We start from the raw sequence: 72,089 nt of genomic DNA on the forward strand, positions 1-72,089 counted from the left end.
GGTTCACCCCTTGTATTTCCTGTACTGAAAGGAGAAGTGAATTGTGGAAAACCTTACACCAGGTCTGCATTTGGAGGTTTGAGGCCATCTTTCAAGTGAATGTAATTTAAAAAAGAAAGAAAAAAAAGAGTAAAGAAAGAGAAAAGTAATGATTAGACATATCATTCATTGAAGTTCCTTTAGTGCCAAGTGTATCAAATCCATCCATCATGTGCTCATCACTGGAAGAAATCTGAATGAGTTGTCCAAGTGGTGAGGGAAGGGAGGATATTAATCATCAGGACTTCAGTAAATATCCCAACACAAAGGAATAGTGGCCCCAGTGCAGAGCAGAAGTGATCCTGGCAGAAGATATCAGCAGTGTTTAGCTTACATAGTGTGATTTTCAGATGGGGTCGATGTTTTTGGGGGGCTGGGGCATGGGTTTGACCACAGAAACCAACAGTGCAGATGCTTTAGTGCCTGATAAAATGGGAAAAGGCCTAATTTGGGGTTTGTCCTCTGTCCTGTAAGACCAGGGTGTGCTTCCATAGGTTGCTTCCCTGTGAGGAGGAAGATATCGAGTTAGGGGGTCAAGATATCAAGCTGGGGAGATGGGGGAGGTAATACTGCAGAGAAGAGAGAATTGAGACCTTTGCGTTAGAAGAGCACTGGCTGATGTGATTTAGTGATACGGTGATAATAGGTGACCGTATGGTGGAGAAGGTGCCCACCAATGGTTGGACAAGGTGATCTTAGTGGTCTTCCCAACCTTAATGATTCTATGAAGAGGAGACTCAGGGAGAACCAGGGAGACCTTAAAGGAAATGCGATTTCAACCTGACGTTGACCACCTACAGGTGTTTCAAACTTCTGAGGACCAAATGTTTTCGAAGCAAAGACAGATGCCTGCATGGATTTGATGTCTCCAGCCGGGTGTCCTATCTCCTGGGACCACAGGCTTCATCTGTGCTGGGTGCAGAGAGCTTTATTTAGGTGCTTAACAAGACGATGTTTGGGCAGATAGCATTACCTCCTGGCTCCTGGTATGCGAAGTTCATTCCTTGTGTGGCACATTTATCACCATCTCTTTTCTGTTGGAGGAGGAGGAAGGAAACAGTAGGAGGGAAAAGAAAGTGGAAGGCAGGAGAAAGGGATCCAGACAAGGGAGGAGGTTGTGTGGGGCACGTCTTCCCATCCTGAGTGATTTATTTTTCTTCTGGGAAGCACTGAAACTTCCAAGTCAAAATTAATGGGACAAAAACACTTTCCAGGTGCTCAGAAGTGCTTAAGCACAATAAATCAAAGGGGTAGACTGAAGGAGGAAGCTCATGGCAGAAGAGCAGGCTCCTGAGCTGTCTCCTTTGACATGCTGGATGCTCGACCAAGGCAGGCGTTGTCCCAGCTCCAGCAGTGCAGTGAGAGCACTTTTGGGGCTGCACAAATGACTTTCCTGGGTTGCTCCATCTTGACAGTGGAAGACTCTGATGTAGAAAGCTCACTGAGTGAAGCTCGGTGAGTAAGACACAACACATCTGGAGAAGGCCAGAGGGGTCATGGGAAGGATGGAGGGGAAAAATCAGCAAAGGAAGAGTGACAGACCCACCTGCTCTCTCCCCATTTTCACTTTGAGTCCGCAGCTCCCTGCTGAGCAAATTGCATTTACTCAGCTCTTCTTGAAGAGGGCAGAGCCCACCTTAGTGGAGGTGACCCCTGACGGGAGATCTGACTTTGGAATTGTCCTCCTGATGGTGAGGTGGATGAGGAGCTGCTTTCAGCTGAGGCTTTTTACCCTTGTGCGCCTTGTTCTGCCTCACTGATGGACCCATATCAAAAATGCCTGTGGCTTTGTCCCATGTGAAATGGACCTTCAGAGGTCCTAGAGCCTAACTCCCATGTGATGAACACCATTTTCTCAGTGCCTATCATCCCAACAACAGCGACTTTCTTCTGATATTTTCATCCATGATTTTATTTCCTTTTATCCAGGAACTGGGATTTCCATTTGAATTTGTGATATCAGTATGGAAGACGGGCCTCCTGGAAAATGGAAGCATCTAGGCTGTGCTTTGTGTGGAGACCTTTCCCCATCCTTTTCATACATCCCCACCGTTTATTTTTCCTTCTATTGTGGTTACACTTAGCAACCTTTGGGGCAGCTCTGGCCTGCATTGTGCTAGGTGCTGTGCAAATATATAGGAGAAACCCAGCTTTGAGTCTTTTCTGTCTCCCAGGCTGTGTGCATGGATTATCAATTAGTTGACTTGCTGACAGCTCCAGCGCACAATGAGTCAGTTCTCTACTTAAGATGAGCCATCAGTCAATTAAACTAATAGTGAAAATCTCTGGGCATAAGAAAGGAAACATTTATGAGCTAATGTTAAGCGTGAGAGGGCTAAGGGAAATAAAAACCCTCTACAATTATAACAGGGGAAAATGAGAACTTAGGCTCATTAATAAACAAAGAGCAGGATGTAATTAATAAACCTGCCAGAATATGGAATTCCTTTCCAAATACGTCATTAGCAAGAAAAATAAAGAGGAAAAATTAAGCTGATAAGGATGGGCTTGGAAACTTTGAACGTATACAAATCACAGGATCTGGCTGACATTTATCCTGCTTGTTGAAGGGGTATAATGAAGGAGTTAAGAAATCACTGCAGAATGGTGGAAATGCAGCTACAGGATGTGAAAGCAAAAAGTTGTGGCCTGTTTTTATATATATATATATGACAGATGTTGTCCTCTGTGCCAGTTGTGGTGCAAACGCAGCACAGGAAGGTGATCCTGGCCAGAGCCACACCGCTGTTTCTGGTCTGTGACATGATGTTAGGGGGAAATTTATAATGTGCAAGAAAAAAAAAGAAAAAAAATAACCTCTCATAACCTTGAAAAAACCCAACATGGGGCATCTATATTGGGCAGATTTATGGTAGGGAATGACGATACATAGAAAGGAAGCACATCAAATGTCTTGCAGTTCAGAACTACTTCTAAATAATCAGTAGGTCAGTTGCTGCATAACTTTTCCCCATCTTGGGCCTCGTGTTCCCACCCGCTCATGGTGTCTCCTTTGCTGCAGGGGCCCCGAAATCTCCTGTTTTTATCTTGAGGTTCAACCTGGAGGGATCCTACTGGCCCAAGATGTCAAAGCACTCGAGTAGTGCCGTCGCTTGAACTTGAGTTGCTCATGTGCTGTGATGAATTCGGCCTCTGGCCAAGAAAGAGGAACGGTTTTGAGAAACGTGGAAAGGGCAGCAGATGCAAAACCTGGCATCGGAGGACGCCTGATGCTGACTGAGGGATGACAGGCTTTGAAACCAAAAGGAGGAGACTTAGGGCAGATGCTGCACAGATGGGAGAATCCAATAAGAGCTGCCTGGGGAGGAAAGGATGTGATCAAAGCAATACTCAGGCTGGATGGATATCAGTGGGAAGAAGTGGTGTTCATCAAGAGCAGAGAAAAGGAGCTTGCAGTACAAGGGTTGGGTTGTATGGATGGGTGGGAGAAGGGAGGCTGCAGGAGGGGTACGTGTGAGGCAACCTGCCAGTATTAGGCAGACCTAGGGGTTGATCTGACTCTTTCCTAGCTAGCTTACTTAAATCAAGCAGTTTTTTGGGTTTTATTTCCCCTTTGAAAGGCATCCCCTTGTTGGGTCACGAGTTACCAATCTGTAGCTTGAAGATCTGCAGTAAGATTGCACAATCCTTGAAGTTCACCTTTGGATTGCAAGTCTATGCATTTGCTGGGGGTCATTGCTCTGCTTTAGTCCTTCATGGCTTTTTTATTTTCTTTTTACTAGGAGTGCAGTCAGCCCCACAACTGTCTTGTCCAGCTTTTTCCCTGTACACAACACAAATGACAACGATTTGGCAACAGATCTGGGATATTTTTTTTATCTGTTTTCTTCTCCTTTCTGGACTTCAATATGTATTTTTTTTTTTTTTTTTTTTTGCTGCAAAATGCAGAAAGTAAATAAAGAGACAACTTAGATGGGCAATAGACAGACCTAACAGAAGATGGAGAAGAGAAACAGTAACAAATAAAACTAAATAAAGAGTCAAACTCTTAATAAATTTTGTCTGACCACCAGACAACTATAGCAAAACAGCCAAATTAGCTGCCATACCCTGATGCTGATAGTCTGGATGAAATACTAAAACAAATCTGGACCAAAGAGAACCTCTCAGCAATGGTACAGCAGTTTGCTTTCTAGCCGAGGTAAAAATAACATGTAATCATTTAATACAATTTCTTCAAATAAACTTTATTTGGAGATAATGACTTCCAGATGGGTGAAGGTTTATAAACATCTCTGCCACAAGATAAATTCCCACTGGGTAACGGATGGGATAAGAGAGTGATTCAGTCACTGGGTCTGACTGGGAGGTTAGATGTGAGCTCTAGCCCAAAGCTAAGCAGCAGGAAGGACTTCTGTCCATCCAGTTGTTCCTTCTTGCAGTCCAAAACAAGGTTGCTGTACCCACACTGCCTGTTGGGATTCATGGAACCGCAGAATGGTTTGAGTTGGGAGACACCCTTAAAGGCCATCTGGTTCCTCTCCCTGCAGTGCACAGGGCCACCCACAGCTCCATCGGGTGCTCAGAGCCCCGTCCAGCCTGACCTTGAATGGGGAATCCACCACTTCTCTGGGCAACCTGTGCCTATGCCTTGCCATCTTTGTTGTAAAAAAAAACACCTTCTCCTTACATCCAGCCTGAATTTCCCTTCTTTTAGTTGGAAACCGTTTCCCCTTGTCCTGTCACAACACACTCAGATGGTCACTGCCTTGTGCTACGACCTCCTGAGCTGTGCCTGGGAGGTGTCCATGAAACGGCCCACTGGTCCAGTCCAAAACGGTGCCAAAAGCAGCGTCCTAAAAACGAAACCCTTTGGAGAGGAGAGCTCTCATGCTTTGGAACAATTCCAGCACAGAGACATTCTATGGGTGACTTTACAGAAGAACCCACAACCCATGCTGTATCAACCAATGCCCTCCTTGTAGCTATGTTGGAAGCACATCCAAGCCTTCAGGGCTAGATTATCGTGCCCAGCTTTGCAAATACGTACGCTCACATAAAACATCATCACGGGTGTTCGCAATACTCCAAGCAAGAACCTGTTCAAGATGTCCGTGCAGTTTCTCAACGAATAGCCCAGCACCTTTTTGGATGAAATACTAGCCTGGATCTCCTCGGAGCCAACAGTGCTAGTCAGGCTGTCGGTGTCACACATGTATTTAATTGCTTTGCTGGGTCGAGGCCCTGCAGAATCAGTGTGAGGAATGCGAAGGAAACAATGGCACTTCGCGCTTAATGTGGGGGATTTTGAGTGTTATTAATTATTTTTCGTTTTGCTGGTTAGCATGAAGAGACAGAGGGCTGAAACACATCCAGGCAGAAATCAGCCACAGTTATTAGTGCCTCAAGTCTTTGTCTTATAGGCTTCAAGCTGGTTAAAACAACAGGAAAAAAAAAAAAGCGAGACATTTTTCAGATGAAGGCCCCCAAGGTATGTGGGATTTTAGATAAATGACCTGGTTTGGGTCCAGCAATAATTATTCCCTTCTAAATCCCTGGATTTTTTTTTTTTTTTCCCTCCTGTTTACAGGAGATTGTTGGTTTGTTTCTTTTTGTCTCAGCTTTTATCATACCTCCTGCCACGACCGTGCCTCCACAGACCTGCTGAGGACTTAACAAACCCACAGCTGAGATCTAAATGTTTCAAGAGACAGTAGGATGTTGTCAAGGATCTGGTGGGAAGTTGGCATGTTTCTAGCTCATCTCTATTGTTTTCTCACCTGATGGGCTGACAGGGGATTCCTGACAACCAGGGGATCTCCCAGGATTCCATATTTTGGGCGAATTTACTACTGTGCAGTGGGGATCGGTCTCTTCTCCCAGGTAACAGCAATAGGATGAGAAGTTATCCTCAAGTTATGCCAGGGGAGGTTCAGGTTGAGTATTAGGGAATATTTCTTCTCAAAAAGAGTGGCATTAGGGTAGGCTGCCCAGGGATGTGGTTTTAGAACCGTGGAGACGTGCCACTGATGGACACAGTCAATGGAAGGGGTAGGAGTGGGTTGGCTGGGGTTGGACTGTTGATCTTAGAGGTGACCTTTCAAAGTATGTAGGAGATCATCAAAATGGGAGATGGGCTTTGCGAGGGTATTTTAGCTTTGTGAATTGATGTAAAATGTAAACTGGGCATGGAGGATTTTTGGTTGATTACGTATCTGTGTGTGGAGATGGCAATACCTAACCTCTCCGATTTGTCCTGATCCTGAGCCATGGCTCAGACAGAATCACAGAATCACAGAATAGCTTGGGTTGGAAGGGACCTCAAGGATCATGAAGCTCCAACCCCTGAGCCACATGCAGGGCCACCAACCTCCACATTTCATAGCAGCCCAGGCTGCCCAGGGCCCCATCCAACCTGGCCTTGAACACCTCCAGGATGGTTGGAGCATCCACAGCCTCTCTGGGCAGCTGTTCCAGCACCTCACCAATCTCTCTGTAAAGAACTTCCCCCTGATGTCCAACCTAAATCTTCCCTCCTTGGGCTTAAAACCATTTCCCCTTGTCCTATTATCCACTCTTTCAAAGAGACACGACATGAATCTTGCAGGAAAGGAAATTACAAGAAGGTTGTTTAGAGTCAGTGACATTTGTCTGCTCCATGGCTAAAGGTGTCAGTCCAAAGGCAGCTGCAGGCTTCTGAAAGTCTAAAGTGATAAAACTTTTCCAAGATTGAATTCCCTCTCTGCCCTGTTGCAGCTCCAAAGGCTGCAGGTTTGCAGCGCCAAAAATCACAGAATCAGTAATGTTGGAAAAGACCACTAAGATCATCTGGTCCAACCATCAACTCATCACCACCTTGCCCACCTAACAAATATCAGCCATTTTCTCCTCCTCCTTAACTGAAGAGATAAGAGGTTGGGCCATTTCATCTGGGGTGAGGTGGGAGGCCCGTTCCAGCAGAATGTCACCAATATTCAGTCTGACCCTGTACTGAAATTCAATACCATACACAGATTTTCTCAGAAATGTTAATTCTTGACCGTAAGAACAGCCGTGGATGAGGCTCATTACTGGTGAGACACCAATGTGTTTCTCATCAGTTCATATTCCTGTCACATTTAACAACCGTCTAAAGCTAAACCTTGTGTGTTTTTGTCCCAAATCTTTTGTGAGTGAACCAGCCTCGTCATTGCCAAGCTTGGATGCCAAGATTTGGGCAGGTGAGAGAAGCCACAAGCCCATTGCACTGCCCTTAAAAAATACATCCCAGCAGCCCTCTGGAAGTCTTGCTCAACCAGCTCGTCCCAGCTAGAATCACCCCAAGCATTCTCCTTCACCCTCTGTTAACACAGCAGATGCTTTTGGATGCCTTCCCAGTCAATTCTCAGAAGGCTGGAAATTTCTGTTTCCCATATTGTCCCTCCCTCCCGAAAAAATAAACATACATCATCTGTGTTGGAGCAGAGCAGTGGAAGTGTGTATGTCCTGTTATAGATTCCTGTTTACGTTATTACTGGAAGCAGATCAGGTGGTTTAACCTTCTTACAGGTTTTTTTACAGTTTTCACCCAAGCCTCGTGGTTTTGAAACATAGAACCAACACTGGGACTCCTGTTGAGAAGGAGAGGCATCTTAGAGGGACTTCAAACCTCCCCTACTCTGTTGGGATCTTGCAATCCAAAGGTTATTTAGCTTCTGCTCCAACATGATAGGACAAGCAGAAATGGTTTCAAATTGTGAGAGGGAAGATTTAGACTGGACGTAAGAAGTTTTTTGTGATAAGGGCAGTAAGGCACTGGCACAGATTGCTCAGAGAGGTTGTGGATGCCCCCTTGCTGCAGACACTCAAGGTCAGAACAGATGGGGCTCTGAGCACCTGATGGAGCTGTAGGAGTTGGACCAGATGAACTGTAGATGTCCCTTCCAACTCAAACAATCATGATTCTCTGATCTCTCATGACCAGGGCTCTACTCATGCTCTTCTCTCCAGCTAAGCTCTCTTAGGTATACAATCCCATCCCACTCTGGGAAAGCAAGAGTGAGCATTGAGGTTGATTGCACTGCACTGCTCCGAATGCATTGGATGAATTCTCTCCCACGTGTCTTACGTTGCTCACTGTCCATGTGATGACAGCAAAGACAAGTTGCTTAGTGAGTATACAGCCAGCAGAAGCATTGAATGAACCAAAGAATCACAGAATCATTAAGGTTGGAAAAGACCATCAAGATCATCCAATCCAACCATCAACCCACCCCCACCATGCTCACTAACCACATCTCTCAGTGCCAAATCTCTGTGGTTCCTGAGCACGTCCAGGGACAGTGATTCCACCACATCCCTGTGCCAGTGCACTGCCACTCCCTGTGAGAAGAAATTCCAAGAACACTCCTGATGAGTCTGGGCCAATGCTTCAGCAATGCTGAAGTATTTAGAGGCATGAGTGTTTAGATGAAGGTTCCAGTTGAAGGGGAGAGTCCTGCAGAGTTTTCTACTTGCTTGTTTGCTTTCTCACCAGTGATGCTGGTGAAACCACTGAGCTTCAGTGATGATCTTGGAAAAGGACTCAACTCTTTGGTTTGTGCAAAAACCTTTCAACCAAGGAATTGATGCATCTCCAGCTTGCCAAGTCAAGCTTCTTGCAGAGCAAAGCCAGTTGTGATGTTGCAGGGATGGAGAAAAGTGTTGGTTAAATTCTCTGCCTGTTACTCCAGAGAGCTGGGGACAGGAGAATTATGCTCTTTGCCTCCTTTGTTTTCACTGGAGAGGGTGGGATTCAATTTCAGCCTTGACACTCACTGTGCTACGAAAGGGTCAGGAAGTCACCAGCTTCACCACACTTACGTAGGGACCAGGAGAGAGAAAAATTACATCTTCTGAGACACAGATCAGCAGTGTGAAATCCACTGCGGGTGACAGAGCTGGAAGGAGGTTGTATGTGGCAGAGGTGGCATGGCTGGGTCACGCTTCCAGCCTGGCTGTTATGACTGTCAGCTAATCTTTGGGAAGCTCCAGCTCATGTTACCTGTGCTAGGGGGAGAGAATGACCTGTAACTGGAGGCTGACAGGGGCCCATAAACTGGTTCTCCTGACAGCTTCCTGGATCCAGTCCATCATTCTTTGGAAGGAGGCAGTTTGAGGGCAGCTCCTTCTTCAACCAAGCGCCCAGCGGCTTTGTCCCCTTTGTTCCCAAGAGGGAGGCATAAAAAATAAATCTGAACTATTAGGACCTGCTGGGTTTTACCCCATCAGTGCTTTCCATCAGAAAATTCAACCATGTCCCTCCTTCCTTCCTTCCTTCCTTCCTTCCTTCCTTCCTTCCTTCCTTCCTTCCTTCCTTCCTTCCTTCCTTCCTTCCTTCCTTCCTTCCTTCCTTCCTTCCTTCCTTCCTTCCTTCCTTCCTTCCTTCCTTCCTTCCTTCCTTCCTTCCTTCCTTCCTTCCTTCCTTCCTTCCTTCCTTCCTTCCTTCCTTCCTTCCTTCCTTCCTTCCTTCCTCCCTCCCCCCCTCCCTCCCCCTCCTTCCCTTCCTCCCTTCCTTCCTTTGGGAAGACCAGGAGAAAGTAATCCTGCTTTACCACCTTCTAATGGGACCCTCAGTTTCAGTTTCCCTCAGTGCAGATGGTTACCATTCCTGCTAATCCAGGGTAGCTTCTATTTTTCTCTTTTTAATGGTGTTTCATGAAGTATAGAGAAATATTCATTGGAGCAGGATGAGTGGAAGCTTTCAAGAATGAGCAGATAAACTTCCGACAAAAAAACTATCACAGATAATGTCAACGGGGAAAATTTCATGTAAAAAGTTTCGTTTTGGGGAAAAGGTCACTTTCTAAGAACTCTGAATTCCTACTCCTTTCTTTGCCCTTGCTGTTCTGCATTGGCCCACCAGCTTCTGTTCATTCAAAATGCCTTCTGCTTCAACTTGGTGCACGTCCACCCTCAGGATCAGCAAGGATAGAACAGCTGAAGCCTCCATCTGTGCTTTGTTAACACCCATGATCACTGGTGGGGGGAACTATGCTTCTGTTCTTTAGAGGAGCAACACAGGCAGGCGGAGTTGACCCATACGTGGTTTCTATCCATGGGGATGCTAAACCAATATGGGTTCTTCAAGCCTTGGTATGAGATGAACATAGATTTTGGGGTATGGCTCTGCTTATCTGCTGTCCTTGTTGAGACTGTGTGGTGTTTTAAGACTGGACTGTGTTTATGTAAGGCACTGACTGATAGCTTGCTGAGCTTCTGAATATGTGAGGGACCAAGGTGGGTGCATGCTGCCCTTCATGTCCTTCTTACAGAGGGAATAACAGTCACCTGCTGTGCCCAGCCACCACTATTACCCTCCTATGGGCATCGTGAGAATTGTCCATAAGGGTTTTGGACCATGAACACATTTGGTCAGCCTGACCCTAACAAGGGTACTTGACTTGGGGTGCACCAGCACAGCCATGCCTGTTAGGCTGCATGAACATGATGGTAAAGGAGCACAATGCAGTTCGTTCCATGCTTCGGGGTGGGCTCAGTTAGTAGCACAAGGTGTAGCCCCCACTTTTATCTCAGCTTTGATGCTAGCTTTCTGTGTGACCTTGGAATGCCTTACACAGCCTCGTTATCCATCAGACTGGGGTGGTAATGACTGGCTACCTCACAAGTGTGTGAGTTTGCCCATTGTCCCAGCAGAGTGCTATGGGGAGCTTGGGGTCATTAAAGATCTGATGGGGTTGTTGTTGTGTTTTGTCTTTGCAGGAGCACATGGGGCATTACCCCAGGCATCCTGGTAAACCTTCCTACCTCCTTAGTGCTGTCATGATGGAAGGGGACAGGTCAGCCTTTGAAAATGCGTGCTAAGCAAGAGAGAGGAGAGTTCTGGGAAAGCACTTCTTTTCTGCAAAATTAGTTTTGCTGAGTTTACAAGGTGTCGAAGGCTATTAATGCTGAATGCTTTGGTACCATGAGACTGTAAACAAAGCTTCAATGTGCCTTTCTACAGACCCATTTATCAGCCTCCATCTTTTTTCCCTCTGGCTTTTTTCCACTTTTTTTTTCTTTTTTTTCCCCCCTCTCTCATTCTTTAGCTTTGTCTCCTGGATTTATTCCCATTCTCTAGGTTGTCTTATTAATTTTCCTCTTTCTCAAGGAAAAAAAAAAAAAAAAAAGTTTGTGGGCTGGAGACTTTACAACATTCTCTCATAGTCCTGGATTTAAAGCGCCTAGCCGGGGGTCTGTAATGTACTGACATGGAAAGACTAGAGTTATTATTAAACTAATAATCTCGGAATTTTTATGAACTACAGAGCTCTGCGATCATTTCTAACCACAGGGTACGGGTTGCTGAGGTATTAGCAGCCATTGGTGAAAAGCTACTGTGGCTGGACATGCCAACTTTGTCAACACCTGGGAGCAGGGCTGCAGAGATGAATGAGCTGAGGAGGCAGGTGGGAAGAGATGGGATGCTCCTAACAGCCCCAAGTGACTTTTTGCCCACTGTCCTCCTGAAGATTTATCTCTGGTGCATTATTTGAGCTGTAGCCCCCAAACTAACACGTGGGGTATGAGAAGATACCTTGAACAAGATGGGATTGCCAAGAGCAGGGTGTACACTTACTTACAATATTTTCTGCTTTTGCCAGTGTTAGACACCAAGTTAGATGGACTTTTGACCCAGCCCAGCACAGCCATTCTTGTGCTGTTATGGCAGATTGAACTGGTTAGGATGACTGAGACTGAGCTGAAGATAGAGTGGTTTCTACACCCCTCATTTTAACATCTGTTCATACAGAATCGTAGAATCACTGATGTTGGCCAAAAACCACTAGGATCCCCACGTCCAACCATCAGTCCATCCCCACCATGTCCCTCAGTGCCACATCCACCCTCTTCTTGAGAACCTCCAGGAATGGTGAATCTACCACTTCTCCCATGGGGAAGTTTGAAAGAATATTCAGACGACTTGGAGTTCTTGTCTTGAAGGTCTTATAGAGATTGATCTTCTGAAGAGCTTAGTTATGTTGCTTTCATTTAAGAATCCATCTAAATTGTTCCAGCCAGTGCAGCATGTGAAGATGCCTTGTGGCTTGTGAATTACTCTCCAAGCACTTAACATATGATGCACAGAGTATTCAGTCAGGCTGCCCCGGGAGGTGGTGCAGTCACTCTCCCTAAAGATGTTCAAGAAAAGTATAGATGTGGCACTTGGAGACGGGGTTGGTGGTATGGTGGTGATAGTTTGATGGTTGAACTGGATGATATTTGTGATCTTTTCAACCTTAATGATATTTGTGATCTTTTCAACCTTAATGATTCTATGATTGACTCTTCTTGCTCTGAAGTCCTGGGGTATTTGGTGCTAGGCAGTCCCGTGTTTTGTTTGGGAGGTGAAGGCACTTTCCTGGTTGTCTGTGCACGGTTTTGCAAAGCTTTTTAATGTGAAAATTACTAGTGGAAAGAAAGATGAGCAGTTATTTGAGCTAGGGTTTAAGGCAGACAGTTCGTTTTCTGATATGTGATTTATATCACTGTGTGAGCTGACATCACATTATTGGATGGTTTTTTGTTTGTTTTTTTTTTTCTTTTCCATTGTGAGGCATTTGTGAGACCTCCACTTCTGGCATTTTCTCCCTGCTTGTCAATCTGCTTATCCTCCATTTCATTTAGCTAGAAGCACTGGTTTTGATGGTGCCTCCTGTTGGGGATTGAGCACAACAGGACATCGTCTCTGTGTGCCTCAGGTGGTAGAAACACATTGGCTGCTCTGAAGTCACCTGGGAGAAAACAAAGAAGAGGAATAGCTGGCTATCTCCCTGTGATGGATTACAAACCCCTCCCTGGGATATTCCGGAGAGAACAGACATGCAGCCCATGCTGAGGATGAATTACTGGATCCAATTATAATGGGAGGAATTAAAACCCCTCTGGATAATCAGCACCAGCTGCCCCATGCATGGTACCCTATCCTCCAGGCAAGCCACAGCTGTGATTCATGCCACGTCCCACGTTGTTGCTTGCCCTTGAAGCCTAAACAATATGACATGTTCTGCCTCAGTACATGCATAATTCTTCCTTGTGTGTGAGTTTCCGGCTGCTCACCAAAGCAGGTGGGGAGGATGCTGACATTTTCTTTGTGCTGTAACTCATCCACAAGGAGGAAGGTGAACAAGGATACTGAGGGAAGTTTCCTGCAAATCTCCAGATAGGAGACACGAATCTTTGCTTCTCCTTCAGCCCCGTGTCAGGGTAATTGGAAGCAACAAGGCTGTGCTGGAAAACACTGTCATGGAGCTTGAGTGCAAAGCCTTTGTGGGAGTCAGCCCTCATAATATATGGAGTGCTTACAAGAACCTGTGACAACTCCAGCACACGGCCAAGCCTTTCACCCAAGCCAGTGAGGCAGGGAAAGAAGCAAAGAAATTTAATGCAGGAGAAAATTGTAGTTTTTTTTATGGAGAGGAATGAAGAGGGGGTAATGGCGTACGGTACTTTCTAACTGGGGAGGCCACAATTCTTTGGGTAGCCTGCATTTGATCTCTGAAAGGCTCTGCACTACCTTCTTGCTATGGTAGCAGTAGACCATGGGTTCAGATCTTTTCTATTGCCATGTGCCCAAGACGCTCCCCTCTGCTGGTGCAAAGGAAAGACACATCTTCACAGGCTGCCCCTATTGCCTCTGCAGCATCCCATGGACCAATGCTAACCTCACCAGGTGGGGCTTTCTTTCCTATTCCCTTTCACTTCTTGGAAGTTTTGTCTTGGCTGAATTTTTATGTTTCTGGTCCTAGCTGTCAGTCTGTATCCTACTGCAGCCTGCAGAAATCTTTCAAGGTCCCATGCATGTAGCCTTCACCTTTCAGGAGAAGATCATAGAATCATAGAATTGCTTGAGTTGGAAGGGGCCCTTAAAGGCCATCTGGTCCAGTGCCCCTGCAATGAACAGGAACACCTACTGCTCAATCAGGTGCTCAGAGGTCCATCCATCCTGACCTTAATTGTCTCCAAGGACGAGGCATCTACCAAAACCATGGACAATCTGTCCCAGTGCTTCACTACTGTCATTGTAAAAGACTTTTTCCTTATTTCCAATCTAAATCTGAAAGATGAAACCATGGAAGGGATTTCTTTCTGCCTCTTGCAAAGCCATGAGCCCTACACTCAGCCCAGGGAGTCACCTTTTCCCACCCAGTTATGGCCACAAAGGACCAGTGCTTGGCATCCTCCTGCCTGGCACCATGACTGCCCAACATGAAGCACTGGCAGATGAGAAGTCATGAAGCAGAAGCAGTGTGTGCTCATGTTAATAGGTCCCAGTGGAATTTTTCTGCTGTAATATTTTCTGAATGATGTTTGGGCTCATCTCTGACATACTCAGTGACCTTGTTTAGAGTTTGGCAGCTATTTCATGTGATGTCCTGTGTTAGGACAGCTCCTGCTGAGGGTGAGCCTTACTCAACACCAGTTTGCTGCAGGCTTTTTGGCTGGAAGTTGCACTGGTGTTCTCCTTTTGTGCTAAAATCATAGGACCATTTGGATTGGAAAAGACCTCTGAGATCATCAAGTTCAGTGAGAATTACTGTTCAGGGTGTGAGACAGGCAGGGCAGTTAAAATGAACCTACTTCTCAAAGACAGGGTGTTACTTGCTTCAGCTGGGCTGCAATCCCAGCCAGGAAAGCTTATACTGTTCCCAATCTCAGCCTTTGATCAGTTCTGAAAGGGAGGTGGATCCCGGACTCCAGTGATGATCTGCTGCCAGAGCCCAGCAGTGGGGATGGACAGTGATGGATGGGTCTGTGGTAAGATGTCCTACTGCAAAACACATGTTACACACATTCCCTACCTCCTGCTCCTTGAAAGACATTGCAGGAATGGTGTTTCTTCTTATTTTGGCTTGGAATTGTGAAAAAAAGTAATTCTGGGAAGGAAGGATGTGATTGTACCAGAGAGCTGAAGCGATGCAAACTGGTCCCCAAATACTCTTGCGCTGTTGAGTTATGCTAAGGATCTGCAGCTTCACTCCTCCTGTCCAGGAACAAGACCATGGCCTGGCTGCTGCAAGAAAAGGAGCATCTGCTAAATGCCTCCACTTTGGTGGAGAAAAATGTTTGCAGCTTTGCTCATTTACTGTTTTACTACAGCACTGTAATCCTTTAACCCCAAGGGGCTCTTCTTGAGGACAGAGGTAGAGGTGCAAGAAGTCCATGCCAACAGGGCTCCATGTAAAGGTGCTTCTGACTGACAAAATGTGCTCTAAACACACATTATTTTTACTGCAATAAAGCCTGTAAGGTATGAGCAAGGTCAGGGTGTCACCGCGTCATTACAAGGGTAGGCTGAGACCTACTCAGATTTTATATAGACAGATAAAAAAAGAGATGAGTGGGGAGAGGTAATTGGAACGACTGGAAAACAAAACATGGATAGACTGACAATTCTGAGCAAAATCTTCAAGATTTGAATCATGTGCCATCCCAGGAATTGAAATTATTTCTTTCTATTAGCATGTTTCCATAAAGCCTTGTTGTATTGCAGCTTGATATGTTCTCCCACTGCAGCGCTTGGGAACTTTGGCCATTGAGCCATGAAGATGAGCCAAGGAGGTGTGAAATACTGAGGTGCTACAGAAATGCTCTTAAGGGGATAACAGAGAAATGGGTAGTGTGTGAATTCATGCAGGAGACTGAAAATGGTGGGTCCTGCTGGAAAAATTCCATTAACAGAATGAAGCTGTGTCAAGGGAGGGTCAGGTTGGCTGTTAGGAAAATGTTCTTCACTGAGAGGGTGGTTGGGCACTGATGCAGGCTCTCCAGGGCAATGATCACAGCACCAAGCTGCTGGAGTTCAAGAGGCATTTGGGCAACACTTTCAGACACGGGATTTGAATTTTGAGTGGTCCTGAGTGGAGCCAGGTGTTGGATTTGGTGATCCTTTTGATTCCCTTCCAACTCATGACATTCGGTGATTCTATGTCTCGATGGTCAAGGAAGGTGCTGCAGTGGAAAGGGTGCAGAGTGGAAGAGCCACGAGGAGTTGAGCAACTCTTCCAAGCCTCGGAGGCTGTCAGCTTCCATAGAGAAGTATATCAGCAGTGGACTCCCTGCAGATGCCTTTCTGGCAGGCAGATGTTCCTATAGCGTGTTTGGCAGCCATCGGGCGCCAAGGTTTTGGCAAGGGATAAGTAGAAGCAAAGAGTCTGAGTGAGAGCAGAAGATGCAGCCAAGAACCTGGTGAGCCTCATATGTCCATGTGCACTTTGGACATGTGAATCTCACCTCAGAAACAGCTGTAACACAGCAGCATGTATATACAAACACATCCACATCACCACTCATGGCAGCAGTTTTCAGAACAGAGTTGTATGGTGAAACTAATAATGGTGGTGGGTTGCTATTTTTTTTCTGTGTATCCTCCACTAACTTCAATGACATTTCGTAAAACCTCTTCAAGGTAAGGGCTGTTGCTTTAGTTTGAGCCTCGTCAAGCACAGTGAGACACACAGTCATGAATGGGACATATACGTAATGATGGCTGTCTCAGGGGATTGAAACAAAAGTCCTTTGAAAATGTAGGGATAAGTCTGAAAATCCCAACCATTGATAGGGTTCATGTTCTTCTAGAGGGAAACTATCAGCCTCACACCAAAATGGGGATGAGCTCAGTGTCAAAGGAATGTCTCAGGGTTGCTGGTATTTTCCTTATTTGTGTATGTATATTTTGATATATTTTACCAAATTACCTCAAGTCTAGGAAAAAGCAGACAAATGAGAAAGCAGACATTTTTTCTACAATGTGTTCAAGGCAAAGCTAAATAGCATAAACTACTGACCTCATGTTTACTGCAAAAAAGTAAAAATCTTTCTACGTCTAAATTTTCTTGCTCTTACTTCTATATTTCCTTATGATTCTTCTTGAATTTCTTGAACTAACTTATACTAATTTCTTTCTACTAAAAGACTCAAAGGACTGTTAAGGAGTTTACAGAGGCCTTACCAGCTACAACTCTTTTCATGGAAACCTCAAAATCTTGAGCTCAAATGTATTTATGAGAAAGATTGTATGGCATGGTGACAGAAATAGCAAGAACTGAACTCAATACTACGTCCACCCAAATAAATTAAATATATCTGAAACTGTCCATGACTCTAAGACCATGTGGATGGAAGAGCCTGCATCCATGCTTTTAAACTTGAGTGCCCTCCAAATCTAGGCAGCTTACCTCAAACTATTTATGTGGAATGGATCTTGGCTTCTTTTGAGTCCTGAGCCACAGGTGAACTTGTTTCCATGCCCAGAAAAATTCGGTAACAATTTAATGAGCTGGTATAGAAATAGATGTCGACTCCAGAATTTCCTTAGTGAATTGTGTCTGATCTTAGGGCCAGAGCAGCTGGACTCTTGGCCTTGGCTGGAGAGAGTTCATGTTCCTTATAGCATCACATAGACATATGCCTTATAGACAAGGCATCACATAGAGTCATAGAATAATAGAAAGGCCTGGGTTGAAAAGGACCACAGTGCTCACCCAGTTCCAACCCCCTGCTCTGTGCAGGGTCGCCAACCAGCAGCCCAGGCTGCCCAGAGCCACATCCAGCCTGGCCTTGAATACCTCCAGGGATGGGGCATCCACAACATGAGCTATGTCTTGCTACACAGGCTGATGTGTCAACTCAGCATAGTCATTGCTTAATATTTATTAATCCAATCCCATGGAATGGGCATCTTGGAGCATTGTTGGTTTCAGTAGGAGCAGGAACAAAACATTCACCCACTATGAAATGGAAAGCGTAAGAAAACCAATGGGAAAATGTTTGTGATGGAGCAATACAATGTGGGTTATCCCAGTGGTGTCCCTTTGTCACAGGTCTACATCTTGATCTCTTTTCTCATATCACAACCTTAGGAATTTCCCATTCCCAACTCTTTGCAGGGACACTGGCCTTCATCCTCAGATCAACCCAGACACAAAGCTGAATTGCAGTACAGCTGTAACCAGGGGTAGCTGGGACAGGCTTTCAAATCCTGCTACAGAGAGATGCAAGTGAAAGCCTACATCACCTAGGAAGTGATAGTGACCTTTTCTGAGCACAATACACTTTTGTTTTCTCTTCTGGAGCTTTGCATGCCCAAGCACAAGATGAAGTCTTGGAGCAGGCTGCCAGTACCTCTAGCAGGGTAAACAAAGTGAGGCAACCGGGCTGCAAGGCAAATAAATGGCAGGAATGTGGCCTCTGCTGTGCTTCCCACTCCCTGCTGGCTTCTGAAGTGAAAAAACAGTCTGGGAGCTGGAGGGAAGCCTCCTGCCTGGCAATGTGGGCTGATAATGGAAGGCTATGAAGCTCATACAGACCTTGATAGAAAGGAGGGGGTGAAGGAGGAAAAAAAAAAAAAAAAAAAAAGTGGTTATATTCATTGTGAGACAATACTGCATGGCTGCTCTGAAAGATGACAGAAAGTCATTTATAATTTGTCAGAAATGTCTCCTGATTACCCGCGCAGAGAGGAGGGATGGGAGCAGCTGTTGGCCTCAACCCATCTCATATATTATTATCTGTCTTCAGGACCTGCTAGCAAGGCTTAGCTGTTCTTCCAGCATAAAATGTAATGCCATTCCTCAAGCTTTTACTTGCTCAGTCTTTCATGAGTGGAGACATGGCTATGGGCACACAAGCTGAAATGTTTTTAGGGTGTTTTGTATAACCTGTACTGATGCTTGCAGTTATTCCTCCCCAGGTGTAGGACTCTCGTTGGACCACTGAGTCCCATCAGGTTCCTTTCCAGTCAGCTCTCCAGTCTGTCCTCCAGGTCTCCCTGAATGTCAGCACAGCCTCCTGGTGTGTCATATTCATGTTAATATCTCAGCTCTTTAATGGAGGAGACTTTAAACAGGTTTGGTAGCCTATCTGGAGGGCAGTATTTTGTACATAGCTGTTATGGATGAAATGAAACACACGAGGCCACTGTGGTCCCTGGTGGGCTTTGCTTAGGTCCAAAGGGACCTTATGAGCCAATGGGCAGTGATATGCACAGGAAGTACAGAGACCACGTTAAAGCTTGTTCTTTATTTATGTCATGGGTAAATTTGGCAAGATCATTTTTACAGGGCATGGATTCAGAATGATTAAGAGTAAAGCTTAAACAGTCAGGAATCACAGACCTCATTGAAGCCAACACAGACTCTAAGAGAGGGTATGGGTGATATTTCTACTGTCACAGACTGGCATTGTGGAGCCAAGAACAAACATCACCCCTTCAGGGGACCACCTGCATTGCTGTACTTGCAGAAGCCTTCCACAAGCACAGAGCCCTGCTGTCAAAAGTCCACAGAGAACAAGTCTTCCCTGCAACCTTCGTGGTGCTGAGCAGAGACCTAACAGCTGTTGTGTCACCATCACTGTCCAGCAGCAGGAGAGCAGAAGGGTTGAATTTAGCCATGTTGAAAGTGAGCGTAAACCCTACAGGAATACGTGGGAGCTCATGGCACAGCTGAAGTTAGCCGACAGCACAGACATCAAAACAGCAGTGAGAAGGCATTATCCAGGGTTCCCTGCAGCACTCTGACTACATAAAAAAAAGGTTGCAAAGAGGAAGGAAATAAGCTCTTCCCTGTATCCTCAGGGAGCGAGGCATGAAGTCATGGTCTTAAACTGAACCCTGGGAGAGCTCAGCTAAACTTGAGAGGCAAGTTGCTAACCATAAAGCCAGTTAAGCACTAATGTGGATTGCCTGGGGAGGCTGTGATTCTTGAACCAATTGAGGTCTTTAAAAACACATTAGACAAACATCTGTCAGAAATGGCTTAGGAAGAGCTGATCCTGCCTGGAGGGAAAGAAGAGGCCTTGATGACCTCTCCTCATCCTTCCAGCCCTCTTTTTTTTATGTCTCTGTGACTTGGTTTTCATGTTAATCTGCACCGTATTTCATGTTTGAGAAAGATACCACTCTCTCAGGGCTGAAAAGATGAGTTTCTCCCGGTGCAGGAAGCGTAGAATCATAGAATCACCAAGGTTGGAAAAGACCTAAAAGCTCATCCAGTCCAACCGTTCACCTATTCCCAATAGCTCCCACTAAACCATGTCCCTCAACACAACATCCAGTCTTTAAAGAAGATGGCAGAGAGACAGAAAAACCTTCTGCAGATGTTCACCTTATTCACCACTCACATGCCCTTTGCAACATTTCCCAAAAGGACCATCTTCATGCTTTGGCATTGCTGGCATGATGTTTTGGTGAAGCCAGTTGTGTAGCGTTGTGATATCCATGCCTCTTTATGAAGACAAAATTACTGCCAAAGCTGATGCTTTCCACCTGGAGGTCTAAGAGAACAGCTGAGGATCTTCCCACTGGCTCTTTGCTACTCTCAGGCTTCAACTTGAAGACACTACTTTCTATTTTCACTGTTAGCTCAAATCACCCTTGTGATTTGAAATTGGTAGAAGGCAGGCAAAGGCACCAGTGTGCATGATAATGTCTATGTTACACCATCACTTGCAAGGGAATTGTCCTAGGAGAGGAATAGGTTGAGGCTGTGATGTCTAATGCTACGTTCTGAAAAACAACCAGGAGAATCTCCAGCACTGATAGACAAAAACAGGCAGAGAGAGGGAGAAAGAAAGTGTTATCAACCTCATTTTACATACAGTCATATAATGCATAGTTCCCTTGGAATGGCAGCAGATTTCAGGAAGAAGTTGAGCAGAGAAAAACGGTAATGTTAGTGCCATCCAAGTTTCAATGTGCAGATGGTAGTTTGTGGTCTGAACTACTCATAACAAACCCTCTTTATTGTCCACTTTATTGTCCTGGAATTATTGGGAATTCCAGAGTGCAAGTCATCTGGCTGTTTTCAAACACTTCTATTAGCAAACTGATAGTAGACTGTTCTAGTCATCTACTTGAGAACAACACAGATAGTATTAAAGTACCTGAATGTGAGGATGGACCTCTCCAGGTGATCTATGAATGCAGACATACTGTATACACCGTAGAAGTACTGATAGTTTTTTCCCCTTGGTTTCTATTCCCAAGACTGGGGAACCCCTAAAATGCTTTTATTGCCTACATAGACTTACCTGACATCTAAAATCTGAGGGGAAGAGTGAAGGAGAAATGTGGAAACACAGCACATAGAGGATTCATGGTTCCTCTGAAGGTCACACAGACAATCAAGCAAATGTGCTTGCCAACTATCCTATGCTCACCAATGAAGCAGAAAACTGTCTTTCTTTCTTCCTTTTTTTCTGGTGAAACTTGTCAAGCTAAGACTTAGCAAAAAACTGGGGTATTTTCAGGCTTGAGGTCCAATGGTCACTCTGAGGGGTGTGGGGTTGTTTGATACCAAAGTTATGAGCAGAGGGGCTCTGATTCCAGACCGTCCCACACCACAGCTGGGCTCCAGGGGTTTTGTTGCTGTGTGTCTGCCCAGGTGCCATGAGAATAGCTGCAAAATGCTCTGAATTGGGAGATGACATCAAAGAAACATCCGTAGAAAGTTACTGCACCACCCTGTGATGGCTTGAATTCAAGGAAATGAAGACTGAAACAAGGTGAAACAGCCAGTGCTTGTAGGATCTTTGAGACGTGATTAAGGGATAGTTACTGATGTAGAGTTCAAAACAACTTCACATTACCTCAGGATGGGCACCCCAAAGCTCTGAGGTACACAGAGTTGCCCTTCCTTTTTGCAAGCTGTTGCCAGTGCTTTTTAATCATCAAGATTCCACTTTCTTCCTACTTTCTTATACATTCTTATAACTCAAAAGACTAGCCAGGACCATGAGAGCATAAGCAGACCATCAGTTGGTGAAAAATACATAATTTTTGATGTATTCAGTTTCTGGCTACTAGTTTTTTGGGGTTATTTTTGCTTTTTTTTTTCCCCCTTTCTTCTTTTTAATCAGGTTGGGATAATATAAAAGAAAAAGTTAGCAGCCCCGTTGACTGATGTACGTCTCCACGAGTTCGAAATGGCAGCTCCCATTTCCTATGTTTACTGTTGCTTTTGATGTTTCCTAATGAGCGTAGATCTTCTAAAAGATTCTACTCGGGGGCTTTAAATCTGGAAACCATTTGACAATTAAGCCAAAAGACACAACAGGGTGTGTTTTATGGGCCCCGTTAATATGTGCCTGGGGGTGGTACTGCAGTGTGGCCTCTGCCTTCACCCACCCATGCTGTGTATGAATGGTCTGGTAAAATTCACTCCAGTGTGTTTTATTGCTGTGATATCATTTGGGGGAAAAAAAAAAAAGGGGAGGGGGAGAAGGGGACACCAGTTTATTGTTGTAAGGGAAAACTCAGCCAAGATTTGAAGGCAAAAACAAATTATGACAAATAAGCTTCCCTCTGATTGCTTCCCTAATACGCGTAGGAAATAGCTCAGTGACTTTTGGGATGGCCAAAGGGTTTGGCAGTGCAAGCTGTCTGTGAGGTGACAGCAAAGCTCACTGCTTGAACTGATGGCAAAATGAGTCCAAAGGTCACAGAATCATAGGGTAACAGAATGGCTGATGTTGGAGCCCCTCTGGGTCCCTCTGGCCCAACTCTCCCCCAGCAGGAGCACCCAGAGCAAGGTGCCCAGTGCCATATCCTCCATATTTTGTAGATCTCCAGTAGGACCATCCAGCACCTATCTGGGTCTCCTGTCTCTCAGTTACCCACACATTTAAGAAGCATTTCCAGAAAGTCTGCTGAAGTCAGAAGCATCATGGCTACACTTCGTGTCCCTGAGGGTTTTGTCTTCTGCCTTCCTAAAGGACCACTTCTGTCTAATCATACCATGACAAGAAACTTTTTTTTTCAAGGGTTTTGAATTGGGAAATTACTGCAAAGTGTTCAGTAGTCTCAGCTTCTACTTGAGTAGATTCTCAGGGCATGGGCTCCATGCAAACCTGGGGGCGTTTTTGAGTTGCTTGCTGCCTCAAAGGCGACTGTGACGAGGTGGGGGTTGGCCTCCTCCCATGAGTAACAGTGATAGGATGAGAGGGACTGGCCTCAAGTTGTGCCAGGGGAAGTTCAGGTTGTATATTAGGAAAAACTTTGCCAAAGATGGTTTTAAGTTGAGGGAGAGAAGATTTATGTTGGATGTCAGGGGGAAGTTCTGTGCTATGAGAGTGGTGAGGTGCTGGAACAGCTGCCCAGAGAGGCTGTGATGCCCCGTCCATCCCTGGAGGTGTTCAAGGCCAGGTTGGATGGGGCCCTGGGCAGCCTGGGCTGCTATGAAACGTGGAGGTTGGTGGCCCTGCCTGTGGCTCAGGGGTTGGAGCTTCATGATCCTTGAGGTCCCTTCCAACCCAAGCTATTCTGTGATTCTGGTATTTGCTAGGTTACTCTTACTACTCTCTTTTTGAGAGTTTGCTTTAGTGGTTTGTGGAGTCTCAAATACACCATGGACTCAGCTCGTGATGTGGAAATGTCCCTGCAGCAGAAGTAACAATCAGACAAGGCTGAGGCTGCCAAACTGAGAGATGTGAGGACTTGACTCTCCAGGGTCCTACTGTTGGCATTGCTTTCAAGCCCCGTGTTCCTCCAGAAAATCATCAGCATGAAAAAAAACCACCAAACCAACAATGTGGGAAGGGGGACAGGCGCTTTTCTAATCCAGTCCACTCTGCTTTATGGCTCCTGAGGTACACGGCTGCAGACTGTTACTCATCTCAGAGCTGAGGACATGAATGAGCATTCTGTTTGGAAAATGTTCAGAGACGTGCTGAAGCTGGTTCTTGTAGAGCCAGCAAAGGCAACCATTGGGGCAAAACATGCCTGAAAGGAGAAATTAAAAACAGGCTTGGAAGAAAATGTGTATACATGTGGCATGACATGTATTTATTATCCTGATCTGCAGTGCTTTTGCCCAAGCAGAGTTGAAAGCTTAGTGAAAACGGTGGATTTTTCTAAGCTCTACCAGGATTTAGACCCTCCAGCAAATGTATAAACAAGGAACATTTTCAAAGTCTTCTCCTATTAATGGTTATTCATAACTATTTTAGGGACTTGCTGTTCCGTCTGACTGACAGCACTGAAAAGGAAAAAGATCCCAAATGCAGCCTTTCTACTCCATGATTTGCCTAACAGCTGGACATAATGCAAAGCCCATTTTCTGCTCCTGCCACAGATGCTTTGACATCTGTGTAACTGAAGAGAAGCAATGGGGATGGATTGGGCTTGGGAGATCAGATTGCTTTTGTTTCCCATGGCTCTGAGGAAGAGGGTGAAGGACCAGTCCTTGCTTTAGGAAACAACCCCATTGCACTGTTGAGCACAAATGAAATCTTTGGTAGAAAACGAAGAAAGGCACAGCTATACCTGATCTGAGAGAGAATGGATATAAGGAGACACTGAAAGGACCGGCAGTCTCTATACTTGCCATCCCTCTTCAATTTTCCTATGCCTCCATCTCCCCCTGCCATAAGTGGATGATTGTTCTCCAGCACCCTCATAGGAAGGCTGCAATTCCCAGGTCATTAGAAGCATAGAAACATTAAGGTTGGAAAAGACCTCTAAGATCATCAAATCCAGCCATCAAGCCGTCTTCATCACACCCACGAAACCCTGTGAGCAGCCTGGTGTGAAGGAGAGCTGATCCTGCCTTGGTCCAGGGAAATGGGATGGATAAAACTTACATCCTCCAGACCTTTCTTTTGTGACATTTAGGCAATATCTGGCTGTGGAAGACCATGACATCCTCAAGGTTTGACCTTCACCTTGTAGGGGCAGCACTTGGGCGCTTTGGAATTGTGCCACAGGTTTTCCTTTCACTTTCTGTGAATGAATTTCAGCTTCCCCAGCTTTGAGTCCATCATGCTTTGAGTTGTTCAGAAACTGTTCAGAATCAGGAGCTGTATATTATAAGCATAGTTAATCTGTTTTTGAGAATGAGCCCTCCAAAAAATGCATTATGAAGTCTAACCAAGTCTGTGGTAGAGGAGATTCCTGTCCTTCCCTTCACCTGACTCCTTGCATTTAGCAAGAAAATCCACCTTGCTAGCCCTGTATGTGCAGCTAAGGGACTTCTGCTATCACCGAAGCTTTATCTTTGACAGGCAGGTGAGTGCAACCACTTCCATGTAAAGCATCCCAAACTCCTAAAATCAAACTCAGGTCCAATCTTTTCAAGGTCCCCAAAACCTCCTCACTTCCATCTCCCTTTCCTCATCTTCTCCCATTTGCCATCCCTCTCACTGCACCAAGCATTGCCCAGAGAGGCTGTGGATGCCCCATCCCTGGAGGTGTTAAAGGCCATGCTGGATGGAAACCTGGGCATCCTGATCTGGTGGATGGCAAATCCAATGGACTGGAGTTCAGTGATCTTCAAGGTCTCTTCCAACCTAAGCCTTTCTATGACTGTATGGTTCTGTGCTTATCACCACAGTCAAGGACAAGGTCAGTGTTTTTAGTGACCTAGAAACATCCTTGGATCCAAAATTTACATGCTGGCATTCATTATCAGCTCTCAGCACGATGACGTAGTGGTAAGGATCTCGGTAAGGAATCTGGAAAAAATAAGGTAAGCATTTCTCAGATTCTCCCTGGCATTTTTATTATTTTATTTTATTTTATTTTGCAAGAGCACTAATTGTGTATCTCGCATTGACTTTTTTGTTTATTTAAAACGAGGAGGGAAATAGGAACTGTACCAGCAAGGGATAACATTTGAAATGAATTTCACAGAGGTTTCCCTCTCTGCTCTTGACTCCACCTCAGGAGAATGCTTTGCTGAGATGATGTGAATGCAAGATTTTATTAAAAGTAAACCAGCATTATAAGAAAGGAAGCCACGGGTTGTTGTTAATGCCAACCAAACAAACCTGAGTATTAGGCAATATAAATATAATCGACATGATGATTCACATATGTTTTCTGTCTATCTGCTATAAACTGCAACACCCCACTCAGGGTATAAAACAAAGCACCTTTTTCTGTTTACGTGAAGCAAATACTTCTTTTTCTTTCTTTCTTTCTTTTTCTTTTTTTTTTTTTTTTTTTATTGCCAAATCAGATGTGCTCATCTGGCTTTCAGTGGATATTTCCATGACCCAATCAAACGTGCTAGGTTGTCGGGTCTAATCTTTCAGCTCCATGAATTGTGCCTGAGGTTTCAGATTAGCAGAAGGTATTTTCTGGCTTTCTGGAGGAAAGGTATGGATACGAAGCCGCACAGCAATGCCTTAAGAGAGAACGGCCCTTGACTTAGTGCTGAAATCCCTCCAACCTGTTATTCAAGCCCTTAGCATTTGTGGCATGGAGGGGTGCTTGTTCCACACTGCGCTCCTCATGCTCCGATTATTGTCTGTAAGACACCTCAACCAAACCTTTATAACTTGGTAATTCACCCCCCAGACATGCAACTACCAGGCTTCAGCTGGGACACTGCCAATCAGTGTCGTGAAGATGCTTTGCCATCATTCAAAGCCGTTGCCTGGCCATCAAGGCTCACAGAACTGTTGCCAAAACCGTGCACTTTCCAAGCATCCCTTTCTCCGCTGGTGCCAGGTTTTCTGACATCAGTGTTAGTACACCAGATCTCCAAGGAAATTTGAAACTCTGAAAGAACCTGGAACCATTTCTCATCAGCTGCAGTGTAACAAAGGGAACCCAGCATGACGCTTGGCAGTGTTGTGCCTTTGGAGACACCAATTTCACCTTAGGATGGAAAAATGAGCGTTTGCCCAACTGTGATCATTAAACATGGTATGGGATGTAGGAGGTGTTGGCGTGCTCATCTCACCTAACCTTAGGAATGGGACTAATCTCAAGTGCAAGTGTTCTGAGAATAAATATTCACCCCGTAGTTGAGCGTTTGGGCTTTTATGATAGTGAGTGAAGGTCAAGTCAGCACAGTGAATAAAGAGTACCAGTAATTTAAGTACATTAAGTGAATAATGGAGACATGTGAGATCAGGCTGGATGGAACAATGAGCACATGGTTGAGCTGTGAGTGCCTCTGTTCACTGCAGAGAAGTGGGACCAGATGGCCTTTAAGGGTCTCTTGCAACTCAAATGACTCTATGATTGTATGATTCAGTGAAATAACAAATAATGTGTATTAAATCTCTATCTGTTTGTGTTGCACTCCAAAACTCCATTGTGTGCATTGACTAGATTTTGTACCGTGGGTTCCATGGATTGAGTGGAAGGTTGGATTTCTGTCTCAGAGGAAAGCATGTACTTTGTAAACATACAACACATGAGATAAATCCCACTCTACATGTTTACGTTGAAAATAGCTATTCATTCGGACTCTTTACATTCAAGGGAGGGAAGCAGGAACACGCAGGATATGATTCATCTCATCTCAAATAGATAGCAAAAACAGATTAAATGATCTGTGTGATGTATTTGACCCCTTCTTTCTTTCGACTAAAACGAGAGCTCGGGGTGTCCTGCTCAGCTGCACACATATACACTGCAGACATGCAAACACAAGTGAGACAAATCCCACCCCATTTACCTTCTCAAGATTGGGTTGCCTTTCACTAAATTTCACTCCATACTCACATTCCTTCCTGAAAACTGCTGTGTTACTGACATGGCTTGGCTACTGTCTCCTTCCCCAGCTGAATTACGAAAGAAAATGAGCAATCACAGCCCTCATCTTAAAGCACTTTGGGGTATAAAGTGCAGTATGAATTTAAGTTATTAGATGACATCTCCAGAAGCCACCTTCTCTTGACTTGACAGTTCTTTCTGCCTTTCAACATCTACATTTCTCAGATTGTGTCTCCTCAACCTCACCATCCTAAAGAATTTTCCAGCTTCCCCTACTCATAAAGCAGCATTTAGGAAGGCATTCCTGGTGAGAATGTATGTGGGTCTGCACGTGAGTGTTTGTATGTGCCATAGAAAGACACCATCAGTGAAGGCACTCCATATGCCAGATTTGTTTTCTCTTGAGTTGCTAGGGCTTGGCAGTTTAATTACAAAAATCTTTGCCTTCAGCTTGGAGTAGAGAGGGAAGGAAGGAGATGGAAGTTTTACAATTGCACTAATAAGAAAATGAGCTATTTCTATATGACATCATGTTACAAGCTACTGCCAGTTTGTCAACAATAACCTATAGACAATAGATCATCCCTGCAGGCATTCAAGGCCAGGCTGGATGTGGCTCTGGGCAGCCTGGTCTGGTGGTTGGCGACCCTGGTGGTTAGCAGGGGGTTGGAACTGCTTGAGCATTGTGCTCCTTTTCAATCCAAGCCATTCTATGATGTTATAATTCTATGATTCTATGATTCTTGGACAAACCTATATTTCTTCTTTAGTTTTAGGCACCAAATCTGAGTTTCTCGAGTACAATATAGGAATAAAATTCTCATATGAGGATGGACAGGAGAGGGGATCTTTCCATACACATAGAGGAGGGAGAGGAGCTATTTAAGCTTCAGGTCTCTGAAGCATTTTCAGCACAAATGTAAATGGATATAAATTGGGCCATGGCTACTTTCGAAGTGGAAAAATCAGCAGATGGCTTTGAGGCATCAGAGGAATGCAGTTCTGGAAAAGACTTTTAATAATATTGAAGGTGTGAGTGGGAACATATGGCAGGGTACCTGTGGCAGCAACATTTTGATCAGAGGACTTGAGGGGTCCCTCTGTTTCCATCGTCTTCTTTCATGCTTCAAATTACAGCACAATAATTTTTCTTTCTTCCTGGCTAGTCTGTTAACAATTCCAAAAGGACTCTGTTAGGAATAGTGTAGGACCTCAATTCTTTCTCTGTGCTGGGGGTCAGAATTTGCAGAACCAAGCCATTTCCTCAGCACTGGGAGGCAGAAAACATTTGTTGCTGTCCTGCAGTGCTTCTAATGTCATGCTGGGCTCTTTTGGACTGTGTTCTTTGAGCTCATCACTGAGGCCTCTGCGTGCACAAAAGTTGCCTTTGTGTGATGACTGCCTGTACAGAGGGTACATCTGGTCCTGAACGTGGCCTAGAGATGCTCCTCAGAAAACAGCAGATATAATTCCCTTCACCTCAAGTCCAGCTGGCCTTCCCAGAAAAGCAGCATAGCTCTGCGCACTGTTTATGGAGGCTGATAAGACTTTGTTCTATCCCCAAAGGAGCTTTTGTGAAACTATTGAGAAATAAAACTGAAAGGCATCCTGAAGAATCACATGCTTTATCTTTCTAGTCTAAGGAAACAACTCTATCTATGCCATCCCCAGCAGAGGCTGATATTAACTCTATGCTTAAGGAGATTCTCCTTAAAAGCTTGCAGTGTTGGAGACTACAGAGACCTCAGACAACTGATTATAGAGTCCTGCTCTCTGCTACCGAGTTCTTCTTCATGTCTAATTTGAACTGATCTTGCTACAAAGATCAAATCTCACAATTTTTTATCTTGACTACTCAGTATTTAAGTGATGGCATTGGTGGACAAAGGAAGGGCAGCTGATGTCATCAGCCTGGACATGTGCAAGAGCTTTGGCATAGTCCCGAACCACATCTTTATCTCTAAATTGGAGAGATATGGATTTGAAGTCTGGGCTATCGGGTGGGTGAAGAACTGGTTGGATGGCTGCAGCCAGAGAGTTGTGATCAATGGCTCTGTGTCCAGGTGAAGGCTGGTCATGAATGCTGTCCCCCAGAGATCTATCCTGGGAACAGTGCTTTTCATCATCTTTGTCTGTGACATAGATAATGGGATTGAGTGTACTTTCATCAGTTTGCTGATGATGCTAAGCTGAGTGGTGCCATTGACACGGTAGAAGGAAGGAATGGCATCCAGAGGGATGTGGAAAGGCTTGAAAAGTGGGTCCACAATACCTAATGAGGTTAAACAGGGCCAAGTGCAAGGTGCTGCCAGGTGGAGATGGTGGCAGACCTGGTATTCTCTCCTGCTTTGCCAAGGCTGATTGTATTAATTTGTATTTGAGGAAGAAGACTTGGAAGAAAAGACTGCCTTGCAGTCAAAGGGGGATCAGGATTCAATGGTAATGTAATGGCCAGACTCTGCATTAATCCTCTGGTCAAACAGTGGATGGAGTGGATGCAAATGCTTTGACCGTGGTAAACAAGGCACAACTATGGCAACATGCAGGTGTTTCCAACACAAGTTGAGCTAACCTCTGGCTCCTTCTCTCTTTCTTCCACTCTGTCCCTCCCCGAACCTGAAGGAAGCAAGGTCCTTTTCACATGCCCTTTTTTTTCCTTCCCTCCTTGCTCCACTTGGTTTGGAGCTTGGGAGAGTGCCTTGCTTCGTTACAGTGACATGGAGGAGTGTGTTCTTAATCAAGGCCAAACCTGTCTGCTCCGACAAAGCCTAACGCAATGAGCGTGACAAATCCTGCTTCTCAACTGGTGTGAATCCGTACTTCTCCTGGTTTCCCAGAAAGTGCCCAGAGAGCCTATGTGTGAAAGATAAGCCAAAAGTCGACACTGGAAGCTTGCGAAGGAATTTTTGGATGGAGTGCAAAAAATCTGGTTCACATCAGCCTTCTAGCTTATTCATTCTCGCATCAACAGCCAGATGTTTAATGCTCAGCTCAAAGGATGGTGAGTGACTCCGTCTTCCTGGCTTACAGGAGCTGGTGTCTGCTTGTCCTTTGCTAGTGAGTGAAGTATTGTAGGCCAACAGGGAGGCAACCAGAGTAATAGTGCTTTCAGGGACCTTTCACAAAGGCTATCTTGGCAGGATTGTATGTGCTGCATCTGTCGTGCATCCTGAAAGAGTTCAGCTGCAGTCCAGTGGGGCCATGTCCCTGTGGGAGAACAAGGTGTCAAGCTCCAGGACAGACTAATTAATCTGTGGTTTTGCAAAGAGATTGAAGATATCCTAGATGTGGGTCTCAAGCCAGTAGGAAGTCTCAGGCTCAGGAGAGAGACAACACCCAGCTACCTAATATAGAAAGCAAGAGAGCTCAGCTGCAGGGACATGGGACATGCCAGTACGCTCAGGATTGGAAAATGGTCACTAGCTTATTTCATGGAGTCAAACATCTGTGGCTATTGGGTGGCTCAGTGTGGATCCATAAATTCTGCACTGTGTGGGCTGTGGGTATGGGATGCCTCTACAGACTTCCTGTGCCACTGGCAGCCCTTTGGATTGTGACAATCTCCAACAAACGTTTAGATGTAGGTTCCCAAATTTTTAATATATATATATTTTAATGTAACCCCTAAAAATTCCTTTTCTAACGACCTGTCTGACATTCGATCTCCAGTTCTGTGGAGATAGTTCTGGTTTTTTTTTTCCCCTCTTTATCTGTACCACTGTCTTTCAAATTCATGACCTACACTTAATACTCCCCTATCTACCAGCCCAGACAGCCAACCTGGGCTGCATCTAAAGCAGCGTGGCCAGCAGGGTAAGGGAGGTGATGCTGCCCCTCTGCTCTGTGCTTTAAGAACTCATTTGGAGTAATGTATCCAGATGTGAAGTCATCAGTACAGGAGAGACATGGAGCTGTTGGAGTGCATCCAGTAGAGGGCCACAAAAGTGATCCAAGGGATGGAACATCTCTACAAAGAAGCTGAGAGAGCTGGGGATGTTCAGCCTGGAGAAGGGACTTGATAGTGGCCTTTCAGTATCTAAAAGGGGACTATAAGAAAGAAGGGGACTGACTCTTTAGCAGGGTCTGTGGTGACAGGACAAGGGAAAATGGTTCCAAACCAAAGGAGGGCAGATTTGGAGTTCTTTACAATAAGAGTGGTGAGGCACTGATGCAGATTGCCCATAGGGGTGGTGGATGCCCCATCACAAGAGACATTCAAAGTCAGGCTGGACAGGGCTCTGAGCATCTGACTGAGTGGTAGATGTCCCTGTTCATTGCAGAGGACTTGGGCTAGATGATCTTTAATGGTCCCTTCCAACTCAAATGATTCTATGACCTGTTGTCTTCTTCCCCTCCCCACTGAGCATCACTACCCTCCCAAATCCCACCATTTTCCCTACGAAGCCTCCCCTCCTCTTCTCATCTGGAAATCCATGCTCCAACACCTTCACAGTTGAAACACAATGCATGCATCACATGCTACAACATGGTGGTGGTTCCAGCTTGGATATTTATGGATATTTATGCATGCTTTTACCTCAACCACCTTAGTGGCCACTGTCCCTCTTTCTAAGTGCTGGCAGACAACCCATTCCTGAGAAGAAGGCTTTTTCTCTCACCAGCTTAACAAGTACATTCCCTTGCAGACAGAGCAATGTCCCTGGGGACTGTGGTTTTTTAGAATTTGTCTGAACTGTCCAAGTGAACATGTGGGAAAGACCATAGCCCTCTAGCGCTCATCTGCTCGCCTCTTGCACTCAGTATATTTGGTTTGGATGAGGGCCCCTGCACCAGAAAGCCTGAACCTGCTTCTAAAGAACTGCTGGAACATATGCTGGGTAATATACAGCAAGAGGATGAATCTCAAAGGGCAAGGAAAGCTTTTCCAGACTGCTGTTGAGGTGCTGCTACTGACACTGCTGATGTTTAAACCTGGACACTAATGATATGGATAGGATAGTTTTATTTATTTATTCATTTATATTAATCTTTTCTAAAGACTGTTTAAAAAGCACATGAGATTAAAGAACACAGAAAAAAAAGGCAATGTCCTGTGTAGGTGTAAAGCAAACCTTCTGCACTCTATCCAGATGACTCAGTCTTGCCCCACAGACTCATTCCTCAGCCTAACCTCTGTGGGACTGTAGGAATGCAGAACAGCCTACCTGCTTCTAACAATCTCCTGAATACTTACAGTCTAAAAATACCACGTAGAAATAATGATCCTTGGTATGGAGGAGGTAAATCTGCATCTCTGTGACTGTCTGGAGAGCACTAGATGATGGCTCACGTCATGATTCCTTGGTACTGCATCCCCATCCATCCTGCCAGCACTGTACAGCCTCAGCATGGTGTCTTGGTTCAAGCTTAAAGCTTTGAACTCATCAGCTCAGCCTCGCAGGCTAGTTGGCAGCCACGTGTTGTGGGAATGATGTATTCTGTTGGCATCAGCCTTCTTGTTCCATTGCTGGGGGAGCCAAATATGAAGACAGATTTCTCAAGGTAGAATGGAGGTATCAAGTCTTGCTGTGTTGTCCCAACTCTGGTGAATGATAACCACAAATTCTCGCTTAGGTTTTCTTGTGGTGAATGTGAAATTAAAAGAACGGTGACCCAGGAAACGAGAGAGACAAAGCTTGTTCTCAGAGAGGTTGTACTGAGAGAATATTTTCTATTAGGGGGAGTTATGTACACGTTGAGCCTTCCTCTTTGTCATGCAAAGTAGCCCTGAAGACACCTTACCCAAATACCCAAACATCATTGTGTCATTCCCACTCACAGGTGTCTTGGAAAGGCCATGAGCAAGGAGCTCTTGCAGCTTCCACATCCCAGAGATGTGAGCAATCCAGCCATGCAGATTGCCCCAGAATCAGTATTGCTTTCACCCAATGCAACCTGTAGGCTTCCCAAAGATGAAAAGACAGAGAGAGCAGCTTGGGAAGTCTCATGGTAGTTGATTGTCTACAAAATCGAATGCAGAAGCTGCAGTACTTTTATTTCATTGCAGGAAATCCAAAAGTCTAGGCAAACTTATGGCAGTGATGGGTTGATGGTTGGACTAGATGATCACAGCCATTGTTTCCAAATGTTGATTCCTTGGTTCTGTGATTCTAAGACTGGCCCAAGCCAAGCCCTGGGAACTTTACATTCACGTCATGGGATTTTCAACCCTCCTTCTGTGCATCTGCAAACCTAAGACTCGTGTCATCATCCTTCAGTAGACCCTCAGCCTTTCCAGAGTCTCATTTACTCAGTTTCTGAAGCCTGGAGGAAGTAGAAAACTTGACATGCAGAAAAGAGCTAAATTTATCCGTGGCACCCTTGGCTGTGCAGAAGTCATACTGTGAATAAGCTCTCGAGCTGGAAATAAAGCTTCTTGTCTTCAGGCAGTCCATATGGGCTGCCTAACGTCAAAGCAAAATTTCTTCAATACCCAGGCACTGATAATACTGAGCAGCTCATATAACAGGACTGCCCAGGAGCAGTAGAGCTGGAAACCCTACATCTCGATCAGTACTGGCAAGAAAGCAAGAAAACAACACCATCAAAGCAGAGAGAAGTGAACAGAAGAAAGAAACTTGTACAAAAAGAGACAGATGAAGCACATGTTGCACTGAGAAGTTGTACCAGTGAACACATCATTCCAGCTGTTCCCTGTGCTGAGGCACATGGTGCATATGATAATCATCATTGCTTCTTTTCTTTCCCTCCCTCAGTTATAAATTGGGAACACTTGAAAAGAAAAGTCAGTGTATTGGATCAAGCTTAAGGCTTGCCTGATGCTGCAAGACTGAAATGAGGAAAAATCACTGCTACAAAAGAAGGAGGACAATCGTGCTGTGCAGCAGCACAGTGTGGTAGTTAATGCTGTTTCTTCCTGTAGTCCTATAAGGACTTTTAATGTGTACATCATCAGAGCTTGACTGAAGTCAAAATGAGTGCAACTGAGGCCAAATAGCTCTGAGAAAAGCAACAAGGATGATCTTAGCATACACATACATCTGTGAACAGGTGCGTTACGTTATACAGGCTGGATGTGGCTCTGGTCTGGTGGTTGGCAACCCTGCACATAGCAGTGGGGTGATCATTGTGGTCCTTTTCAACCCAGGCCATTCTATGATCCTATGATTCTACGATTCTATGATTCTATGATTCTACGATTCTATGATTCTACGTCTGCTGCCCTGCAGCCACATAAAATGTATATGCAGGGGGGAGAAGATGTGTGTGTCCGTACAGTACCTACTACAGTGGCTCTCTGGTTCTTCCTGCAGCCCTTAATCACTGTTGCAGAGCAGTCAGCCATGATATAGAAGATCATCTCTCATGCAAGTCTTGCTCTGCCTCATCTCTCTGTGTTGTGAATTAACCCCACACCCTGCAGAGCCAGCAGTAGGAAGTGGAGATTCAATTAGCAGCTTGTGTGTCCCAGCTGAAATTCAATATCTTTCTGGTTCTAGTGGCTCTCTGATCCATGCCAGAAGTTGCAAAGGGAAAAGACACTTTTCACCATCAGGGCAGACAGCTGAGCTGCCTGATCTGGATTGGAGCTGGTTGAGCTCCAAGGATGCACCAAATGACATTTCTTCTCTGGCCATCCATCTGGCTAGCTGCTCAGACTGTGCTCATCTGTAGATGAGTCTGAGATAGAGTCTGTGACGTGCAGGTATGCAACGTGCAAGCGTTGTCATTCTCAAAGGATATTTATGTACTTGAATGGAATTTCTAAGCAGGAAAACATGTTTTGGAGTTAATTACAATAATTTTAATTTCTGGTTCACATTCTGTACTGGCAAAAAGAACCTTTCCACTGAAATCAGTGGTGTATCTTCAGTGTTAATGAAAAAATTCGTACCCTTTTGTAAAAGTCAGTGTGTTGTGAAAAATAATAATGCTTCATTGCTAGTGCTCACAGAAACAGTATGATGAAGAAGATTATTGCTGTTGTAGCTCCACAGATTACATCAGTTTCCATAGGTAGGGGATCCCACTCTCACATGGCACCATGCATTAGCTTTTTTTGCTGTGAAATTTGAGATTTGGACAGACAGAGACACTTGACTGGTTGATTTATTCTGCTTGTAACTCTAATAAATGCTCCAAACTGTCTGTATTAAAGTTTGCAGTAAAACCAAAGTATTGCTTCTGAACAGTGTAAAGCTGCTGCATTTCACACCCTTCAAAAATGATTTGTTCTTCCAACACGTGTAAAAGAAAAGACTAATGAAAAAAGGAGTGGACAAAACTCCTCAAATGAAAACTGGCATCATACTTGCTAGCTAAAGAACCAGTTTTAAGACTGTAATTCTGAGCTCAGTATAAACCCAGGGCTCTTGAGAACATGGTTCTCTACAGTCTTATCAGCGTAACACCAAGCTGCCTTTCTAGAGATGCACCTCTTCAAGTTTCAGTTCATCTTTCTTGAATCTGGATGACCAGAACTTTACAGTTATTCAGGTGATGTCTCAGCTACTCTCTGTGCAATGGTATTAAAACTTCCCTGCCTCAACTAGAAACATCTCAGCCTCTTCTGGTGGTAGCAACCAACCCATGGCAGGGAGTTGGAGCTTGATGATCTTTAAGGTCCCTTCCAACCTACACCATTCCAGGATTCTATGAAATAGACTGTTTCAAGTACTTTTTTCTCACTACCGTTACCTCCAATTGATTTTTTTTTCCCACCTTAATCTCTATGTGTAGCCTCTTACTCTTTGTTACTGCCAAAACACACCCATTTCTCTCACTCAGCTTTCCTCAAAGGTCATCCACTGCTCTTCCCATACCATATTCATAGCCTTCTCCTCAATAGCAATGCAGTCACTCAAGTTTGTGTCATCAGCAGATCTCATGACCAGGCGCCTGCTTCTTTTCTGCCAAGTTCATTAAGGAAAATATTTAATAAGATTGGTCCCAGAACTGATTATTAAGGAACACGATGGAGTTTCTCTGGATTCACTCAGAAGTAACAGACAGCAAATGTTGGCCCCAGATGGTATTTTGTTCAAAACAAAATAATGACTTCCATCTGTCTCATCACTTTCCAAACTGAGGTCTGTGGAGCACTTGCTGGTGGTCTGCAGAGTGCTGGCTCTTTGCAAGGCGCTGGCTCCTCCTTGTAATTTCCAGCTGCTAAATTCTACTAAATTAAGCTGAAGCTTACAGTAAATGTTTTCCTAATATTATTTTCATGTGTAAGTGACTGCGGGAGTTGCTGGTTGGAACATATGTGATTGGAAAGGGAGCTCACCTGTGGGATAATTCCCAAACTGGGATGCAGTACAAGCGACCTAAGACCTAAGGAGCTTCTTATCTACTTACTAATAAAGAGTTTACTGTGTGTGTCACAGTAGCACAGAATCATCCCAAGAAGAAATGTGCCTATAAATAGGCTGAGCTTCGTAGAGATTCCTGCTGAAGGCAGTCTTCATCTTAAGATAATTCCAAGCTGATGTGCAGAGGGGAGGAAAAGCAGAAGACAGGTGAGCAGAAACGAAAGATGCAGTCACCCAGGAACTCACTTGCTTGACATGATTCGGACATCTGCTGCTATGAGAACAATAACTGGCTTGTCTGCCGAGGATATAAACTCTGATTCACGTCTTGCAATACCACGTCTGAAGACATCTGTTGGATACAAGACATGGAGGTGAGCCCAGAGCAAAGAACTGAGTGGATGAAATCTCTACTCACTGCTCCTTTTATTTCTCTGACTGTGAGGTTGTGGATGAGGCACTGAGTTTGTGCATAAGATGTGGTTAAAAAAGAAAAGAAAAGAAAAGAAAAGAAAAGAAAAGAAAAGAAAAGAAAAGAAAAGAAAAGAAAAGAAAAGAAAAGAAAAGAAAAGAAAAGAAAAGAAAAGAAAAGAAAAGAAAAGAAAAGAAAGAAAAGAAAAGAAAAGAAAAGAAAAGAAAAGAAAAGAAAAGAAAAGAAAAGAAAAGAAAAGAAAAGAAAAGAAAAGAAAAGAAAAGAAAAGAAAAGAAAAGAAAAGAAAAGAAAAGAAAAGAAAAGAAAAGAAAAGAAAAGGGTCTGATTGATGGCTGGGCTCACAACTGGCTTCAATAGATGAGCCAATTCAGCACCAGGACAGCCAGCGCCTTGTTGCAGTATTCATTTCTTCTACAGAGTCAAGGAGGGTTCAGCTGATGATTCTGGATTTCAATTCAGCTTGCTGCTGTTATAACTAGTGTGAAAAAATAATCATAGAATCATTAAGGTTGGAAAAGACCACTAAGATCGTCCAATCCAACTGTCAACCCATCCCTACCATGCTCACTAAGCCACATCCCACAGTGCCACAGTGGCAAGGAAAATCTTCTTTTCTTTCTACTCCTAAGCAAGATTGCAGTTCCAGTAGGATCTGAAAACCTAGGGGAAAGAATATGCAGCTTTTGCTATATTTTTATGAGGCAATGGTGAAGGAAGGGGTCAAGGCTCTCCCAGCAAGCTTGATGCTTAAGCCAGGTCAGCTCTTTAACCACAGAACTATGCTAGTATCATTTCAAGAGCCAACATGATCACTCTGGAATTGAAACAAATCACTGACTAACCAACTGAATGAAATTCTACTGAGGTTCTCCAGAGCTCTGTCTACCAAAAAGAAAAAGACACCAGACTTTTAGAAGCAGGATTGAAAAACTGTTTGCAAGAAGAAAGACACAGCAAGGTGCGTGTTGCTGTTCCCTCTAACTAGATATCCCCAGGTTGTCTTTCATTCCTTGACAGACAAAGTTCTATGTGGAAAGAGCCTTAAGAGAGCTTAAGAGGCAGTGACTAAGACAACAAAATACAGATCAACATCATCAGCTAATGGCTGAGGTTGGAGGCACCTGTGCAATCACACAGCTATGTTCAATATCAACCTTTGAGGCCTTCCTCCTACTTGCTCTTTGCAAAGCAGAAGCTTTTTCTGGACTGAGGTTGTGATGGTTGTATCAGAGGACACTTGTGATAAGCGGGAAGACCCAGAAGGATAGCATGAGAAAAAAGAAGGACAGGAAGTTTGAACAGTCAAAAGTAAAGGGAAGAAAGAAGCAATAGCCAACAACACTCTCTACCCAGAAGGGTTGTTATTTTACCCTGGAGAACCAGAGCAGATTGACTGAACTGCAGCCAGTAGATGTGAGCTGATGAAATGTCTGTCTCACAGTTTCACTGGCAAAGAAAAAGGGCTTTCTTCTATTGGAAAGTGAGGTTGTCTGTTATCTGAGCTGCCATACAGTGATTTTGGCAGGATGACTTGAACACAAACTGCTTCTGGATAATATCTTTGGCTGATATTGTCCTCAGTCGCCACCCTTCAGACTATCGTCTGCACAGGATACTCAGCGTCACTCCTGGAAAGATTTTGTGGTTAACTTCGGGTGAGCAATACTTGACTGTAGTTAGCGGGTGAAGACACAGTCCTGGAGCACCTACTGTGCCTCTGTGCAGTGACTGTGTGCAGCAGGACTGGATCAGTGTCACATCTGGATAGATGTCAACTCAACTGTGGGCCAGAAAGTAGCCCAGTGAAGAGCCCAGCTAAGATGAAGCCAGGCCCTAAATGATAAATCCCACTGGATATATCAGCTTGGATTTTGCTGTATGATCCTTAAGCTTTGGTAGCCCAGGAGTTTGTGTTTAGCTATGTCTCCTTGCAAAGGCTCTTGAGTTGGAAGGGACCTTTAAAGGTCATTTGGTCCAGCTCCCCTGCAGTGAACAAAGAAGTGCCACTGTCCTCTGCAGCTCATGGGTTACCATCAATCCCTCTTTGTCTGAGTATCAACCAAGTTCAAAAGAGCTGGATGTCATCCACATTCCCACTCATTCTCTGGCCGTGTTTGAAGCTAGACTTCCTCACTTAATTTCTGTGAGCCAAACTGTTTGCACTGAACTGGCAAAAGATGAATCCCAGAGCTCATGCTTTGTTTTGACATCTGTGCTAGCAGCGTGGTGGTGTTTTGGTTTAGTGCTCCGTGTCTGTGGATTTCATGCTGCCTGTGTCTTCTTGTCGTTCTTCCATTTGGTTTGTGCTGGCCACTGGAGGTACGTTGAAAGACCCTGAGATTTGTGGCTCGGGTTGCCAACATTTGCACTTTGTCATCGCCAAGCTGATTATAGGTCGTGCTCAGCAGAGGATAGCAAATCCCCAACATGAGCACTTATGAAGACAGTATGCCCATCTTCTGTACATGGTCTGAATTGCTTGAGTGATGTGTAGCATTCTGCAGGAGTCACGTGCAACATGACTTGTCCTTGACCCATCAGCGCCTCTGCACTCACCATGAGTCATCAAAGCAGAAGCCAATGGGGTATGATGCAGTCAAGGTTTATCAAAGGTACAGAGGGTTGGTTCACCTTTACCAGAGCCCTTCTGTAGTTGATAAATTTAAAAAAAAAAAAAAAAAGCTGTTAAATCTTCAAAATCAAGTCTATGACTTAAAGCTGGGTGGCTGACTTCTACAGAACAAAACGAATCTTACCTCACATAGGCATCTACACGACAGAGGCCTCCATGGGAGCCAGTCACCCCAGGCTGCCTTTATAGTCAGTGAAGAGAAACAGAGCATGATTCTGAGCTAATAGAAACGTCTACATGAGGCTGAGATGAATGGCTCCTCAGAAGTGCCTGTTTTCCTCTCTTGACTCTAATGTCTGGGGAGAGCAGGGCTTGCAGCTCAGATGGAGATGTCTGCAGACGCGGGGCTGGAAAGCCAAGTAAGATGGATTTTACCATGATGAATTCCCCCAGAGTGACAGTGAGCGCGTTTGCTGGCGAAACATGCCAGATCTTAGCTTTAATATATTAGGAGTTAAGAGCATTCCTTGCACTGAAAGGGAAAAAGACCGAGCAGAAAGGGGGCAGCACACATTAAAACAAAGTAAAACAAACACAGAGGCAAAAGTACATTATGTTAACCCAGCCTGACCTTCCCTGGGACACTGCCTGAAGAACTCGGGGTATTTAAAAGCCAGGACAGACAATGACCTGGAGGAAGGAGATGCCTTAAGGAAATATTTTGTTCACTGCAGTGTCTTGTGATAACTCACTAACACGCTGCATTGCCAAGTGCTTTTCAGAATTATAAAACTCTTCCCATTTGCAGCTCCCCCTGGACATTTTTTAATCAGCTAATTTCTCCCAGGGCTCCCCAGGAAGGCCAGAGTTCAGGCAGGATTCCCATTAGAAATAGGAAAGGCCTGTCTGATCACTGAGTTTATCCAGCTGTGTAATTTGCAGTGAATAATGACCACTGGGGCTGTAGCAAATTGTGGGGGCAGTGGGGCAAGGGAGGGATGTGACTGCTATGAATCATCACGGGGTCACTATGGGCCTGCTGTCCGCACAGACATTATATGGCATTTTTTGTTGACGTGGTTTGCCTGTATGTGTTTATGCTTGCATTTACTTGTTTATGGCATCCTTGTACCAGATGAGCATTTCCCCCAGGTAGCAAACTCATAAGCAGAGACTATTTGGAGGAAGAGACCTCCTGCAGCCACGGCAGGTGCCACTTTTTTTTTGCCAACTGCAGTTTATCTAAGGGTAAATCATACTCGTTTCTAGGTGTTCAAGAAACGTGGAGATGTGACACTGAGGGACATGGTTTAATGGGCAAGATGGGTGGTAGATGGATGTTTGGACTAGATAATCTTAGAGATCCTTTCCAACCTTAGTGATTCTATGCTTCTTCTTTGTAGGGAAGCTCTTGGCTTCCTCTGGAGTCACTGTGCAAAGAGGAATATCCTAGGACCTGTCCCTCTGAAAGTATCTCTCTTCCCACTGACTCCAAAAGAAGCCTTGAACAGCTGCTTGCCTCCTTCGAGCATCTCAGGAAAGCAGGATGAACCCCACACAAGAAATTTTGGTTCAGCCTCCTGAAAGGAAATTGTGAGAGAGGTATGGGTCAGAATCTGCTTTCAGTAACAGTGATAAGAGAAGAGGGAATGGCTTCATGTTGTACCAGGGGAAGTTCAGGTTGGAAAGAGTGGTAATGCAGTAACACAGGCTGCTCAGGGAGGTGGTGGAGTCACTGTCCCTGGAGGTATTTCAGAACCATGGAGATGTAGTACTGAGGGACATGTCAGTGGGAATGGTGGGATGGGTTGGGGTTGGAGTTGGGGATCTTGGAAGTCTTTTCCAACCTTAACGATTCTATGATTTTAAAGGTGTCTCACGTTGGTGTCTGACCATGAAGTAACCATCACAAGGTCTGCACGGAGCTATCACCATCTGTTCCTTTGACTACATCTCTGGGTTGCAGAACAGGGATCCTTGCAGAACAAGGATCATAGAGTCTGTCCTATGCTGGAGGGTCCTAAGGCCTCAGTGAACGTAATGAACCATCATGAGCTGTCAGCACCTTGGAAAAAAGGTACCTCAGATTGACAGCATCACCTCACCACCTCTTTTCTGCTGCCCCAGAGTAAGCAATAATGAGTGTTGCACCAGGTCAGGCAACCAAGAAAAATTTAAATGAGAATTTCTCTTCCTGAGCTATTTTGCAGGAATTTCATTCCATGCAACTACACACGTGGCTGTGCTGGCTCCAGGGAACTGGTGGGGAGGGAAATGGGGAAAGCATCCACGGCAGGAGCAGTGCAGAACTGCTCTTCAGCATCACGCTGGTGTAATGTTCTTGCTGAGTGGCCGAGGTGCTGTTGAACTATCTGAAATCAACCCAGCATTAGGAAAACTAGCCATATGTAATATTCTTATTGTATTTTTTATGCATCTCAGTTGTTCTTTCTTCACTGTTTGAAATTTCAGAGCTTATGGTTGTACTCATAGTAAACCAGCCTACAGGAAACCGCTTGGAAATTGAAAGTAAATGGAAGTGAAGGCAACTAGAAACCAAGCATTCTAACACTGACGGTGTTTCCCTTGCTGATAAATGGAAAGCAAAAAGACACAGGGAATATTCCACTTATTAATTTTTCTGTGCTGGAGTCAATAGTCTCAAGAAGTGTCTATTTTACAGAGAATCTTGAGGTAGGCCCTTTGAAAAGTTTCAAAACTCTGCTAAATTAAAGTCTCAAATTGCTGATGAAAAACAACTCCAGGTGCAAAGAGGAGCTTGCAAATAATTGACTGTAGTGCAGAGTAGTTAAACAACTAGGAACAAATGCATTTAGCATGGATGGGAATGGGATCTTAACATCAAATAATAGGCGTGTGTCTCTTCTGTTGTCGTGTAATTAAAGAATGAAACCTTCTGCAGAAGGGAGGGGGTTGTTTTGTGCCTGCTAATTGCCTGTGAGTGAAGTTAGGACTGGTTTTCATGTGTCTTGTTTTTGTACTCAGGGCACAGCTACAGCTGCTGAGTGGAAATCAGTAGTCCTGGCTTGTTGCTTGCAATTATTCTCTTGCCATACCGCAGCTTTCCTGGTCCATGTATGGGCTGTTTGCATAGTGTTTGAAAGACGAATGACACAAAATATGTGGGACAGTCCCTTGGCAAAGACTGAGGAACCTGTCACTACCAACTCTGATGTGCCCTCATTGCAACTAAGCTATTTAAAAGGGTCAACGCCAATTTAGCTGATGACTTCTTTGTAGAATCATAGAATAATGAAGGTTGGAAAAGACCACTAAGATCATCAAGTTCAACTGTCATCACCAAGCCAATGAAACCATGTCCTGCTAAACCATTTACACACTGAAACAGGTTGCCCAAGGAGGTTGTGGATGCCCCAGCCCTGCAGGCATTCAAGGCCAGGCTGGATGTGGCTCTGGGCAGCTTGGTCTGCTGGTTGGCAACCCTGCACACAGCAGGGGGTTGAAATGAGATGATCATTGTGGTCCTTTTCAACCCAGGCCATTCTATGATTCTATGGTTCATTTTTGAGTTGTGTTTGTTTTTCCCCCTTTATTTATTTATTTATAAATAAATAAATCAGGTCCATAAAGTGCATTCCAAAGTATTTTTGTTTGTTTCTTGGTTCACTATTGTGAATAGTATATATTATATACTCCTGTATATGAGTATATATACTCCTGTATATGAGGTCCCTTCCAACCCAAGCCATTCTATGATTCTATTATATGGAAGAAACAGAAGGTGTAAAATGAAAAAATTGCTATTGGCCTTGAATGGGGCGGAGAGAGTGGCTGGTATTTCAAACAAACAGCTGCCAGAGAATTTATTGGATTTCCCCTGCCAAACAAAAGGATTGACTTCAATGACATTCCTCCAGTCCTGATTTGTGTCAACGAAGTTACACGTGAAGTGCATTTGACAGAGGGTATTTTGATGGGAAACCTCCCCCCAGCACTTCTCCTGCTTTGGAGCATGAAAAAAGAGGAACATAAACAAAGCACTGAGGTGGATTCTCTAACAGCAGGGTAATATGGCTCTGGAGGAAAGGATCAGCTATGGGAGAGCAAGTGTGCAGTGAGATTGCACATTTAATGACAAAAACAAGGCAAAAAAAAAACCCCCAAAAACAAAAAAAAAAAAAACAAACTTGGTCAGGCAGAAGAAGTCCTCTGGGGAGCATTTCAACTTTTACCAGGTGGCCTCTTCTGCACATTTCAATTCCTGAGGGACAAACTGGTGGAAACAGACTCAGAGCCATATGCATATCCGGGCTGAATGTGGTTCCTCCTGTCATTTGTTCTTGTTGGAGCAAGAGGAAATATCAGCAAATCAATTGCAAAAAATAGCAAGTCATCAGTAATTTTGGAAGGTGAAGAGGTCTGGTAGCTTAAGTGAAGCTCTGAGCATGAGAGCTGTTCCAGAGGGGACAGCAGCAGGTAACCTCCCAGCACTGCTGTCCTTCCTCAATCAACACCTGTGGCCATTACCTGCAAGACGTGACCCCACTGCAGCAGACATTGAGTTTACAGATGCAACAAAGGAAAATCCAGTGTCGAGTGGAATACTGTCAGTGTTCAGTAGATAGATCATGCTAATAGAGGCAGAAGATGGTGCATCTTTCTGCCTCAGGCCTCAGTTTCCCTGCGAGAACATCAGGCTGAAAACTCCTCCTTCCAGCAACCTCTCCCTCATTACTGGTATTGACTGACAACTGCCTGCTGAGATAAAGATTTTTGTCCCTGGCCTTTAACCCTGGTGTCTAACAGTACCCCACAGAAGTCAGTAAAAAGTGATGCCTCTGGGCTCTGCAGCATCCTCTGTTCTGCAGGTAATACAAACCTATCACCTCTGCATCTTGAACTAGTCCAGAATGCCACTTGCACTGAAGGGCAGAATTGATCATAGAATCATTAAGGTTGGAGAAGACCTCTAAGATCACCAAGCCCAAGCCAAACCCATCCCACCATGCCCATTGACCGTGTCCCTCAGTGCCCCATCTCCATGGCTCTTGAACACCTCCAGGGATGGTGACTCCATCACTTCCATGGACAGTCTGTTCCAATACATCGCCACTCTTTTGGAGATGATTTTTTTCCTAATATCCAACTTCATATTACAATATCCAGCTTCGTTTTACCTAGTAAACCTCCCCTTCTTCACCGTGACACACACTCAGAGTCTCATGGATAGGATGCTCCATTGAACTCCAGAGCTCCTAGATAAGTCTCAAAGACAGTTCCAGACTAAGGAAAATCATTTTGTCTTCCACCAAATCACTCACTGGGGAGAGCAAAGAGACTTCCCTCTCTCTTGGTACGAGAAGGGCCATCTCAGGTTTGGATCAGAGAATGGCACTTTGATGCCTTGGAACCACGTAGGAAAAGAACAAGACCTGAGAGAACTGGAGACACTGAAGACCCAGGTGATGGACTGAAATCTACCAAACTCCAGATGCAAACTCCCAACATCTCAGCAGCTACTGCCAAGAGAATGGAACCTAGGAACCCATCTGTGGTGATGAGGTAGGTTACCTCTGAGATGGAGTATCTAGTAAACTTCCTTAAGTGTCAGACTGATGCCTGTTTCGATCTGCATGGAAATGTGAATGCTTGAATACCCCTGCAGAAACAGAGGTGTGAGGTCACACGTGTGTTCCAGGGGGGTTGCTGTATCAAAATAAAACCTGTGGCAGTGTGAGATGTTTATGAGGTGTTATCTGTACCTGGGAGACATGAAGAGAGGAAGAAAAACAAAGCTCAAGTACACAAGTAAGTGACTCTAATAAACTTGCCAAATTCATCACAAAGAAATGAAGTTACTGACATATCACTCTATTTTTCCCCCCCCTTTTCTAGGGGGAAGTTTCTAGATTTCTGCACTTCTGCCCTTCAGAATGTTGTCCATTTTATACGGTAATTGAGTTAATGAGTGCCATTGTTGCCTCATTGAAAGAAGAATGCACAGTAGCCAGACTGCCTGAGGATCACTGCAGATGAGAAGCAGGAATGGGGAAAGGTGAGGGTGGAAATACATTTTGCTTCTGAAGTCAGGTAACTGGCTTCCATCTAAGAGAAAACTGGGACAAGACATGATTATGGATCTACAGGGAAAATGAAGGAAAAGAGAAGAGGGTCGGAGCATCCCCAAGAAATAAAAGCTACTGGCTGTGAGCTGAGATAATGTTGTCTGGGGGAATGAGGTTATGATCAGCATCTGCTTTGTATTCAGTTTCGCTTTCACCAGTGTCTTCAATGAAGATGGTTGGAAAAGTTGTCTTTCTAGCATGTGTGGGAGTCGGTGCTCCAGTCTGATGGGTGTCAGCCAGGTGGATGAAGCCAGAGCAAAGCTGAGATTTACAGGCGGTTCCTGTTGGCTTGCAAGGTCGGACAGCTGGAAGCGAGGTGTGAGTATGCTGGAGGATAGATGCAGCATGCTCTGATCTTCAAACCACTGTTCTAGGAGGCAGGAACTCCTTCTAGCTTTAGCAATTCCCTGACCAGCCATGGATGTGTCAGTGAAGGAAAAACGTTCAAAGCCAACAGCTGAAGAAGCAGGGCTACAAAAATGACATGGCTTGAACTTCAAAGGAATGGAGCAACCAGCAGGTTTCATTTGTTTTGGCACCTCTGTAATGAAACAATGTAGGAACCAACTGCCCAACAGTGTGTCCAAGGATTTGTTTAAAGTTTTCATTACTTCTTCTGCCTCAGTTTCTTACCTAGTAAAAAATGATTATGCTTGCCTCTCTCGTGGGACGATAGTGAGGAGTTCCATGCAAAATGGACCAGCCACATTTTTGGCTTAGATTTAAGGGCCAAAAAGGAAACACAGTTCAGGCAGTGAGATGTAAGATAAAGCTTATTACTGCAAAGAGAAGAAATACCCTCTGGACTAATGCAAGTCTTTGTGAGAATTATGTCACTTTGGAGTGTCATCGTGGCAGTGCAGAAGGAGTTAAAGTCATAGAATGTCACAAGTTAGAAGGGAAGGGTACGGTTTGAGTCCAGCCCCTGGTTGTATTAATGCAGCACTCATTTTTCATATAAAATACGTGGCTTCAGAGAATCACAGAATCTTGAGAGTTGGAAGGGTCCTTTCAAGGTCACATAGTCCAAACCCCTTACAATGGGACATACACAGCTAGATCAGGCTGCCCAGGGCAGGTCTAGATCTGGGTCGATAAGAAAGTGGCTGGGCTATACTTCTTAGCAAGACACATCAAACTCATAAGTCTGAGTATATAGGGGTTTTGGAATTATTTCACTGTTACTACGACTAACCTGTGGCTTTGATTTAGCAAGAGACATTTTCAAGAGCTGAAGAAGCAGCAGTTTGGCTGTTTGTCAGCTTGAGAAGCCCTGTGTATTGTCAGCCTTTGGCTGGAGGGAGAAAATGAAGGCATAGCAAGACAGTAGCTGTTCTGTTTCCACTGGGGCTGCAGAGGCCCAGTCAGCCTGACAAAATATGCTGAGGTTCCTCCACTGATTGTGTCTGGCTTTTCTTGCTGAGCAATGGAGAAAAAGTCATTTTCTCTCTGAATTTTGCCTCTCTGGAAAGTCATTTGCAAAAAGGTTGGTGGGCAAAATGCCATAAGCAATCACTCAGGCCCCCAAGCCTAAGGGGGACTAAAAAATTATAGAGATTAGTAAGAAATCCCCTTGCAGATGAACTGCTAAGGAATATCCCAGTTAACCAAAGTCCATTCTTCAGTGGTGGGTCGTGTAACGTGGAAGAAAACCTTAAACCTGCTTTTGCTTTATGATACAGTATTTGATAGAAGGGTAAAAGACAATGCCTACAGAAATACATCCGTCAGTAGGAAACAAAAGCCTTTGCTGACAGAGATGTCCCCATACAGAACTGTCTTGCAACCATTTAAGTAAGAAGAACTTCAAAGTGAAAACTGTTGATGCTTCTGGCTCCTCCCTGGCACAGATCATTGGTTGGGAAACATGGTGGGACTTCTTGGGTTTTCTTGGAAGAAGCTAGGGGACATAATTTCTCTGAACAGGGACCTCAAGCAACACAGCACACGGCCCCAAATCAGTATCGTTATCCACCATGCAGCCAGTGTCTTCAGTGGTCTGTGTGAGTGCTGGATATCTCTGGGTTCAGCATTTCTGTGTTTCCAGACTCTGTCAGATGGCGGAGTGTTAAGTGCTTGGGCACCTTTGGGGAAAGGCAGGACAGGGTCTTGTCTAAACGTCTGCTGTTACTTTCACCTCCCAGAGAAAGCACTGGGTTGTGGTAGGGAGAAGGCCAAATTCTCATCCAAATCACAAGAGACAGAATTTGGCAGCCTCTTCCCTTAGTTCTCTCCCAGATGCTTGTCATCATCGCAGAGACACCATCCTGGTTTGGCAGCTCCTGCACGGGGAAATCCCCCATGGGCTTGGGATAAGTGGGGCTGAAGGATTTGAAGCAGTATGGGGTAAGGCTCAGAATGGCTTAAGAGGAAGTGGCACGGGTCAGAAAAGCATGGAGAACTCCTGCATATTTTCCCTGAGCTCTCCTGTGCTGAGCCATGAATACGAGGCTCCTGGAGCACAATAACTGCAGTACTCATCTAGGCTCAAGTTTTGCAGGCTTTTGGGTCAATAAGTAAGGGACACAACGCAAGTTTCTTCTTTGTCCCAACCAGACCAATATCCCCAGGCTGACAAACTGCTCAGCCTGCTGCCCAGCAGTCCTAAGGAAAATGTGGTGGAACAGAGACTACCAGATCTCTGCAGGTAAGATTTCTTCTGCAATGCACAAGGCTCGTTGCTTCAGGTCAGCAAAGGTATAAAGGGTCTGGAACACAAGTTTGATGAGGACTGAGGGAACTGGGATGTTTCAGTCTGTAGAGGAAACTCAGGAGAGACTTTATGGCTCCGTGCAATTCCTGAAAGGTTGTGGCAAGGTGAGGGTTGGACTCTGCTCCCAGGTAACAGCAGTAGGATGAGAAGTGATGGCCTCAAGTTGTGCCATGGGATGTTCAGGTTGGATGTTAGGGAAAATTTCTTCTCAGAAAGAGGGGTGATGCATTGGACAGGTGGTCCAGGGAGATGGTGGAAGGAGCTGCTCTGTGGGTGAGTATATGCAGATCCTATTCTGAGACCTTATAGATTGTATGGGAGCACACTATACAGGAAGATGGTCAGATGTCAGAGCAGGCTGAGAGCTGGGTTTTACACTGGGGTCACCACTGGTGAAAGGCTAGGATGTTGTTCATAGGTCACAAGCATTTGAATCACATAGAGGAAAATACTTACCCTCGTGCTTTCATCCTTCCTTGCTCAGGAGCATGGCCTACGTTTAGGTTTATGTACACCCCTGTCTAAAATTGGCATGTTATGCAATTATGCACAGCACGGATAGTTGGTAGACATGAGGACATGAGTGGGGAACATAGTGAATGCCAGAATGCATCTGACCTCTCATTTGTTTCCTTTGCAATTCCATTCTTTTTTTTTGTTTTTGTTTTTGTTTTGTTTTGTTTTTTTGTTTGTGTGTGTGTGAAATTCTCCCCTTTTTCATGAAATTCTCCCCTTTTTCATGAAATTCCTTTCTGGTTTGCTCTTTGAGACCCATCCAGGTTGAGCAAATAGCCACCACCAAGATAACTGCTGAATGCATCCCTCCTATGAGTCTAGCCCAGATCTACATGCACCAGCCAACATAAAGCCACCCCAGCCCACTGGGGAGATTTAGTGGTATAACAAGGGGAAGGAATGAAACCATCTCTCATCATTTGGAATTTCCAAGTGAAGAGCAAGAATGAAGATCTTTCTGTTGTGTTTTGTTTGTTTTTAATGATCTTTTTCCTCTCTCTGCAACAACTCTAAAACTAGAAAAAATATATTAAAAAAAAAAAAAAAAAAAAAAGAACCAAAGCTCTGAAAACAACAACCAAAATCATTGGTTTCAAGGTGGGTTAACAACGTGCAAAGCACATGCCAGAACATGTGTTATTAGTAATAAAAAAAAAGTCCTTTATTTGTCTCTCTGGGGAATTTCTTTCACACTCACTTTTTTCAAAACTATCTTTATTTGTTTCCCTTCTCCCTCTCTCCTCTCTCTCTCTCACACACACACAGGCAGATCACTTAAATAAAACAAGATTTTATATTCATTCCAGGCAGGGATTCCTGCCAAAATGTGTGCCTCTTTTTTTTCTCCCCCCACGCTTTTTTTTATATACAGACCAGTGAAGAAAACACAGAAAAATCTGAGGCCTATGAGGTGACAGATGAACAAGATGTAGAGGCAAATTATCCAAATGGTGTTGCAAAGAAATGACTTTTACTGGCAGAAAGGAACGTATTTTTACAAAGGTTAAAGGAATTCCTCTGTTTCTATTCGATTTTTTCCATGCTGGAAGTTTTATTTTCAAGAGTAGACAAAGGTCCTGCATTTTAGATATTCCAGACAGTTCTTTCCTTGATTTGTTGCTTTGCTTGCTTTCTTGCTTGTTTGCTGTTTTGTTTTAAATGAGCAGAAGGGATCTCTGCCTTAATTTACTCCTATTTCATGCACAGAAGTTTTATTTACTGTGAATTCAATTGCCAGACATGCAAGACTTTGAATGTCTCCAGGGATGGGTCATCAACCACCTCTCTGGGCAACCTCTGCCAGTGCCTCACTACCTTTATTGTAAAACCTTCTCATATCCAATCTAAATCTCCCCTCTTTTAGTTTGAAAACATTCTGTCTCGTCCTGTCACAACAGAACCTGCTAAAGAGTCCGTCCTCTTCTTTCTTAAAGCCCCCTTTTAGATACTGGAAGGCCACTTTTGGGTCTCCCCTTGGCTTTCTCTTCTCCAAGCTGAACAACCCCAGCTCTCTCAGCCTGTCCTCACAATAGAGATTCAGAGAAGGGCAACAAAGCTGATGAGAGGTCTGGAGCACAAGTCTTATCAGGAGTGGGAACTTGGAATATTTAGTCTGGAAAAGAGGAGGCTCAGGAGAGATCTTATCTCTCTCTACAATTGCCTGAAGAGAGGTTGTGGTGAGGTGGGGATTGACCTCTTCTCCCATGTAGGTACTGATAGGATGAGAGGGAATGGCCTCAAGTTGTGCCAGGGGAGGTTCAAGATGGATATTAGGAAAAAATTCCCTGACAGAGTGGTCAGGCACTGGAATGGGCTGCCCAGGGAGATGTGGAGTCACTGACTGTGGAGATGTTTAAGGAACATTTAGATGTTGTACTGAGGGACATGGGTTAATGGGAAATATCGGTGATAGGTGGATGGTTGGACTGGATGATCTTGGAGGTCTTTTCCAACATCGGTGATTCTATGATTCTATGATTCTGTGTTCCATCCCTTGGACTGTTTGTGGCCCTCCTCTGGATACACTACATCAGGTCTATGTTGAGGCCAGGGGCTCTGTGAATTGGTTAATGAAGGAAACTTGGATCCAAGGCAGTCAACCTTAAGCAGAGACTGCATTGTTAATGGTTACAAGGAATTAAGAGCAGTGTGATGAACCTGTAGATGTCCCTGTTCATTGTAGGGGTGTTGGACTAGACGGCCTTTAAAGGTCCCTTCCAACTTCAACAATTCTATCGTTCTAAGATTTAAAACAAATCCCCTTTAAGAGCAGGGTTGGGTAAGAATTGTTATCTGTTATTATTGCTGTCCTTGCAGGAATGACCACTAAAAGAAAAAACACCTCTACCTATGCAACCTACCTTAGATCTGCTATTGTGTTTTGTATAGTCTGTTGCACCAGTGTGATAAGTTACTGTGTGAATCTTTTGCATTCAGTGGGCTTCAGATCAGCCCATGTTTGCAAAACATTCTCATGGAAGGGTCCTGCTAACAGGGATCTCTGGTTAGTACAGCATTCGAAGATAAAGATAGCTTTTGCCAGCTCCTGTCCATAGCAAGAAGAGTTGAAATATCCACAAGAGAAAGTTAGCTCACATTGCAACAAACTCTACTTGATGTAAGTGGACAGGACATTCATGCTGAAGCTTAAATTACTGTTTGCCAAGTAGTTGGACCGAAGGAACTACCAAAGTGCCAAAAATGATGGTTTGTGACCTATTTCTAGTCTCCTTTGAGACTGCAGTCATAAAAGAAAATGGCACTCAGATGACAGAAAATATAAGGAGAGACTATATGTCAAACGGCTGAAATCAACTGAGACTCAAGAGAGAGCAAGAGAGGGTGCTGATTTCTTGCAAGTGTGCGGAGAAGTAGAAGCAATTGTGCATGGTGCCACCTGGGTAACAGCCAAGATGTGGTTTAAAGCTGCAGATAAGAGCAAAAGGAAAGATCTGAAGGAGGAATGGATCTTATGCAAACAGGAATCACAATGTTACTGGATTTGCAAGGCATGGGAGGAATGAAATGTTGGAAAAGGCAATGCTGAAATGTTCTTGACCTCTGCTCAGCTGACTCAGAGGGAACGTAAAACGCCCAGAGGAATCTTGATTGTGATCTTAGAATGTACCGAGATTTTTACTGCAGAAAAGTAGAAATAGTTGGAAGAGCTTGCAATTTAAATTCATTGTTAAGCCTCAGTAGGATTGAAGGCCAGCACAGGCCAATATGGGGCCTGAAAGGAAGGTGAAGATTAGCATAGAAAGAGTAATTCGAAGGTTTCTGAAAAGAAGCAGAAGCAAGTTCAAAGGATAATTCAATAAACAAATAAAGAGATACTCTAGGGGAAGAGCAGAAATACATGAAAAAGGAAATAACACTGTGCTACACAGACCACTGAGGGAAAGACTTTGTTGAAGAATGTTTTAAGATGAGTGAAGGCAGATGGATTTGTTCTCTCAGTGTGGGGAGATCCTGGGTGGGTTTTAATTGTCTCTTTACAAAGGTCTGAGTTTGAGAGGAAAAGACCAATGAATGATAATCCCTGAGAATCACGTTCCGGGGGTTCTCTAACAGGCATGGTTTTCAGGATCTGTGATTGGGAAACTCCACGTCTTCCCCTTTTCTGTTGTACATCAACAAAGTTAGTACGAATCTCCATAGTATTTTCTTGGGGCATTATTCAGAAACCTAACCAGTTTGAAGTAACTGTTGTGGACATTATTCAGTAGGGAAGAAAAAGGTTGTGAATCTGTCGTACAGCTTTCTTCCTTTCTTTCTGAGAAACTTGAAGTGTGTTGGAGAGCAAGTCACCCTCCCAAAGGATGGACTTATTTGAGCTTTCACATTTCTCTTTCTTCATCAACTTCATAGTGTTCATTGTATGAATTAACTGAGCAAACCGATTTCTTGAATCTCTCACTACAAAACATTTTCTTTATTGTCTGCCTTTTCAGCCCTTCAGGGCATTTCTTCAGTCTTCAGGAGTGGGGTTTATCTCAACTAACACTAGCCACACAGCAGGCAAGCGTTTTGTCCCACACAAGTAATGATAGAAATACACAGAAGACAAAAAACCCCTTTGGAGAAAATTCCTTTACCCAAAAATGAGCCTGGACTACACACATCAGTCAGATGCTTGTCTTCTAGATATGGCTGAAGATAATGGAAAAGACCTTGCAAAAATAGACTTAAACATTCAATCTGCTCAGCCATCACGAGGCAAATACCATTGTGCCTTGGTTGCCAAGTAAGGAATGTGCAGAGCAGAGCACAAGTTGCCAGGGGCTCTCATGCAACAGAGAAAGAGCAAAGCTAATGAGAGCAGATGTCTCATAGATAAGGCATGACAAATTCAAATTATAAAGCATGAATGTGTGGAAGTAAGTGAGGTTAGCTCTGGGAAAAAAAAACACCAAAGGAACTGGAAGATATCTCACATCCTTGAACACTGAGTTTATTTTCTTAGGAAGAGCTGCAGTCAAGCACGAGTTATTGAGCTTAATGTACAGGTAACTGGGTATCATTAAATAGCCTGCAATACTCAGGTCAGATGAGCTAATAGTCCCTCCTGGATTTATACTACGATCTAAAACTGTTTATTAATCTAAACCTGGCCTGTCTGCAGGCTCTTCAGTGGATTTCTGGTTTGGGATATTATTCCAAGCGTGTGGATTTGATTATGATTATTGAAAGGGTCTAGAATCCGAAAAAGTTTTCTTCTTATTTTTTTCCTACAAGTGCACAGCACAACACAACAGAAAAAAACCTTATTTTGCTCCAAAACACAGAATATCCCACACCCCAAAATACTTTCTTTCCATAACTACAAAGCATGGTATTTACTCTGATAGTCTGATTTTAGTAGTTTTCAGATTTATTTTGTGAATTCAGTCCTCTTATGTACTATTTCTAATGTCCAAGATGAGCCAGTGGAGATATTTCCTGAAGTACCATCTTACATTTGAAGAGAACTCATACATTCATTTCTTGGAGAAGGAGTCTTAGCATCATAGAATCAGAGTGGCTTGAGTTGGGAGGGACCTCAAAGATCACCTAGTTCCAACCCCCAAAATGAGAAGCAAAGGCACATTTAAACAATGTTCTGTCAGTAGAAGTATTTTTCAGAAATGCCATCAGTGCAAGCTGTGGGAGTCACTTGTCACTTAGAATGGAATGTCCAAGCATTCATTAATGGCAGAGGTACAAAATCACAGTTGACTGTAGTCAGTTGATGCTCTGTAGAAACCAGGTGAAAGAAAAGCAGTACATGTCTTGTCTCAGAAACACCTCCCGAATTTTATGTTGATTTCATGACTTCCTAGGGTGGGATCATGGCTTTTTTGGAATGGCTGTGCTGGATAATGTTGGCAGGTGATGACACCGGAGACTTGAAATAGAAAAGGAGTGAGAAGTGGAAGGGAAATGCACACTTAGATCTCGTCTTTTGTCTCAAGTCTTAAAGAAAAACCTAACATATTGTCCTTGATGTACACAAAAACTGTGTCAGTTATTTGTGGATGTTAAGAAAATGTGTTAGCTGTAAAGATGGAGCCTGTTCCAGGAGTGGAGAAGAGTCACCTTTGCAAAATCTTAGCACTGTAAAAATTGGTGGTTGCAATGGATGATCTTGTAGGTCTTTTCCAACCTTGGTGATTCTATGGTTGTATGATCCCTGGTGTTTTGGAGCACTGAGGACACTTGGGTTGTCTAGCCTGGAGAATAGGAGGCTCAGAGGCAACCTCAGTGCTTCTACAACTTCTTAAGGAGGGGAAGTGCAGAGGGAGGTGTGAGGCTCTTCTCCCTGGGAACCAACGACAGGACACTTCACAGCCAAAAAAAGAAAACAATGCTTGACTGCATGGGAAGTTTTGCTTTACAAGAGCAGAGGCAAAGGGTTTCCAACTTCATTTTGGCTGGATTCGTTGGTAAAGCAAAGGGGAACAGTAGAGTGGGGGCAGGCAATGCGAAGTTATTGAAACCTGAATATAAGGTCCTTGGAAACTCTTCTGATGTAGCTACCCAGAGTCATCTTGAAGTTTTGGAAACCATAGACTTGCAGAGTAAAAACCGCTCTCCACCTCTACCTGTTGGTACAATATTGTTGCAATGCTGTAATGAATATTTGCAGCACACCAACCTGTAGATGACCTGAAGGATAATGACATCTCCTCTCATGTCCCTCAGTACCCAGACAGCTGACCCCATCCTTTAAAGTAATGGAAACCACTTTCACTGCAGCAGGCTAGCAACTAGGAAACAAAGAAACAGAAGAGAATAGCTCCATCCATCATTTGGCAGTCAGTAGTTCCAGCTGCTTCTAAATCTGCTTTGAAATTTCATTTTTCATCCAGAGCACCACCAAACATTTTCCATTTGGGGATGCTCCAGTCTTTATTATCTTAGGTAGATCATTTCAGAACTCCCTTAAAAGTGCAGCTGTTTTTGAGTCAAAGCTTCACTAAGTACTCAGTGCTTCAGAGGCACCCACCAGTAGTAATTAAAACTGCTGAGCACCTCAAGTCTTAAGAGAAGACAGAAGAAGCAGGGAATGCTCAGTACTTTGCAAAAGCCCTCTTTTACAGTAATTTGCCCATGCTGGGCTATAAATACAGCCTTTCTCTGCTTCCTTCCCCTTGAAAAGGGCTGTAGGCACTGAAAACCCTTGGCAGATGCCTGGGGTCAGTTAGCTTGGTTGGTGGATATCTGGCTCCCAACCTGAAAACACAGAGTGGATGTGAATGGCAATTTCTGTAGCCAAGGCAATTTTCAGGTGGGGAGAGGAAAAATGAGTGAATAACAGAATGAGGTATAGAGTCAGCTAAGGCAGAGAACAGATTTGGATAAGCTGCACTTAAACCTTCCCTTGGTAGCGATTCCCTATGATCTCTTTGAGCCACCTCAGGCATTTCTTAGCATGCAGCGCTTTCTGCTTCTCTTTCATCCTAAGAAGCCAGCCATTATTTCAGTGGAGCCTCTTAACTAATTAGCGCTCAGCTCTGTGAGGTGAAAGTTGATCATAGGATGGGGATCAGGCCCACCACTTTGCAGCAGTCTCAATGGTTTCAATTTTGCACGGCTTGCTTTCCCTGCCCAAGATTTTGCATTTTGACATATTGCTTCAATACAGCACATTTTATGGCACCTTTGCTGGAGGGCCAAAGGCTACATTCCTTCTACACATCCTGCATGCAATTTTCATTCTCTTGTCTTCAGTGCTTTATAGATTTTTTTCTTTCTCTCTCTCTTTTTCTTTCTTTTTTTTTTTTTTTTTTTCCTTCTCTCCTCCAGGATATTGTGGGTTATTACCTCAATCCTTTTTCAGCTGAGGAAGGTTTGAGGTAATGACCTGAAACTTCCTGGAAAAGATCCCAAAAAGCCCCAAATGGAAACCACATGCAACATATTAGGGACCCTCACTGCATAAAGAAACATTAGTTCAAGTAACAAGAACGTACATTGATCAGCTACTCATGTACCAGCTGGTAAGAGGCATGAATGATCAGCAATGCAGAAGAACCGGGCGGGGGAAGTAGTTGACCTGTTAAGCTATAGCAAGGAAGGTGTAAAACATAGATTCTCTTTTAGGAAATAGTTTCTTTAATCACCATCCTTGCAGCTGGGCCTAGGATCTGTCTCTTTGTGGTAGCAAAAACCTGGAAGAGATCCATGGATCCTGCATGATGCCAAATGTTGCCTGTTTATGAACCCACGGAGCCCCAGCATTGCTTGGTTGATGTTGCAGTATCAGTGAGAAAATGGCTGAGAACTTTTTATTGTTACCACAGGGAGAAAAGAGTTTTCTTCTTCTCTATGTCCAGTTAAAATAATTTCCTTTTTCATCAGTGACAAAAAAATGTGTTGTTTCCCCCTTCGACCCCCAGAAATTCTATAGTTCTGCAGGGAGAGGCAGAGCGGATAATGATAAAATAGCCATTCTGGCCCATCTCCAGGAAGGTATTTCAGCTCTTGATTTCCACTGAAGTCAAATGCTCTCAAGGAAGTCAAGGCAAGATAATATTGAGTGGCTCCGGGCCTTTGGTGGTGCAGAGCCATCTCGTCATCTGGTGGAAATCTTGCTGTGCTCTATCATGAGATCATGACTTGTTCATTTGTGGAGTATTGTTTCATTTAACTCAGATGATGCAGTTCAGCCCAGGGCCCAGCAGTATCCGTTCTTCTTCCAAAACGATGACAAAATCCTAGCAGGAAAAGGTGCAAATTATTAGGAGACCTGGAGCAGTAAGGGCAACTTGGGTGCACCACACTTGAGTAGGAATGTGAGCTATGATGACTCATCTACTGTTCTCCAAATGGTTCTGATCCAGAGCCCTCTAATATCCCAAACCAAGGCAGAGAAGAAGCCACTAGAAAACCAGTCTGCCTGATAACTCAGCAAGAGGAATCTTATAGTGAAGGAAAGAACCTTCGGATTTAACTTTCCTTTCCCTTCCAACAGAGCCACGTGTCAGATTAGATAGCTTAAGTTAATGATAAGTTAACAATGTGAAGTCCAGACCACTGCCAGCTCTCATCACTTCACTGTGTGCATAGAATCGTTTGAGTTGGAAGGGACCCTTAAATACCATCTAGTCCAACTTCCCTGCAGTGAACACCTATAGCGTGAGCAGGTTGCTCAGAGCCTGGTCCATCATGATGTTTATTCTTTGTCTTAGAGCCCCACTTGCAGAAGCTGAATATCTGTGCCTTCATTTCTCCCTCTTCATTTCTTCCTCTTCTGGGAAAGAAAAATTAAAAAAAAAAAAAAGGAAGAAAAAGAAAAGAGTCTATTTTAGCCCTTATGCATGTTGAAAATGCTAGAATACACATCTTATGTACGCCTAATTGTGCCAAAATCAAGTAGTCAAAAGAATCCAGAATACATTAATTCTCATGATTTCTAATCCAGCCTCAGAATTTATGAGCCTACTGCTTCATGATTCATCATTTCTGCATGACTGGCAGTGATGTGGTGGAATAGAAGAAATAGCTGAGAGGAACAAGGGAGAAAGGCTATAGATGTTCGCCCTGGATCTCCATGGTGGGATGGGATGGGCAATTACTTACAGCAAGTCTGCACCTCACTATAGTATTCAAAACTGCCTTGCTTTTCCCCCTTGCCTGTCAAAGGTATGAAGACCATGATGAACTAAAAGAATTTGAAGACATTTTCTGGAAAATTTGGAATAGAGATATTATTCCACTTTAATATTTACTCTGTGATTGCCATCTCTTTTCATGTGCCCTACAAAAGTTTTGCAGCAGCTCCTTGGTCCAGTCATTAAGAAGCACAAAAGAAGTGGAGGATAAAAGGCAGCTTCATTCTCGTTTGCACAGGTTTTTTAAGAGAAGGAGGTTGCCATCTGGGTGGAAATCTGACAAAACATCACAGGAGGGGTTGGGTCCATCAGCCAAGCTGAACAACTGTGTGGAAACTAAAAGAAAACCAAACCAGCCCACTGGAATAATTTATTGTGGCTGGCTGGGGAGATAATGACAAAAAGAAGTTCAGTTCTTTTATCTGGTGTTGCAGCATAAGGTCTCATGCCAAATATACTCAAAACTCCATTTTCAGGCTATGATGAGAGCTTCACCTGAATTTTTTGCAGGACTCATCTAAGAGGAGAAATGGCATGTGGTAACTGTGGCTCCATAATGTGATGTCTAAGGCTTCAGCCCATCCTCTCACCCTGTCCTACTGGTGAAGTCCTGTTAATCATCCTCTGATAGGTCTAGGTTGAGAATGTTTTAATTGGAAGCATTTTTGGCTGGTGGTTGCCCTGGGATGGCCCTGTTTGGGTGAAAGTCACCCAACCAAAGCACTGTCCTGACATACTGCCTCTGCAAATGGCAGAGGGGACAGAACATCTCACCTCCTCTCTTACTACTGCAATGCAATGTGTTTCATTGGGCTTATGAGGTTTTTTCATCACTTAGGTCCTTCTGGAATCTGAATCGCCACCAAAAAAAAAAGCCATTTAGTTTCCAGATCTTCTCTACCTCAAAACACCCTGCCAGCCCGTGACCCAACCCATTACCTCCTTGCCTTCTCAAGGCTACAGCAGTGTCCGACTTCTCATTTTTCATCCAGATGACCATCAGAAACAGTGTAATCTACTGCCTGCTCTATTGATTGCCAAAATGGGTTTGCCCGTCTATATTGCTCCCCAATAGTTGGGAGCTGCTCTTAGATTCCTTCTGAACTAGCCTCGCTCCCTCAAACTGTCCTTGTAGCTCTCACACTCCAGGTCTCTGACCATCTTGGTAGCTTCACAGAGTTTTGTGTTTCTGGTTTTAAATGTAAGCTGGAAGGAAGGTGGGCCAAGATACTTACAATTGAGGCAATGCAAGGAAATCAGAAAGTCTTCCCTTGAAGGAGTTCTAGCACAGCTTTGGGGCCTCAGGGAGTTTGCACATCTCTGAAAAGATGCTGGTAAGTGCAAGAGTGGATTTACTGGGCAGGCTGGGAAAATCCACTGTCCTTTCTCTTTTAGCACTGCCCTATCCATCACACACACCGTGCTACAAGATGAGGAGCCAGACCATTGCCCTTCTTCATGTTACAGCTCCCTACAGCCCTGGAGCACTTGAATTTAGAGGTCTCTGGGACTGTTCCTTGGCAGTGGAGCATAACACACAGTGTGCAGTTTAGTTCTGCCTTTCCATTACAAACCTCCTTTGAGTTGCATGTGACTTTGTCACACTTCAGCAATTCAGCTTGACATTTTCTATGCCTAAGGCTGATTTCTTGGTGTGAAGCTTTCACAAAACTCATTCTAAAGCCTGTGAACAATAAGTGCCTTTGCCAACATCTCTTTTTTTTTTCTTTTTTTCTCTTTATTCTTTTTATTTTAAACTCTTTTTAATTCTCAGGGCCAGATTCTCAGCTGGTGTCTACAATTCACAACCACGATGTACCTAGCTAGCTGCTGCTACTATGCAGGCAAATTGCAAACTGTGCAGAAAGCTTATATATATTATGCTTTATAGTACTGTTAATTCTCATTTGGGCATGAGTCTTTTTTTCTTTCATGAGTCAGGGCTTGCCTAGGCCCTTGCAAAGACCTCAGGTTCATACTGTGTGATGCAAAACCTGAGAGCTGGGGAGCATGGTGTGGCAGAGTCTGACCCAGGTGTGGCACAAATAATGCCAAGATAATGCCAACACTTTCATGTTTCTGCATGATGCTCCAGCTCTCAGAGCTGATGGGGTGTCTCATTTGAATGACTTTTCCACAACTTCTCCTTTATTTTTTGTGCTCTCCTCACAAATTTCGTCTTGCTTTTTCTCCCAGAAATTGAGGTGTAACGCCTTCACCAAGGACTGGATTGTCAGCCCAGGTTGTGTAGATTCCCAGACACCAGAGGGAACTCCACTCAGGTCCTTACCATCAGTCAAATCCAGACTTTACCTTGCATGCATCTCCCCATGGGCTTGCAGATGGATGACAGGAGGGTCTCAATGATTGCATGCATGTTAACTTTTGACTTTGCCTTTTCCAAGTAGTATTTTCTTTTCTGTTTTTCACCCCATCACCTCCAGTGAGATATTTCTGCTCTGGTTCATTCTGCCTAAGAGATATTTATCTTCATTGCAAATAGCCATGTGTCATCTGTTAGAAATAATCTTGTCTAGGTGTGCACAGGACTTGAAAAATGTGCTAATACTAAGCAGATTCTCCTATTAAAATGCACATGCCCCGTGCAAGGTCAAACAGTTCAGTTTGCACGTTCCATGAATGACAAATAAAAGCATGATGACCAGGCCTGGTAAAGAATTAGATGCAGTCAATTAGTTTTGAAGGCAGTCTTGGGGTCAGGGCTGTAGTGTGTTAATTACCCACATGGGGTAGTCCTTCTTTCTGAGAGGTTACTCTATCAGTGTACATTACAGAGCTGTAAACCTGAAAAGAAATCAAGTTTCTACAGCCTATGGTGGCTTCTCCAATGGCATAAGAAATAACTGTATTCACTGTCACTTCTGAAGCAATACATTAAAGATTTGCATGATTTGAGTGCTGATGGTGTGGCCTGAGGGCTGGGTTCATTCACTTCATTCACAACACAGCCTTAGTAGGTTCTGGAGAGCTGTAAAGAGGAAATCTATCTATTTCTGGGGTAACATTTGGAGTAAATCACCAACAAGGCAGAGATGGAGGGACATCAGCTAAGTTCCCTTACTGAGGAACTTAGTTCTCATATCCAAGTCACTGCTAAGGGCAATTCCCTTTGTGAACCCACTTCTAAGTGCCTTGCAGGAATCACAGAGTCATTGAGGTTGGAAAATACCACTATGATCCCCAATTCCAACCCCAACCCATTCCCTCCATGCCCACTGACCATGTCTCTCTATTACACGCTTATATCAAGATGAAACCTTTTCAGGTGCAGCTTGTACCCATTGCTTCTTGATCTCTCCATCTGGCTGCTTGTGAACAGAGAGCCTCCAAGCTCTTTGTAGCCACTCTTTAATTACTGGAATGTGGCAATGAGATCCCTCCTAAGTCTTCTCCAGGGTAAAAAGACATAAAACCTTAAATTTTCCATTGAATTGTAGAATTGTCTGAGTTGGAAGGGACCCTTAGAGATCATCTGGTCCAACTCCCCTGCAATAAACACGGACACCTACAGCTCGATGAGGGACTCAAAGCCCCATCCCTGGAGACAGGTCAGCCTGGATGACCTGTCTCCAGGGATGGGGCATCCACCACCTCTTGGGGCAGCCTGTGCTAGTGCTTCACTACTCTCTCTTATTGTACAAAAGAAGTCTTTCTCATCTAATTCTCCTCAGTTTTAGTCTGAAACCCTTTCCCTTTCTCATATCACAACAGGAGCCTTCCTCATAGAGGAGGTTCTCCAGACCTTTGAACATCTTTGTGGCCCTCCTTTGGAGTCTCTGTTTTTGTCTACATCTTATTGGAACTGTGGGGACTAGAACTGGACACAGGACTCCATGTGTGGCATATGTCTCCCTCAGTGCCTGTTTCCCACATATCCTTTGCAGCTCACTAGGACTCTGGATCTGCCTCCTATTCTGTATTGGTTTTGGAGATTTCTGGGTGCAGGCATCTGCTCATATGAGTCCAGCTCATGAAGGACATGTCGTGTCATCAAGATTCATAGAGCCTCTCTTCAGCCCATCACAAATAGAGACTTCCAAGGCAGTCAATCCACAGTTCCTCCTCTTTGCTTACATGTTTATCCCAGAGGAATCCACCAGTCATCTAATACATAAAAGCCATCAGGGAGAAGGTATAAATATCTTAGAGCTGAAAATCTAAGGCTTGCCCATTTCTCCCTCCGTTCTCCCTTTCCATGCTTAAGCAATACTCAAGAGCAATGCTGAAGCAAGTAAACAATATTTTCCTTTCATCTCCCTGAGGGATGAGCCAAGAAGTGAACCATTCTCCTCTGTTTGCTGCTACCCAAGATTGGTAACTATACAGACGTGTCTCTGTCCTCACAAAGAGGGCTCAGGCACCTGGCCCTGCTGCAGGCAGCATCACACAAGCCTGCATTGTATCTGACTGGTACTGTGGCTCAGTGTTGCCCAGATAAAAGCCATCCAAAGGAACTGCTCTGCCTCCTGGAGCAGAGACTCCTGGAAAGTCATGCCAAGATTTCAGTGGAGGAGGAGGAGGTTGGTGCATTTACTGATTTTATTTAGAAAGTGGTTGCTGTGCTGTATTCAGAGTATATCCTGTTTTTCATCCTTCATGATGCAATTCTACAGGTATTTCAATATTAAAAAACCTTTCCAAACTACAAATGGTGTAAATATAGCAGGACATGCAAGGGCAGATGCTTATCCTCCACCAGCTTCACACGAAGCACAGTGAAGTTATTCAGACCAGAGTTTGAAAAGGCATCCAGAGCTCCTTAGCATTCTCTTTGAGCCACAGAATGGCTCAGGTTGGAGGGGACCTTAAAGATCATTTAGACCCAACCCCCTGCCTATGGTTTCGTTTCTCCCCACCAGACCAGGCTGCCCAGGGGCCCATCCAATCAAGCACCTCCAGGGACCATCCACAGCCTCTCTGGGCAACCTGTTCCAACACCTCACAGAGCCCTTCAAGTAAAAAAATTTTTGCCTACCATCTAACCTAAATCTCTCATTTTACTTTGAAGCCATTCCCCCTTGTCGTGTCATTATGAGACTATGTAAGCAGTTGGACCCCCTCCTGCTTGTAAGTTTCCCTCAGGTACTGGAAGGTCACAACCAGGTCACCCTGGAGTCTCCTCTTCTCCAAGCTTTGGTCTTCCCACATTCTTCAAGTGATGGTGAGATGGATGAGTGAGGGTTTTGGTGTGTTGCTTGTGGTCACTGCATGTACCGGAGACATTAGGGGGTGGCAAAGCACCGTGAACACCTCAAGATCTGGGAGGTACAAGGGCCATTGTAGACCACCAGCCAGAGTAATTAACAGCTCCAAACCTTACGTGCATGGGCTGTAAAATGACGTGGTTCTGTGTTAGCTACTTCTGTCAACTTTGATTCCATTCCACTTCTCATAACATCTATTTTAGTCCCTTATTCAGACATCTTACTTCTAACGGGGCTCTCAAGAAGACTGCCTCCTCTTCTTGTCAACAGAGCAATCAATCAGCTAATTGCTGAAGGCATGGGAGCATAACGCTTTCAACACCTGGAAAAGGACCGAAGAATGTGTAAAGAATAGCAATGTCTGCACTGCCATTGCCCTTGCATTGCAAATTGTGGTGATCTGTGCCTCCACACCTATAATCTCTGCAGTGTGTGATGGGTTTTGTTGTCTCCAAGCCTACTGATCTCTGAACATCTGATCTCAAAAGCCGATGATATGGGTACCGTGGTGGTGTGCATTTGGGTAATGGCATATGGTTAATAGTGTGTGCCATGGAATAAGAGAATCAATGAATCATAGACTCGTAGGTTTATGTTGGAAGGGACCTTAAAGTCCATTCAGGTTCAATGCCCTGCCATGGGCTGGTTGTCACCCACCAGATCAGGCTGCCCAGGGCTCCACTCATGGCCTTGGGTACGTCCAAGGATGAGGCATCCACCACCCTGAGTTGATAACTCAAGTACATGCCCCAGAGTTTGTTATACTGAAAGAATGGCAACAGATAATTATTTGGAGAAAGCAAGGTGCTAAAATTGCAGTCAAATTGTCTTTCTCAGACATAAATCCTCTCTGGAAAAGAAACAAACAAAATCACACACACACAAAACAATACCACCACCACCAACAACAACCAAACCAAAAAAAAAAAAACAAAACATTTTGGGATTTATACCAAAAGATCACCTTTAGGCATGGTTAGGAACATAGTTCAATGGGCATGGTGGTGCTGAGTTGATGGTTGGACTGGGTGATATTAGTGGGCTTTTCCAACCACAACGATTCCATGAGTCATGATCATGCGAAATGCATTTTGTCACTTTGTAAATCATGTTAACATATTGCCTTGATTTTTTTCCCCTACCTATGTCTGCATATTCAAAAATCAGATATCTGCAAGAGACTGCAGCCGTCATCTAGTTTGTTGTATTGTTAGTACAAACAGAGGTACTTAAAGCAGCAATTCCTGCATTGAACCTACAACTCTAGGTCTCTAGCTAAGATCTTATTTTCAAAATGGCATTCAATCTTGATTTAGGGACTTGATGTGATGAAGGACTCATCACATCTATAGATAAACAGTCCGAAGGGTACTTTATGCTTCTTGTGAAAAAGGAAATGTGCCTTTACACATCAGCCTTCTGCATTTATCTGGTCTCTGCTTCCAGTTGGTGACATTCCTGATAGCTGTGCACCTTCCATTGAAATCTACAGAGGGCATAGATGTGCTGCTTGCAGGTTCTGAAGTTTCACATTCATGTATAAAAGGTACATGGAAGAATAAGGGATTTGGGGTCCTTATTTAAATGATACCTTCTTTAAGCCTGAGTGAAAACAAGAATTGGTCCCCAGATGTGGAACCCTTTGTCTACTGGGCAAGTGGGAGCTATGAAGTGCTCCAGTGGGGCAGACTCTGTGAGGGCGCTTCTGGAAACAGTTTATCTCCAGGAAGATGAGTGGTCAGAGCAGGCTGCAAACCTGCAGTGGGGAATACCAAAGCACCAAACTTTTAGTTTTAAATAAACACAAGCCTCACAGTGCTGTTGTTTTATTGCCACCATGCAAGCCTCCGTGCACAGCTGTTGGGCATAGAAAGGGACATTCCTACCCTTCCATCCCCATGAGGTTGGGCAAGTGGTGGGAATGTGTTGGACTGAATGATCCTCATGGGTCCCTTCCAACTAGGGATATTCTACAGTTCTATGGTTTTCTGTTAGCAGTTGTGTCATCATTCTTCATGCACCTGGGCTTTAACTCTGGCCACTGGGCTGCAAAGCAAGCGCCAAGTAGATGCCTTTGGAGGTGATGCTCTTAGAGCTTGCAGCACCCTGACCTAATTCCCAGTTTGTGCTTGTGAATCACATCCACGTGGTCGGGTCTTGCTGATAAGTACTTGGGACACATGCAACCTTTTAAAAACACCCTAATTAGTAGAAAGAGAAAATAAACACCATCACTTAAACATGAAATACCACAATGAAATTATCAGGGAGAGCTGAGTTGAGAGAACATGCTTCCAAACTTAAATCCCTGCATCCAGCAAGAGCCCTGAATCTACCAGAGAAATAGGAAAAATTCTGTGTGCTGTGTTTGATGGGGTTTGCTTATGAGAAGATGGGCAAATGTGCACTTGTATCTCCAAGTGCAGGTGGTGAGGAAAAGCAAACAGCAAAAGGACACAGGCAGCATGTTAATCCATCTGTGGAGGGTTTGCTGCTGTAAAAGATACTAACAGCTTAACTGGAGGGTCCTCAAAATGAGCAGAGAAAGATTGCTGCACACAAATCTCCTCTCTTATCCCCTTTGGCCTCTACTTCTTCTCCCTTGGGGCTGAGGATCCAGGTTCTTGGCTCTTCCCTGAAGCCTACTGAAGCCTAAACCTGCCCTCAAAGGTCCCATTGTGTGCAAGCACTTTCTGCTTGAGATGGTTTTGGCCAGACAACTGACACAGGCAAGAACAGCAATTTTGATACCAAATGGATTGCTGCTTTCCTAACATCTCACCCTAAAATGCAACAAAGTGCATTCATCCTTGCCATGCGACCATTCGTTATCACAGAAACATTAGGGTTGGAAAAGACCTCTAAGGTTGTCTAATCCAACTGGCCACCTACCACCAATACTGCCCACTACTGTCCCTCAGTGCCACATCTCCATGGTTCTTGAACACCTCCAGGGATGGTGACTCTACCACCTCTCTGGGCAGCCCATTCCAGAACCTGACCACTGTTACAGAGGACAAATTTTTCCTTATATCCAACCTGAACTTCCTCTGGTGCAACTTAAGACCATTATGACCAAAATTCCCCCATCAGTGCAGCTCCATGTACATAGCCTGGTGGAAAGCAGCTAATGCTGCTCTGGCTGATTAAGTTTAGAATCCAGAGCAGATGATTTGGATAAAAGACAATCTGGGATTTAGAGGCAGGCACTTCACGTTGTGAATGGGAGAGCTGCTCCTCTCTTCCACATGATAGCTTAGGTGCTCAGCCATGGGATGATCAAGCTGTATATGTCCCTGTTCGTTGCAGGGAGTAGGACTGGATGACCTTCAGAGGTGCCTTCCAACTCAAATGAGTCTATGATTCTACTGTATGACTTCAAAACACCACTTCATAGAATCATAGAATCATCATGGTTGAAAAAGAGCACTGAGATCATCAAGTCCAACTTTCAACCCATCACCACCACTACCTCTTCCATCAGTGCTTAGAGATACCCTCCTTCTAGGTCTACCCATGCAATCCTGCTATCCCTTCATTTGCACACGGGGACAGGAATCTCTATAAGCATCAGATGAAACAGACCCCAGGAAAGAAAAGCTTCTGCACAGCACTGTCACAAATGGGGCAAACATCCAAGGGCGGAAATACAAACGCCTCCCATAAAAAATAAGAAACAAGAGAGAAATCATTCCTGCTTCAGAGAGGTTTCCTTTCTGCTCAGAGACACGGGCAGTAAATGGTTTCTGACACTTTCTGCAAAACGAGCCATTACGTCTCTTCTGTCAGCTCTCACCTGTTGTTATTTCTAATGTTTCCTCTTCTCCAGCCTTTGTGGCGAGGTAATATAGTTGCTCTCATTCAAGAACCAGACGAGTTGCCCCATCTTGCAACCAGGACTTTGTCGTAAATGAGCAAACATCTGTTAAATTGAGCTGTACTCCATGCGAGGGTGGGTTTTTTTTTTTTTTCTTTTTAAATGAAAGAAAAAAAATCTATATAAAACCCACAAAAGAAAACCAAGTGGCTTTCCTGTGTGTCTTAAACAGAAGGGGGAGAAATGCTCACCTGGTCTGTTCTTCTCCTGACTCATGCTTTCCTCCATGAGAAACATCTTCATTTCAGTTCAGCTCTTTATAAAGCAGACAGTAAGAGCTGGTAGAAAAAACTGATCTTTCAGGACAGCTCAATGAGTGCTAATTGCCCTGAGATGTAATATTCTTCTGGTGGTTTGGGGTTTTTCAGCCACAAAATCCCGAAAGCTCTTGGACAGGTTCTCAATTGGTGAAACTCAATCTAGCCCTAAGGACTGCAGCACAAGTAGTTTGCACCAGCTGAAAAATGCTCACTCCTGGATGCTTAAAAAGACCAGTTCTGAATCAGAAATCTATATATGCGTGTGTATATACGTATATGCATATGTATATATGTGTAAATTAACTCTGTATAATCTATTCCCCTGATTTCAATGCCAATCTGGCAGTGTGAACTTGCTTCCTTCTGCTTTACTGCTGTTCCTACAAAGCTGCTTTGTGTTTTCCATAGGTGAATCTCTAGCAGGTCTTCTTTGGTTTCCCAGTGCTGCACTGAGCAGTGGCATTGCAGTTTAGCAAACATTTTGTGCTACATTAAACTTTGCAAAAACTCTGTCATACAAAATAATATTAATAAAATAATAAAAATTCTCATCACATCTTGTCAGAATCTGAAGTCATCTGCCTCTGACTCGATAGGATGAGAGGGAATGGCCTCAAGTTGCAGCAAGGGAGGTTCAGGTTGGATGTGAGGAACAATTTCTTCTTGGAAGGAGTGGTAAAATATTGGCACAGGCTGCCCAGGGAGGTGATGGAGTCACCATCCCTGCAGGTGTTGAAGGAACATGGAGATGTGGCACTGCTGGACATGGCCTACTGGGCAACATTGGTGGTTGGTGGCCAGTTGCACTTGATGATCTCAGAGGTCTTTTCCAACCTTAATGATTCTATGTTTCTATGATTTAGGTGCAAAAAAAAATGTAAGAGACTGTTTTAATCTCACTTGCAGCAAAGGGGGGAGGCCGGGAGATGCTTTGCTGACCTTGACCCTGCTTCTTGGCCAAGTCTGCTTTCATTCTACAGGTGAAAAGTCCCAATGTGCTGATGGGCATTTGGATTTACCCAGACCCTGGGTTTTGCAGAGGATGATTACCTTCACCTTAACAAATGCTGACATAAGCCATTTAGTGAGCGTTACGCTGTGCCTTTTCCCTGAAGGAGTAAAAAGGATATCTGACATGCAGCCTTATTTCTTGTGTTCAGTCAGGAACAGATCTGAAGGCAGCTAATAAACTTATCTGCATCAGATTAAATTGCCAATCCTGCCCTCCTTCTCCTTGCCCTTCCTCCCTCACCAGATCACTTACACACATCAAGCCAAATAAAGATAAATGCATGACAGAGCTCATTCGAATGATTGAAAATCAAGATGGAGCAGCATATTTTTCATCTGTGCTATCCCAGGAAATAAAGATAAATTCCCCCACTTCATAGTTTAACATAGCTTATCATAATCACCGGTAATAGCAACCAAATGTTTTTCATTTGTTACATTTTAAAGGGGGCTGGGGGAACAGTTTCCTGATTGTAGGCTCATCGAGGCTAATTTTAAGCTGGTGTCAGGGGTCACTTCCACTTTATGTCGCATTTCTGATGAGCGGTTTCTTCTGGAATACCTGGCTTGGCTAAATGACTGCAAGGAACAGGCGGGCTGTGGAAAGCAAAGTGGTGGTGATTGGGAGTTTGCCTGTTTGGCTTCTGAAGGAAAAATAAAAATACCTCAGAAGGAAGAACAGCTTTTATATCTACAGAGTCAATTGTAGACTGGTAAGGGTGGGGGAAAAAGGGTGGAAAAAAGTTGTTTTAGGAGGTGTTGTATCAAGGGAGTTGGGGCATGCCTGGCAGTGACCATGGGGTCACAGCCATCTTGGCTCTCATAGAACCATAAAATGGCTTGGGTTGGAAGGAACCTGAAAGTTCACCCTGCTCCAGCACCCTGATATGGGCTGACTGTTCCCACCCCCTCCCCAGCTCAAGCTGCTCGGGGCCCCATCCAGTCTGGCCTTGAGCATCTCCTGGGATGCTCCAGGGATGAGGCATCCATAGCTCTCTGTGGAGTGCCAGGGCCTCACAACCCTCTGGGTAAATGATTTCTCCCTAACATCTAACCTAAATTTCCTCATCCTGAAGTCTCATTACTGCCTTTACTACAGTGAGAAGTTCTGGGCAAATAAAAAGTTTTATGGTGATTATATTATCAGTGTTGTTGTCTATATTGGAAGCAGAGGGCCAGCAAGAGCTGGGTCTCCAGAGTGTGATGGGATTCACCACCATGGAACCTGGGTTCCGGATGGCTCTTTTCAAGTGGTTTCCCTACAGATACAGAGAACTTCCCACATTTTGTCCCTGTCTTTTGAATTAACTAGTGTCTCTTTCCAAACCATGTCAAACTCCATGAAGCTTTGGTTCTCTTCTCTTTGAAACACCAACATGCAGTGATAAAGTTAGACAGAGGCTTAGACCAAATCTGAGCAATTCCCAAGCATCTGTTAGTGCTACTACTCTGTATCCATTCCCTTCTTCCCCAGATCTCTGAGACTCCAGATCATAGAATCATTGGAGTTGGAAGGGATCTTTAATGAACATCTGGTTCAATTCCCCTGCAATGAAGAGGGACACTCACAGCTCACATGGGTGCTCAGAGCCCCATCCAGCCTGACCTTGAGTATCTTCAAGGGTGGGGAGACAGATGGGCTGCTGATCAGTGGAATAAGTTGTTGAAACAGAAAGCTTAATTACTCCAAGTCACCTGCACTTTATGGTCCAGTAAGATCTGACTCCCTGTTAAGTGGCTAGCAATATCGTCACACCAATGGAAACCTTATTTTGTCATCCCAAAATGATGACTCTCCCACAAAATGCTCAAGGGATAATTAACTGTTTGCAAACTCTTTGAGTAGGTGGGGAAGAGAACGCCACAGGGATGGTAGTCTAGCTATGAGGAAGCCAACATCTGGCTTCCACAAGTGGATGAACAGAGTGCATCAGAATGGAGAGGAACATGGATGACCACCTGAAAATAACTGTGTTAGGTCTTAGATTTAAAAGCCTGTAATTCGTGAGAGTAAAGGAGGTCTGTGGCTGTTGTTTTCTTTTTCTTTTTTTGCATGTGTGTGGTTTGTTTATTTCAGAGATCTTCATTTTCTCTGCTTCTTCAGAGATAGTCTTCTCATTAGGGTTTGTGGGACTCTTGCTGTTGACTCCAAGGGAAACATTTTTGGACTGAAAACCCTACAAGCTGGCAAATGGTTTGCTCATTAGTTCTTTTGTTTCCCCCTTGTTCTGCAAACACAGCTCTGATTTTTTCAACAATAAAAACATCAGAGGAGAGGAGGTTAAAGTTGGAGAATAGGCTGGCCTGCCAAGCTTCAACCCATAAATTTTGGTAGTTTCTAATATAATCATAATAGCAATAAAAAGGGGCTTTGGAGCAGAATGCCTCTTGATCGCAACAACATCTGGTGTGTTTGTGTCCTGGTGGTGGATTGGTAGCAATTTCCCATATGGGACAAGAGAGGTCATGGCTGGCCATGGGAGGGGTGCTCTTTCCTAAGGTCTGAGCAGAGAAAGTTGAAGGGTAACGTCATCTGGTGATAAGCTGCCAGTGCCTTGCCCTCTGGCAACATGCACACAATACAAATGGAGGGAGAGAGGAGAATAATTAAATCTCAGGAATGCAGCTGAAGGGTGATGGAGGAAGCCAAGTGACTTAATAAAAAATTAAGCTTGAAAACTTGTTTTGTCTAGATCCATGTTTTGAAGGTGTTGGAACTCTGGATAATGAGAGGGAATGTAACACATTTCATGTTCTCCAGATCAGTGGATCAAGGAATGCAGGTTAGAGAGGTGAGCTGGGCTCCTGGTCACCCATATGCACAGGGATTCTGCATTTCCATGGAGATGAGAAAATGTGAGAGGGATGAAGATGTGCAGGGGTCAATAAATAGCTGAGGTTGGAGACACCTCTGGGTTCTCAAGGTCCAATGCTGCTCCAGGAGGGATACATCCAGAGCAGGGTGACCAGCTCCATATCCACATGGCTTTTAGAGCTCCCCATCCCTGCTCTGGTCCTTGTGCCAGCACTTCATGAAAATTCCTGGGCAAAAGCATCCCTACACATGTAGGGCAGGAAAAACATAGGTTTGATACTGCACTGAAATGGATTAGAAATACATGTGGTGATGAGGAAAGGTAGGAAAGAAAGCTTAGGGTGGGAGTGTCTTTACCTGATGCAGCTACTCAGGGTTAACTGGTTTTGTCTCCTGTACCTGCAGAGCTGGAATTTCACCAGGAAATCATCAGAGATTTGAAGCACTGAAAGTCAACAAAGAAAAGGGGCACAGGTTCTGTACAGCCTCAAAGAGCAAGATCTCAGCTTCGGGTTTGCTCCAAAAAGCAACACTGCAGTCTTCACTGGCAGTCGTACATATTCAAGGGGAAAATGTTCCCTGTCGAAACTCTACTAGGGGTGAATGCCAAATCTACAGAGGCATTTCTGTGCCTAACTTATTTGAATATTAAGCACTGAAACTGGAAGATTTGTGCATGAACATCTGTAAATCTGGGCCCTGCTGACTCTGGCAGAGAAGTGAAAGG

Source organism: Tetrao urogallus (genome assembly GCF_951394365.1).
Source record: "Tetrao urogallus genome assembly, chromosome: 1".
NCBI classification, from domain to species: Eukaryota; Metazoa; Chordata; class Aves; order Galliformes; family Phasianidae; genus Tetrao; species Tetrao urogallus.